Genomic DNA, 72,089 nt, shown 5'->3' on the forward strand with positions numbered 1-72,089 from the left:
TAGTTGGGTTAATGCTATGCATGAAGAATTAGGTCAATTTGAACGTAACAAAGTTTGGACTCTTGTTTCAAAACCTAGAGACATGAATGTGATAGGTACCAAGTGGATATTTAAAAATAAATCTGATGAGAATGATAGTGTGGTTAGAAATAAAGCGAGGGTGGTTGCTCAAGGGTATACTCAAGTAGTGGGTGTTGATTATGATGAGACGTTTGCCCCTGTTGCACGTCTCGAATCTATTCATATTTTACTTGGTGTTGCATGCTTTCTTGGGTTCAAATTGTTTCAAATGGATGTGAAAAGTGCCTTCCTGAATGGATACTTGAAAGAAAAGGCTTATGTTGAGCAACCAAAAGGGTTTGAGGACCCAAAATGTCCATACCATGTCTACAAGTTAGACATGGTATGATAGATTTACTACCTTTCTTCTTGATAATGATTTTCAAAGGGGTAATGTGGACAAGACCTTATTTGTGAAACATACTAAGTCTCATATACTTGTTGTTCAGATTTATGTTGATGATATTGTGTTTGGATCCACTAATGATTTTCTTGTGAAATATTTCTCGGATTGCGTGACACATGAGTTTGAAATGAGCATGATGGGAGAGTTATCTTACTTCTTGGGTTTTCAAATTAAACAATCTCCTTCGGGTATGTTTGTCTCTTAGACCAAGTATGCCAAAAACCTTGTGTCCAAGTTCAGTCTAGAGTCAGACAAACATGCACGTACTCCCATGAGCACTAGTCTTCACCTTTCCAAAGATTCCTCTGGTATTGATGTTGATCCTGCCCTTTATAGGAGTATGATAGGAAGTCTCTTGTACCTCATAGCCTTTCGACCTGACATTGCGTTTACTGTAGGTGTTTGTGCCTGTTACCAAGCCTGTCCTAAAGAGTCTCATCTGCTTACGATCAAGCGCATCATTAAGTATGTAAATGGGACATTGGGGTATGGGATTTGGTTCATGATCGACACTACTGCTGAAATCACTGGTTTTTCTGATACCGGCCGGGCAGGGTGTGCTGATGATCGTAAGAGCACATCTGGAGGGTGTTTTTACCTTGGGAATAATTTGGTTTCCTGGCATAGCAAAAATCAAAATGCCATTTCTCTTTCAACCGCTGAGGCTGAGTACATTGCTGCAGGGAGTTGTTGTGTACAAATGTTGTGGATAAAGCAAATGCTTCATGATTGAAAACTTAGTTAGGAACTAAGTACCGTGTTATTCAATTGAATGAAAAATAATTATAAGAAATATATATATATATATATATATAAGACAACTATGCTAACCCTAATTGCTATCAATGACTAGACTACCCGTAATACACATGTTTAACACCTCTCCCCCTCCCGGTGCAAACTCATGATGTGACAGCAAGAAGCATCGAGAGTTTGTCAAGCAGAAAACGGAAATGCATGATAGTATGAGACTTGGTGAAGAAATCAGCAAGCTGTATAGTAGAGGAGACAAAGGGCAAGCACAACGTGCGAAGCTGTAAGTGATAGCGCACAAAGTGGTAGTCAATCTCAATATGTTTAGTCTGCTCATGAAAGACATAATTATGAGCAATTTAAATGGCATTAGTATTATCACAATACATAGGTATAGGACTAGGGATGGATACACCAAAGTCGGAACGCAACCAATGCAACCAGACAATTTCAGCAGTGGTAGTAGCCATAATATGATACTTAGCCTCTGCAGAAGATCGTGCAACAATAGTTTAGTTTTTGCTCTTCCAAGAAATAAGAGAACTACGTAGAAAAACACAAAAGCCCGAAGTAGACTTACGGTCCATAGCATCACATGCCCAATTAGCATCAGAAAAAGCACAAAGATCCAAAGAAGAAATAGCAAAGAATAATAAACTTTGATGCAAGGACCCATGAAGGTAGCACAAAATACGAAGAACAACAACCCAATGAACAATAGTCAGGGAAGAAACAAACTGACTAACAATATAAACAGCATAGGCAATGTCAGGCCGAGTAATGGTAAGATAGACAAGGCTGCCCACTAGAATCCGATATAAGGTAGGATCAGGCAAAAGGACACCATCAGTGGAAGTGTAGTGCACATTAAGTTCGAGAGGAGTGTCAACAGTGCAGGAGCCGGTCAACTTGGCCCGCTGAATAACATTAACTGCATACTTGGACTGAGACAGAAGATAACCCCGAGGCGAAGAGGCCACCTTAATGCCCAAAAAATAATGAAGCGAACCAAGATCTTTCGTCTCAACATGATGATACAAGTGAGCCTTGAGAGCAAAGATACCATCAAGATCGTCACCAGAGATCATCATGTCGTCAACATATAACAAAAGAATAATGAGCCTGGCAGAAGTGGAGCGCAGAAAGAGAGTCGACTCATGATCACTGGTACGAAAACCCCAAGTTACGAACAACAGTAGAAAATTTCTCAAACCAAGCCCGAGGAGCTTGTTTGAGACCATATAAAGCTTTGCGAAGGTAACAAACTTTACCAGGTGCATGAGGGAGCCCAGGAGGAGGGACCATAAAGACTTCCTCAACTAAGTCGCCATTGAGAAAGGCATTCTTGACATCCATTTGACAGAGATGCCTATGCACAGCAGCAACGACAATCAAGGTACGAATAGTGGTCATCTTGGCAAACGGAGCAAAGGTCTCCTCATAATCAAGACCATATTCTTGAGCAAAACCTTTAGCCACCAAACGGGCTTTATAACGTTTCACAGAACCATCGACTTTGGTTTTAATCTTATACACCCACCGACAACCAATAGTATGTTTACCAGAAGGCAAAGTAATAAGATTCCAAGTACCAGTCTTATGTAAAGTAGAAAGTTCCTCATTCACAGCCTGTTGCCAAAGAGGGTCAGAAACAGCCTCCCTATAGGAGGTGGGCTCAGAAAGAGAGTGAATGAAGGATACGAAAGTACAAAATTTAGAAGAATAACAAGAGTTAGAAGACCCATAACAAGTAGGACATGTACATACCCATTGAGGATACCGAGAAACAAAAGCCTCATTAGCAGCATATAATGGAGAGACAACCGAAAAAAGAAGGGGAGGTGTACCTACAGGCAAAACATGTTGTTTCTTACAAGCATAAGTATGAATAATAGGAGGGGGGATAGTAAGAGTGGGAGAGGAGGAAGAAGAGAAGGGAATATCAGAATGAGACAAATCGTGAACGTAAGAATCAAAAGGGATAACATCAGGAAAAGGATCGAGATAAATAAGATCAGATTTAGTGAAAGGAGCAGACGCAGAGGGAATAGAAAATAAGGGGATATGTTCAAGAAAAACAACATGGCAAGAAACATAGAGACGTTGAGTTGTGGGGTCACAACAGTGATAACCCTTTTGACCGTCACCATACCCAAGAAAAACACACATAGCAGAACGAGGGAACAACTTAGTACAGGCTGCACGATGAAGAAGAACAAAACAAGTACAGCCAAAAACACGAAGAGAGAAATAGTTAGGAGGAGTACCATATAAACGTGCAAAAGGGGAAATGCCACAAGTTGCTTGGGAGGGTATGCGATTAATAATATGAACAACAGTAAGAAGAGCCTCCCCCAAAATGAGCTAGGAACAGAAGAAGGAATCGACAAAGTGCGAGTTGTTTCCATGATGTGACGGTGCTTGCGTTCAGCCACACCATTTTGCTCAGGAGTTTCAAGATAGGAAGATTGTTGGAGAGTACCATCTGACTGTAATAAGTGAAGAAAATCACTATCACGATATTCCCTACCTAAATCACATCGAAAACATTTAATAACAAAAAGGTATTAGGTTTGAATCATGGCACGAAAAGTAATATTGATAGAGTAAAATTTAGACCGGTGCTTCATCAAATAAGTCCAACAGTGACGAGTATAATCATCAATAAAAGAAACATAATATCGGGAACCCCCTTTAGTAGGAATGGGTGCAGGACCCCACACATCAGAATGCATAAGATCAAAAGGTTTAGACGAAGTAGTGAAACTTTTATTAAATGGTAAAGCAGTAAACTTTGCTAGTTTGCATCCACTACAATCAGAAATATTATGACTACTCAAAGAACCTAAGACACCAGTAGAAACTAAATACTGTAAACGAGAACTCGGCACATGACCAAGGCGAGAATGCCATAAATAAAAAATAGACGACTTAGGACTCAACTAAAAAGAAGACAAATCAACTGAAGTTGCAGCAAGGGGAGGAACATGTAGCGTCTCCAGAACATATAAACCTCCTAACCTATGGCCAGTCCCAATTAGCTGCTTGGAATGAGGATCCTGCACAACACAACCAGATTTAAAGAAATAAACACAATAACCAATGGCACAAAGTTGACTAATAGAAATAAGATTCAAAGTTAACTGAGGAATACAATAAACATTCGAAAAAGAGAGAGTATCAGTCAAAATGGACCCAACCCCAGCCAAAGACATGGGAGTACCATTAGCGGCCATAACAGTAGTTGTAGAAGGAGGAGAAAAGATAGACAATAAGAGGGAGGAATCATGAGTCATATGATGTATAGCACCAAAATCAAAAACCCATATGGAATGAGATATACCTGGAGGAGATGAGGGGGAGGAAGACAAACCAAGAGATGAGGAGACAGCTAAGGCATTTGGTGTATGAGTAGAGAGGAGTTTTTGCATTTGTTCAGCAATAACAGTCAAAAATGGAGAGGAATCATCCACTGAACAAGTCGTGGCAGCTGTATGTCCATTTTTCCAAGAGGATGATTGGCCAAAATGCCTATCAAAATTCTTTCTCCAAGCCAGTGATTGCCCCAAAAAACCGAGGACACTGAGCCTTCCAGTGGCCTTTTTAATGACAAAAGCTGCATTCATCCATAGGAGCACGAGAATAGGATTTGCTGGGAGTAGTAGAAGAATGACCAATAGGAACGGCTAGAACTGTTAGAGTTGGCAAAGGATGGCAAAAGAAGCAATCCAATGCCAGGAGCTGTTTTGAAGCGAAGTTCTTCAGCCAATAACTCATTAACCACAGAATCAACAGAAGGGAGAGGACTCTGATGCAGAATAATGCCGCGAAGCCCTCAAAATCAACCCTAAGGGCCATTAAGAATAGAACCAACCGCTGCTCCTTCCGATAAGTACAATATGCCACATGAGTGCTCAATGACTTAGGCTTAGTAAAAGCTAATTGATCCCACAGACTGAACATACAACAGAGATAGATGATCCTAAATTTTTTTCACAGTAGTGAACTTGGCAAAATGAATCCCAATAGATTGATCTATAGAATGATTAATCCAAGTAATAATCTTGGCATTAGTAACTTACCAAACAAAGAACAAATCTTGAAACTTTTCAACATTGGCATCAATGGGCATAGGAGAATCACTGGTAACAACATCCCAAACATTTTTACCCAGAAGAAAATTCTTCATGACATTGGCCCAATAAACATAATTATCTCCCACTAACTTCTCGCTAATGACTTGAAATGAATCTAACATTCCACTAGACATGATATCAAAATATAAAGAACTTCACAGAGAAGACCACAAGACCACAAAGAAGTCACAAGGAAACAGCAACACAAAGAAGAAGAGAAACTGAAGTAGATTACCCAAGTATCACACCTTTGAACCAAACAAGCCAATATCAGTAGCGATTAGAATAACCAAATGCGACTGTGAGATGAAAGGGAGAGTCGTGAGGAAGAAGAAACTTTGACTATGAATCGCGAATGTGAATCGCGACTTCGTGAGGCACAGACAAGCCCACTCGACTTCGATGCAAGGGTGTATAGCGACAAACGAAGAAAAGCAACCATAATCCTACATTCAATTCATACCAACACCAATGAGAGGTTAGCTATAAAAACCCTGCTTTGATACCATGAAAACTTAGTTAGGAACTAAGTACCATATTATTCAATTGAATGAAAAAGAATTACAAGAAATATATATATATATAAGACAACTATGCTAACCCTAATTGCTACAAATGACTAGACTACCCTTAATACACACATGCTTAACAATAATTATGGTATAGACCAGAACACTCTCACCCTTTTCTGTGATAATACAAGTGCCATAAACATCTCTAAAAATCCTAGCCAACACTCTCGCACCAAACATATTGACATTCGTCATCATTTCATTCGAGAGTTAGTTAAAGACGACCTTGTTATTCTTGAACATGTACCCGTTGAGCATCAAAAGGCTAATATTTTTACAAAACCCCTTGATCTTCTGAGATTTGAGTTCCTTAGAAAGACCTTGGGTGTAGTGCTCAGTCACTAGGGTGTGTCCTATTACTTGAGTAGGTGAGAGAGATTTGCTTTTAAGTGTACTTGGATGCTATGATCTCATTGTCATTGATTCTTGTCATCTCTGCATTTACACTTATATGAACACATCTTATGCTGCTTGCAAGATTTCATTATTCTTTATTCATAGCTCATTCTAAATGCTCATGTTCTTTGACTTCATGATTTCATTCTGTACACATCCTTGAGATAAACTGTTGTAGGGGTTTCCGCACAAGTGATCAAAGTTCTCTATGGACCTCTAACAGTGTCTCTTATACATTTTCAGAGGAATTGACCTATACTGGCATATCATGGGTAATGTTAAGTCTCTTAACCATTTACCATCATTTTTTACTTTCACGGTTTCTCTCTCAGTTCATTGAAGTCTGAGCATTAGGAAAAGGCTACCTCAGAGGCACTAACCAGGCCATCCTTATTGTTTTCATGCTTCTGTGGTTTGGTCTCCATACTCTTGAGCGTGCAAGCCACCAATGAGTGCCCACAAGAAAGAAAAGTCAAAAAAACAAATGAAAAAAAAAAAGGACTCATTGATTGAGGAAGAGCCTCCCCTTTTACTCAAAAAATAGCCCTTGATTGCTAGTGGTTTGACTTTTCTCAGTGATGTTCAGTTACTCTTGCCGGAGGTCCAGCCATCTGATCACTACGAGAATTAACTCTAGCTCTATGGCCTCTCAAGGATTGCACACACACATATTCATTATGTGAGCTCTCATGTTTGTCTTTGAGTTGTGCATTCCCATGTAGCTTATGCTCATTGATTGATGTTTACCTGATTTGCTCATGATACTGTGCTTCATATTGTCAAAATTGTGAGTTTGCAGGTTTCATGGTATGTGGTTCATTTCATCTTAGTGTCACATTTTGCTTGTGCTCACCTCTTTTTGGTTTCAGGTCCCACTTGCCAGTATGAGGTGTTTTTACCTACTTAGAAGGGTGCCGTTTGTGAGTTTTGCTTTTCCTTCCTTGCTCGAGCGTTCACTCTTGCGCTCGAGCGACAATTTCACTCGTCCAGCAGTGGGAAGATTGCAATTCCCACTGCTATAAAGCTGCAGTTTACTCCGAATCTAGGGCACTGCTTCTAGATCTTCTTTGAGGGTTCTAGGGTTTTCTTCTGAGGCTATTTTTCTAGTTTTCTTTGATGTTTGATTGAGTATTAAACTCATGGTTTAACAAGCATACATCAAAAAGTTGTTTAAGTGTTCTACCTCAATATTGTTCTTTTTTGGTGGAATTCGGAGATTCAAGCGTGGAGTATTCGAATGAGTTCAAAGCCGTGCACAGTCGTTGATTCGACATGGATGTTGTGGATTCAACATCAATCTGATCAATTCCAAGATGAAGGTTACGGTAAATGAGATACAGATTGTCGAAGACGAATTAACAGAGGTTGGATAATTTGTTTTGGTAAATTTGTATTCTTTCTTTCTTTCATATTGGATTGATTAGTGGCGTTTCGCTCATGGTTTTTTAAACAAAATTGGAGGTGCTTCAATTATGATTTTTCCATGCTAAAATCGATTATGTTGATTTATTAATTTTGAAGCAACAATCTAAATCACTTTCATATATGCTAGATGATTTAGATTGTTTGTTTTAATTGTTTGGGTATTGTTGCAATTAATCTTAATCTGAATCACGAATCACTTAGGGTTTTTAATGATAAATGAAGCACAAGCAAAACAACAATAAAAGGAAAGAGAAAAAAAAAAAAAAAAGAAAAGGAAAGAGACAATTGAAAGAAAATGATAAATTAGAGATGACAGTTCAACTAAAGGGGGAAAGATGGACATGGACCGAGTAACCTAATGATTCATTGTTATCCAAAACAAAGTTGTCACATATGTATGGAAAATGTTTTTTCAAATCATTATTCTAAAAAAAAAAACCATATTTGAAGCAACAACAACTTATAGAAAGAAGATCAACTAAGGCTAGTTCTAAATCAGGAAAAATTCTTCTAGATTCTGCATAGAAGAAAAGGAAAGGGATTACAAATTTACCAACTTGACTTGTGAAATAAAAAAATTGAAGCGAAAATGATAAATATTACCATAGGATAGTACTCGAGAAGACTCTCCAAGCCATCTTCTCTCATTTGTGTTGGAATATAGAATAGAATATATTTAGGGGATCCCATGATTTCTATAAATTACGGTTATTTAGGGATTTGATTTTAGGATTTGATGGTGTAAATGTTTAATTCCTTTTTTTGTGTATCATATATTCATTATATATAGACATGGTCTTACCCACATTAGGGTAAGCCAATTTTGTACAATTCTCTTCAATTTGGTGTCCCCATAATGCTTCAATGAAGGGAACTGAACATATATATGATTGTAGCAGAAAAAGAAAAACGAAATGCATGCGAAATAAATGCATTTGTAAGCTTTGTTAACACCTAAAAATTTTACGGAGATCTTCATTCTTGGAGGCACCAGCAAATAGATTCTGATGCATAAGCATCTTGGCAAATATACAGCCAGCAAACCACACATCGATAGCAGTGGAGTATACCGAGGAGCCAAGGAGGATTTTGGGTGCTCTGTACCATATAGTTACTACCTGACGAAGAAAATTACCAATTGTATGACATTCCTAAACAGCAATTGAAATTTAAAGATCGAAATACAAAGCAAACAAAGTTTCAACTTCATTTTCCAACCAAAAACAAGAAAATAAAAGAAACAGGATTACTGAAACTGTGAAACACATTTTTCATCATTCAACTAAGGCATGTTTTTTGAAGATTAAAATTCCTCGATTAACAGTTTTAAGTGTTGTATTAACCGATGTGTAAAGACTAGCAAACAAAAAGAAAAAGAAAATTCAAATGTGAACATCATCCACGGTGAAAGTATTCTGACAATTGGCAGACAATTTAAGTGATAACGACAGACACTTTTTGTAACTTATGTCAAATGTTAAGTCTGTATCCAATCTACTCCCTCCAAACCCCATCCAATAAGGGCTAAATTTGGTATACTTCTCTTCAAGCAAAATGAAATACCTCAGGACTATATGCCCTAAAAGGAGTATGAAATGCCCTTGCCATTCCAAAGTCTGCAATCGTCACTATGGAGGCATTGAAATCTATCAGCAAATTGTCAGGCTTCAAGTCTCAGTGCATAATTCTGTGCTTATGACAGTACATAACACAAGAAAGAATTTGATGCATAATATACTGCAAAAAATAAAAAAAAAATAAAAATTAAATCTTGAACAAGCAATAAATATATAAAATATAATATGGAAAAGATTTATCAACCACCTTTATTCTGTGTTTATCCATAGAATCCTCCGAATAAGTCACCATGTATTTCTCTAAATCAAGGTCTAAATATTCAAAAATGATACACCATTCATTTTTGGTATTGCTTATTACATCCAGCAGCCTGTTAACCGAGCTTCTGTTAAGAAAGTGATGCAGTGTCCTATGCATAGCATGTGTTAGATAGTGTATCCTATAAATAGAGGAGTACCACATCACTTGTAACTAACTTGGATATATTGAATTTGAATTGAATTGAGAATTTCTCTCTCTAATCTCTTTCTAAGTTCCTCTCTCCCTAGTTCTTGATTGACCCATCATATTTTGGTATCAAAGCTTCAAGTTTATTGTTCCTAATTCATGTTCTAAATGCATGAATTGTGAGAGAGATACATACCTAAAATTTGAAACCCTAATTACGAATCACAATCATGATCACAGTTATGTGAGAAACCATCATAAAGCAGTAATGGAAATCCTGTCGAACTCAAGACATAGAATTGAAGCTCGTGGTTAGCAAACTTATCACAAATCGTGAAGGTGTTCTCATCTCGCAATCGCGAAAGTATTCTTGATTAGAATTTTCGAGTTGAATCGCAACTTGGGATTGAATTGATTTCGCGAGTTATCCTTCGTGATTTCTGGAAGCTCAATTGAGATCACAACTTTTGACCCTTGAATTCATCTACAACTCGCGTCATACCAACTTCGAATCTGGATTTTGTTCTCTTGTGATGAAATCATACCTAGGTTGTTCTTTGAAGTTATTCTAGACTCGATTGACTGAAATCAACATGTGGGTAAGTGATTCTTGAAGTCTTTAATCCATCTGTGTTGAATTTCCTATGTTATATCAAGTCTCAAATTCTTTAAATCTGTGTGCATCAATCTGAGTTCAATTCTTGTCTTCAACATTTTGGGTCTTGCCTCTGTTGTGACATTATCTGTTCACTGTGCTAAGATTGTATATTGATGCACTGTTTTATCAATATTCAACTGGGTGAGATTACTGTGTCTCTGCATATTCTTGGAAATTGCTCAATGGCTCAACGAGGTCGAGGTCATAGGGGTGGTCGTGGTAGGGCTTACATCTCATATTTGGGTGATCGTGATGGGGGTAATGGGATTCCAAATCCAAGAGATGAGATGGCCAAAATGAGACGACAAATTGCTGCGTTAACCGAGACGATGCAACGTCTCCTACCTCCTATCGAGAGTAGTGATGGTTCCGATGATACCGAAGGTGGTACTTATCATTCTTTTGATAATATCTTTTGGGCCCCACGACGGCATCGAATGGATGTGGGTAAAATGTAACACAAATGGGAGAACAATATCAAAATTGAATTTCACGAATTTCATAGAAGCCTCAATCCCGATGAGTTCATTGATTGGCTTAACACCATTGAGCAGATCTTTGACTATGGAGAGGTCTCCAATGAAAACAAAGTTAAGCTTGTGGCTATTCAATTAAAGGAGAGAGCTTTCGCTTGGTGGGAACAATTTCAACTCAACCATCACCGATGTGGTAAAGAGAAAATCCATGATTGGAAGAAAATGAAAAAGAAATTGAAGGGTCATTTTCTACCATTCAACTACCTCCAAAGTGTTTATCAACGCCTTCATATTCTCAAGCAATATGGTAATGTGAATGAATACACGGAAGCCTTTTATCAACTCATTGCACGGGTTGACTTAAGTGAAAGTGAGGAGCAACGGGTGGCCCGCTATGTGAGCTGCTTGAAATCTTTCATCCAAGATGTTCTTGCCTTGCACACATTATATAGTGTTTCCGAAGCTTATAATCAGGCCTTCGCCGTGGAGAAGCAACAAAGCCGCCATGCTTCCCAAATGGGACAATACTCCCAAGGAGGGTTCCGAGGTGGTTTTAGACCAAGTCCTTCCACTCCTATCTTTGCCAAAGCTAATCCTCCTTCTAAGTTTGTGGATAAGGGTGCTTCCTCCTCTCAAGCTCCTCGTTCTAATGGTGTTTCCGGAAACCAAAATCCACCACAAGATGGAACATTCAAATGCTTTAGGTGTGGTGAACCGAGGCATAGATCTTCTGATTGTCGTAAGAACATGGGTAATAATTGGAACAAGGCACTTCTCATTGAAGAAGTTGAGGAGCATGGTGACTTTGAAGATGCTCCAATCATTAATCCTTCGAGTAATATGGTAATTGGTGGAGATAGTGATGAAGAAGAGGGTCTTGCTCTTATGTTGAAAAAGACTCTTCTTTCACCAAAACTAGAGAGCCAAGAAGATTGGTTGCGTACCAATATCTTTTATTCCACTTACAACATTGGTGGCCGTATTTGTAACATGATCATTGATAGTGGAAGTTGTGAGAACGTAGTTTCTCAAGAAATGGTGGACAAACTCAATCTTCCGGTGGAGGAACATCCACATCCTTATTCTCTATCTTGGTTCAAGGAAGGCAATGAGATCAAGGTTACCAAATGGTGCTTGGTTTCATTTTCTATCTGGAAAAAATACTTTGATGAAGCATGGTGTGATATAGTGCCTATGGATGCTTGTCACATTCTACTTGGGCAACCTTGGCAATATGATCGGCAATCTTTGCATGATGGCAAACGGAACACCTACACCGTTGTCAAGGATAATATCCAATTTACCTTGCTTCCAATGAAGGAAAAGGTTACTTCCAATGATGTTTCCAAGCCATCTCCTAGTGCTACTACATTGCTTGCTTCCAAGGAGTTTGTGGAAGAGAGTCAGGATTTTGGGATTGTGGGTGTTAGTTTCGATTGTACACACAAGTGCTTCTAAAGGAAAAGTTGAGGTGGCTACTCTTTTGGAAGAGTATTCTGATGTATTTCCCCAAGAGCTTCCTCCCAATTTGCCTCCTATGCGTGACATTCAACATCGTATTGATTTGGTACCCGGGTCAGCCCTTCTAAACAAACCAGCATATCGCATGTCTCCAAAGGAGAAAGAGAAGTTGCAGCGGCAAGTGGAAGAGCTTTTGGCTAAATGTCATGACCCAAACCCGGCCCTATGGGTTTAGCACCGTAACCGACCAGTAATCCGAGATTACCAAAGGCCTGCTTAACAGTAGCACAGTAAAACAGAGTACAGGGCCTGGCGGAAGCCAAAACAGTAAAGAAACAATGTCCAATGAGTTGTGACAGTCTGTATGCAAAAAGACTTTTCATACGTATATACACAAACAGTACAGAACAGTATGCACAATATATACAATCATTCAGAATAGGGACTTAATCCCTATATAACAGTACCGTAAACATTCAGTCTATACAATCCACTCGGTTATTATAAAACAGCAAGACAGTACAGAAGGGGGGGTCCTAAAACACCCCTAAGCCTTAGCATGATAGGCTTGGAACCTCGCAGTGAGGCACGGTAGTTGGCTGGACAAAACTGGAGTGACCCTGATGCTCCTAGCCACGGTCTGGTGCCTGTACACCTACATATATATATGAGCAATGAGCTAAAGCCCAGTGAATAACATAATGCGTAAAGAGGTTAAGAATGAATGTCCTTACAGTAATGAAAACAGTTCATTAAATCAGTATTTCAGTCGTTTAGTCAGTACAGTCATATGTGGTACATCCATTAGCATAACAGTACAGTAAACAGTAGGTCTTAAAAGACCGAGCAGTAAATGATGGCCATCAGTCAGTAACAGTAGTGGTTCCAGCAAGGGAACCGACAGAGATCTCTGTAACAGTAACAGTAAACAGTAAACAGTAGGTGCTAAGGATGCCACAATACAGTTCAGAATATAGGACATACATTCATTCAATTAACAGTATTCAATTTAGAAACAGTACAATTCAGTTGTTCAGAAAATAATCATTTTTAAACATATCTTTACACAATCGTTACTCACAGAGTTTGGGCTACAGTATGCTAGAGCGTGTTTCCCCAGTCGCCAACCCTACACAGTTAACAGATTGAACACACTAAGCTACACAGCTGGGAAAGATAATAACTTAATCCCTAATTTGCCTCGGTGTGTTCTACATCTATATCCTCAATAAGATGTCTTAAACTAGGCCTAAGAATGCCTAGGATGAGATGAGGATGCAAAGATGTGATCAGAAAACAGTTTCAGGAGTTTTCAGAAAAACAGAGTCCCGCTCGAGCTCAGGTTTCCCCGCTCGAGCGGTCATGCAACAAAGGTACACGCTCGAGCGTCAAATATCCCGCTCGAGCGTACTGTAAAAGTACTGGATGGGTGAAATCTCCGCTCGACGGACGCTCGACGCCCGCTCGAGCTTGAGACACATGACTACGCTCGAGCGGACTGTAAAACAGTGCAGAGATACTGGATGCTCGGATTCCCCGCTCGAGCGTCACTAGCCCCCACTCGAGCGGAAGTGCAGAATCTGGAAAACCCAGATTGCACCTCCAAGCTCAAACCAAGTTTTAACAACTCAAAACTCAACCTCTTGGGCTGAATTTCCAGAAAACATTTGTAAACACATAGAATAACATGGTTCAAAGCTCAATTTTGAGAAATCAAAGCCCAAGGGTGTTTAATTCAAATCCAATTTCAAACCATTTTTCAAGAACAATCCTCAAACATGACATGCGTGATCTTTAAATAACTTTCAAGCTTCAAGACATGCTCTAATGAGCCAATTGATTCCAAAACAAGATGCAAACATGGCCTACACTCAAAACATGGACATGCATGTGACAATTTGCCATGAACTCAACTCAAAATCCAACAATACTAACATGCATGCATGAATTATGCTCTATTTCAACATGCTAGAACTAATCCATGGCTCAATTCACTAAATTTGACATGAATCATGTAAGAACAAGCTCAATTCACAAACAAGAGGGTAATTACTCTACCTTAGGGCTTGAATTGGAAGACTAGGAGCTCAATTAAGCAATCTACACTTCAATTTCCTTCAAATTCTAAGTAATATTGAGATGAAATCAACTCCTCAAGTCTCTCTCTCTCTATCGACTAAGGCAAGGAGAATGGCTGAGCAAATGTGTTATGTGATCAAGTGTAATGAAGCTCACAATGAATCAAGTAGTGGCCACTAAGGCTAGTTTGGTAAATAAGGCCAATTTAAGCAATTGATCAATATTTAATCTAATTTAATCATACTAGATCACATTTTAGATAAATACACCATAAAATCACATAAATTACAATGACCAAGACACACTAATCAATTCCCAGTTCGGCCGCCGATAAGACCTTCAATTAGCAGTTTAAACATAAAACATGAACAGATCAAATAAACAATCAAACAGATAGACTACAGATTAACATACATACTTGGTCAATTCAGTTCCAGTTTTCAGTCAGTCAGTTCAGTACTTTAATCAGTTCAATTATCAGTCATAATCAGTTCAGTTTAGCGGTAATCAATGTTCATCGGTAAGCAGTGGGGAGGGTTATTACACTAAAGGGTATATCCGGCCTAGCCTTAGTCCTTATGGTGTTCCGGTGCTTTTGACACCTAAGAAGGGTGGCTCTTGGTGGATGTGTGTGGATAGTCGTGCAATCAACAAGATTACAATCAATTATTGCTTTCTAATTCCAAGATTGGATGATATGTTGGATTGCCTTGCCAGATCAATGATGTTTTCTAAGATTGATCTTAGAAGCAGGTATCATCAAATCCGCATCAAGCTTGGTAATGAGTGGAAAACATCCTTTAAGACGTCTCATGACCTATTTGAGTGGCTTGTGATGCAATTTGGACTTACCAATGCTCCAAGTACTTTTATGAGGGTGATGACACAAATGTTGCAACCATTTTTGGGGGTGTGTATAGTGGTCTACTTCGATGATATCTTGATCTATAGTCAAAGTTTGGAAGAGCATTTGTGCCACCTTTGACAAGTCTTTGAACTTTTGAGGCGAGACAAGTTCTATGACAACACTAAGAAGTGCACCTTTGCCGTGGACCAAGTCATCTTCTTGGGTTATGTTGTGTCTTCTCATGGGGTGCTTATGGACGTGGAGAAGGTCAAAGCAATTGTGGAATGGCCCACTCCTTCTAGTATCCAAGAAGTACGGAGTTTTCATGGTTTGGCTACTTTCTATAGGCGATTTATCCAAAACTTTAGTAGCATCGATGCCCCTTTGACCAACATTCTTAAGCTTAAAGCTTTTGAGTGGAGCAAGGAAACCGCCGATAGCTTCCATTTTTTGAAGAAGTTACTTACCGAGGCTCCAATTTTGGGAATACCGAATTTTGACAAGACCTTTGAACTTGATTGTGATGCATCAGGATTGGGTATTGGAGGTGTCCTTAGCCAAGAAGGGTGGCCCATTGCTTTCTTTAGTGAAAAGTTGAATGGGGCTAAGCTTAAGTATTCCACTTATGATTTGGAATTTTATGCCATTATCCAAGCCTTCAAGCATTGGAACTACTATCTTGCATACAAGGAGTTTGTGCTCAACACCGATCATAAAGCTCTCAAGTACATCAATAGTCAATCTCATCTTAACAAGCGCCATGCCAAATGGGTGGCCTACTTGCAACAATTCACATTCTCTTTGTGCCACAAATCGGGGGTTCTTAATAAGGTGGCCAATGGGTTAAGTAGGTGAACGACTCTCTTGAATGAAATGAAAAATGAAGTTGTGGGTTTTGATGAATTTCGTACATTCTATGCAAGTGATCCTTACTTTTCCAAGATCTTTAATGCTTTGCAAATGGGGGATCAGATGGCTTATCCAAGTTACATGATAAGGGATGGTTTCCTTTTTCATGGCCTTAAGTTGTGTGTTCCTAGTTGTTCCTTGAGGACACATTTGTTGGTTGAGCATCATAAGATGGGGCATTTTGGTAAGGACAAGACCCTTGGATTGCTTCAAGATGCTTATTATTGGCTGGGCATGACCAAGGATGTGCAAAGTTATGTGAAGCATTGTCAAATTTGTCAAAGGAACAAGGGAACTGCCACTAATGCGGGGCTATATCTACCTTTACCAATGCCGGATGCTCCTTGGCAGTGCATTAGTATGGACTTTGTGTTGGGCCTCCCTCCTACTCAAAGGCGGAGTGATTCTATCCAAGGTTTTGAAACCCGGATTGGACCGGCCGGTTCAACCGGTGACCGGATGGGGTTCCGGTCCGGTTAGCCCTCTTAAACCGGCCAATTGCAAAAACCGAACTATTTATTGAAAATCGATGAACCCACCGGTTAAACCGGTGAACCGGTTGACCCGGTCATGGGTTGATCGAACCGGTCTGGCTCCTTTTTTTTTTTTTCAATTTTTTTTTTTTTTCAGTTTTTCTTTCTTTCTTTTCTCTTTCTTTCTTATTATATATATATATATATATTATATATATAAAATATAAGAATATAAGAAAATTTTAATTTGAAACTCTTTTTTAAGGGTCTCTTCTTGTGAGGAATCCCATTAAGAGTTTTGATGAAATTATTGTGAAAGTCTTCACCTATTTATAAGAAAAAAATTCTTTCAAAAAGACTCAAGAAATCCATGTGAGATTCAATCAAATGTATTGGAGGAAATATTGAAATTTTGATATCCCTCCAAAATTTTTGCTCTCCTTTCAATCAAATTATTTGAATTAAAATCATATGGAGGGAATATTAAATATTTGATTTCATCTTCCAAAATTGAAATTAATAATATATCAAAATATATTATTATATTTTTCAGTAAAAAAAATATTAAGACAAATATTTAAGATAATTTAATATTTTTAATTTATAATTTTATTACTTATATTTTTATTTAAATATAATTTTAATATATTTATTACGTCACGGTTTAATTTCGGTTCAACCCGACGGTTGAACCGGTGACCCGTCCACCCGATCCTTTTTCCGGTTCGTTCACCGGTCCGGTTTTTAAAACATTGATTCTATCATGGTAGTGGTGGACCATTTCTCCAAGATGGCACATTTCATACCTTGCAAGAAGATCATGGATACTACAAACATTGCTAATCTCTTCTTCAAAGAAGTCTACAAGTTGCATGGGGTGCCTACTTCTATTGTGTCCGATAGAGATGCTAAGTTCCTTGCTCACTTTTGGAGAACTTTGTGGAGGAAAATTGGCACGGACTTGAGTTTTAGTACTACATTTCATCTGCAAACCGATGGTCAAACTGAGGTAGTGAACCGTAGCCTTGGCAACTTGTTGTGGTGCCTTGTGGGGGATCACCCCAAGAGTTGGGATGGCATCCTTCCTTTGGCTGAATTTGCTTATAATTCATCTATCAACCGCACCATAAATACTTCCCCCTTTGAAGTAGTTTATGGGACAAGGCCTTCAAGTGTGGTGGATTTGGTGCCTATGCCACTCTCAAGGAGAGGAAGCGTTAAGGCGGAGGAAATGGCCACGTTCATAAAGAGCATTCATTCTCAAGTGAGGGCCCAAATTGAAGTCTAATGCAAAGTATAAGGCAGCCGGTGATGTGCATAGGCGAAGAGTGGTGTTTGAAGTAAAGGATCTTGTGTGGGTGGTATTGAGAAAAAAGAGATATCCCCATGGCACCTACACTAAGTTGAGTGATAAGAAGGTGGGACCTTGTGAGGTGTTACGCAAGATTAACGACAATGCTTATAAAGTCAAGCTACCGCATCATTTAGGCATATCCAATACCTTTAACGTACAACACCTTGTACCGTACTTTCCGGATGCCTCTTCCATTGATGATACCTTTACCCTTGTAGAATAGTTCCTTGAAAAGTTGACATCTTGTACTTTGGGTTTGTGTCTTTCATTTTTAGTATTGGTTGCATTTTGTTGTCTTCACTTGAGGACAAGTCTTTTCTTAAGAGGGGGAGTATGATGTAGTGTCATGTGCATAGCATGTGTTAGATAGTGTATCTTATAAATAGAGGAGTACCACGTCACTTGTAACTAACTTGGATATATTGAATTTGAATTGAATTGAGAATTTCTCTCTCTAATCTCTCTCTAAGTTCCTCTTCTCCTACTTCTTGATTGACCCATCAAATATATAAAGTAAAAAACAAAGACATTGATCAGATTTGTAACGGGTTTTTTTTTTTTTAATTAGAATTCCAAAGAAATAACTTACTCCCTCCGTCCCAAAATAATGGTCCCTTTTAGGGAATCCGACTTTTTTTTGGTAGTACAATTATTGTACTTTAAAAAAGTTGATTTTCCAAAATTACCCTTTGATAGTAAATTTTTCGGGGAATAGCAATATCATAATTGTACTTTTTATATTGTTTATGAATTCAAAAGAAGGGTAAAATAGAAAATTTATATTATTTTTGTATTTGATTTTTGAAGAGGGACTAATATTTTGGGACAACGAAAAATTGAATAAAGGACTAATATTTTGGGACAGAGGAAGTACTTGACAATGTTTATGTGATCCATCTCTTTCAGCATAGAGATTTCTCAAACTGTTGTATATGGCACACCATTTTTGTAGTCCAAAGTATGCAGTCTCTTTATAGCTACAATTTGATTAGCCTCGAGATTAAGACCTTTGTGAATAATATGGTAGGCACCGAGTCCAATAACCTTACCCAGCTTATACTGCCAATTCAACAGCTTTAGTTTATTGAAAACACACAACACACAGCACACAACATATATAAATTGATTCATGATGATTATGATATTGAACTACACAAGCACAACACCGATCCTCTACCTTTTCCACTTGATTGGCTCAAAGCTATTGAAGGATAATCCAAAGATGATGTGATCTAGAAATTTGAAAAATTATCAGAATTTTAGGATTTCACTCAATAATAAATAAATATATATCATTAAAAATTTTAAACTCAATCATACATTTATTAAAAATGAGAAAAACAGAGCAAGAAAAAACATTAAGCTTATGCAACTCAAATATTTCCGACAAAAAATTGCAAACAAGCATCCCATTTTGCAATGAGAGAAAACTAAAAAAAAATCAAAAAAAAAATCAAAATTAAAAAATAAACAAGTAAAAAATAAAAAAAGGGAGAGAGAGGAAAAAAAACCCAGTAAATATATGATAGATTGATCCCAGAATGCACAAAGTTTCACCTTCCAAGATTGCAAGAAAACCCACAAATTATTGAGTGATAATATCAGACTCACTAGAAAACGAGAAAGCATGAGATTCATGAATGGAAATTGAGAACATTCAGGAAAAGAAACCAAGAATTCTGTAGAAAACATCAGTGATCAAGAAGCAAAGTCATCAATATTCTTTCAGGAAAGGGATTTAGAGTCAGAACAATTCTAGAGAGAGAGAGAGAGGTGATGAGATTTCATGGTTAGATATTTGGGGCAGAACTCTGTTTCTTTGGATAATAACCCTAACTACAAAAAAGGTTAATTACTAATGTAGAGAAACATGGTCGGGTCGAGTGGAGAAAAATGATTCATATAGCCAATCCCATGTTTGAGGAACAAGTCACATGTTTCTCAAAATATTAACAAAGAAAAAGAAAAAGATGCCAATAACAATCAATTTGAGAGCCAGAAAATGTTTCTTGAAACCAAATCAAATGGATTGGGATGTAGACAAATTTGTTGAGTTGAGTTAGATTGAGATCTAAGTTTATAAAACCTAATTACATAATTGCATAAAGCCTGTTCCTAGCACAAATTGGTTGCAACAAAAGCGTTCTGAGCGTGGAGAAAATTTAAAATGAATGAAAGAAAGACCACCAACAGATACTCTGTGAACTGACAACAACAACAGCAAAGAAAAGTTGAGGACATGGAATCAAGGATCATCATCACCAACATAATCCTCTTATTTTTCAGCAGCATCATCACCATCATAATCTTCTTCTTCTTCATCATCATCACCATCATCATTCTTGAAGTACGCATGTGCGAGCGCATCAAGAGCTGAAATTCTTCTAGCTGGATTTATGCAGAGCATTGCCTGGATGAAAATGCGCAAATTTAACATAAACAAGATGGTCTAAGAGAGTGATAGAAAAAAAAAAAAAAAAAAAAAAAAAAAAAAAAAAAAAAAAAATGAAGAAGAAGGAGGATCTTTTGTCGAAAACATTTTCCTACGAAGAATGAAAGTAAACGTTTTGTAGAAAGAAATAAAATAACATAAACATTTTCCTAGAAAGAAAGTAAAGGAAGGAAGAAAGAGAGTAAACAAAGTAATGACACCCTTTGTTGCGGGGGAAAATATTTGCCAGTGAAGAACATTTTTTCATAAAATATTTTTTTGTAGAAAACTTTTTCGTATTGGTTGTGGCCTTGTGTTTTGAGAAGATAGTTAAAACCTGCTTTTTGACTTTTTTGAGAGAGAGAGAAGTGGGTTAAAAGTTGGGGAGTAGCTTTTAACCCACTTCCCAAAATAGGCCGAAATATTTTCCACCCAAATAAGCCTGTTTTCCATTAACTTTGGCTTTTATCCGTTATACCAAACACCAAGAAATGCCAAAAATATTTTATGTCGAGCATAAGTGAAAGAAAGAAAAAAGGAAAAAAGGAAAGAGAAAATGAAAATAACATTATAAACTAGAGAGGGTAGTTAAACAAAAGGACTATTCATTGCAATCCAAACTTCCAAAGACGAAGATTTATTAGGTTCTATTTTCATTGCTATCAAAAACAAAACTGTCACATATAGGAAAATGTTCATTCAGATAAACATTCTCACAAAGACATTACAAACAAGCAACAACTTACAGAAAGAAGATCGACTCCAGCTGGTTCAAGATTAGGAACATATTCTGCCAGGTTCTGCATCAAAGAAAGAGAAAGCGAAAACAAATTTTACAACTTGATGACTTGCAAAATAAATAAATAATGAATCAAAAATCGATGTTACCTTAGGATCTTGCTTGGGAAAGTCATCAGGTATGTAATCCGGTAGTGAGGTCACTCCAGGCCATGTTGTTGCATCTGGTGTCCCCATAATGCTGCAATAAAAATAAACTGAATATAAATATGCCTTTAGTGGAAAAATATAAATAAATAAAAAATGATGCGGTGCACATAAGCACACCTAAAAATTTTCTGCAGACGATCTTTCTCGAAGAATTTATTAAACAGATGCCGATGATTAATCATCTCAGCAAATATACAGCCTACAGACCACACATCGACATGGGTGGAGTATAAGTGGGAGCCAAGGAGGATTTCTGGTGGCATGTAATATAAATTTACTACCTGAAGAAGAAAACTACCCATTATATTAGATTCATAAAAAAACAATTGACATTTAAAGATCGAAATACGAAATTAACAAAGTTCAACTCAGGTATCCTTCCTATCAACTTCATTTTAAAGCAATTGTTATATTAGACAGCTAGCAAATGAACGCAACCAAAAACTTTTTCAAAAAAATAGTAATAATAACAATATTTGAAGAAAAATCATACGTGAACATCATCTAAGGTGAAAGTCAGATTCTTTCAATTGCCAAGGCAGCAATGCAAAAATCAGATGAAAGCATTGTGGATTAAAAACAGCAATAAAATAAAAAAATAAAAAAAAAAAGACAATTTAAAGGCCTCATTCAGGCAAAGTGAACTTAAAGGATACAAGAAATACCTCCGGACAATATTCCCCAAGAGGACTACCAAATTTCCTGGCCAATCCAAAGTCTGCAATCTTCACCACGGAGCCATCGTGATCTACCAGCAAATTGTCAGGCCTCAAATCACAGTGCACAATTTTGAGCTCATGACAGTACGCAAGACCAGAAAGAATTTGACGCAGAAAATTCTGCAAAAGGGGAAAAGAAAAAATAGAAAAACAGAAGAGGAAGAAGTTAAGCGACACATCATGAGGTTACAAACAATCAGCACATAGAACATAATATGGAAAAGATCTATCGATCCACCTTTATTCTTTGTTTATTCTTAGATTCTTTTGGAAATTTCTTCATGAATTTCTCCAGATCATAGTCCAGATATTCAAAAATCATGTAGCCTTCTTTGTCAGTAATGGGTATTGCTTCCAGCAACCTGTTAATCGAGGTCCTGTTAAGTATATAAGTGAAATATATAAAGTACTAATGATTCAATCTATCTATCTATAATAATAATAAAACAAAAACAATAAAAATAAGTAAATGACACCTATTTATCAAAGGGTGTGTTCAGTCTCTTAGATTTTTTCAGAATTAAAGGATGCCAAATAGTCCCCTCTTTCAAGTTGCAACAAAAATACAAGCAAATTAGGACGTTTAGATATGAAAACATTATCTAATTGGTGATATCACAGGTTAAAGTACCTATTTAATTGTTTGTCACGTGCAATCACCGCAAAGGTAGTGTTAATAATCCAAAAAACCTGTGTGTCTATGTGCCAACTTGCTCACACACAAAAGCATGGAAACATTGATCAGATTTTTAATGGATTTTGCGTAATCAGAATTCCAAGGAGATGACTTACTTGACAATGTTGGCATGTTCCATCTCATTCAGCAGAGAGATTTCTTGCATTATTGTACTTGGGACACCGTTGTGCAAGTCGTCCGAAGCATACACCTTCTTTATAGCTACAGTCTGTTTAGTCTCGAGAAGGAGACCTTTGTTAACAACACTAAAGGCACCGGATTCAATAACCTCACCCATCTCATACTGCCAATTCACCAGCTAGATTTATTGACAACACAAAATAAATCGATGATGATGATATTGAACTACATAAGCATAACACAGTTACACACATCCTATACCTTTTCCATTTGGTTGGATCAAAGCCACCGGAGGATAATCCAAAGATGCTGTGATCTAGAAATTTTCAATTAGACCAGAATTTTAATATTATTATGCTTATTTTTTACTAGTGAAAAAGATCATTAAAAATGTTAACTCAATCAAACTTTAATTACACATGAAAAAATCAACAAGACAAAAAAAAATTTGCAAAAAAGTCGCTCATATGCAAAGAATAGAAACAGGGGCAAATCCTCTAATTATATGATAGATTGATCCCATGATGCACAAAGCTTCGCCTCCCGAGAATGGGAGATGGTAACATGATATTCAAAAAACATAAGCCAAACCCAGAAATTATGCTTATCAAAAGAAGAAGATAAGTTATTGATTGATAATCTCAGACTAACATAACATCTTAAATAACATGTGTAGGTAAATATAGAAATTTGTATATCTATTGATATTCATCTATCAAGAACTGAAAATATATATATATATATATATAAAATTAAGGAAAGTGAAAACACGCAGGAACAAGAAATCAAGAATTCTGCAGAAAGCTACAAGAAGTAGAGTCATGAATATTCAACGGGAAAAAATTCAGTAAATGTATGATAGATTGATTCCAGAATTTACAGAGCTTGTAAAATTCCCAAACCCATAAATTATTGAGTGATAATCTCATACTAACAATATATATGTAGAGAATTGTGTATATATATATGAATTGAAATTCACCCATCAAGAACTTTCAAAAATAAGGAAATAGAGAAATATTCAAGTACAAGAAATCAAGAATTCTGCAGCAAACATCAGAAATCAAGAACAGGGATGCTAAGAAAATTATTCAATAATTGAATTCGGTAATACGGAGGTGCCAAGAAACATATGTATCGAAATGTGCATATACCTCCGTCAAGGATTTATGATAAAACATCACGAAATTGAATACAATAGTTTCAGATTTGAAGAAACGGTGAAACCCAACTGTTATAGACATAGAGAGAGAGAGAGAGAGAGAGAGAGAGGAGCTTACTTGACTAGATTAAATTGCTTCTCTAGCTCTGTTCGTACTTGAGTTTTAAAGTATGCATTATATATTTATAGAGAGGGAGAGGGAGAGGGAGAGGGAGAGAGAAGGAGAGCATGTTAGTTGGAGCAGCAAATGAGATGAAACAGAATTTCCCTCCAAATCTGGTAGTTTTTGTTTTCAAAAAACTGTTTTACAGTTTTTTCCCCCCTTTTTTCTCATTAGTAAAAAAATTTATATTTTAGGCAATTTTTTTTTTTTACTTTAATCTAAATGTATTTATGTGAATAAATACCTAAATAAAAAATGTCTGCGCTTTTTTTTTGTGTCTTTAATTAGTGTTTTTAATATATATTTTTCACATATATTTTTAGGTGCATTTAAAAGTAAAAAAATTGAAAATCAAATCAAACAAGTTCCGTAGTTTAAAAGAATGCATGCAAATTGTGAGAGAAATAATCGAGAGTATTTTTTTTAGAAAAGCTCCTCCTCCATAATCTTCAAAGTCTCCTCTCGGCCTTCAATAGCTCCTCGGTTTGCTCCTTCTCGATCCTTAGTTGTTGAAGCTTTTCTTGCAACTCTTTCTCGAAAGATTGATTTTGTTGTTGTTTTGCTTTCATCCCCACTTTCTTAGTTTTCTTTGTTGGGATCTGGGATCCCGCCCAAGACCTTATAGAAATCATTGCAAGCAGAAAAACACACCCACACATAAGGAGACACAATATTTTACGTGGTTCGGCCCAATGCCTACGTCCACGGGAGAGTAACCGGTTATCACTATACCAATGAGGAGATTACAGAAAGATTACAATAGAGGAGGAGCTCACACTCTCCTCACTCAGCCACTCACCCGTCTCCCTCGCTCACACCGAGGGAGACGGTCTCTCCGCCTCACATCTCTCGCACTCTTTGGTTCACGGTTTTCTTCCTCACTTACTCCACATTTTGCTCTCTCCTCTCAACCTCCATTTATAGGTGAGGGAGTAGGTGGGAGAGCCTTTGGGCAGCCTCCATGCTTGACTTCGGCAGCCTCCTTCTTTGACATGGTTGGTAGCCTCCTTCCTTGACCTTTGTGTGTGTTCCCATGAAAGAGAGTCACCTCCTTTACATGGGGTGAATTTAACAAATCACCCCCTCAACCCATGTGAGGTGATCCACTGCACACACTGCTGCTAATCTTGTCACGCCCAAATTCAACATAGTTTGCATCTCCTCACTGAGACGCTGCATCCCCTGAAGCTAGAGATAAAACACCAGAGATACAAGAGGAGGAGGGAATCCTACATCCTCAACTCAACTCACACCACTCTCTGATTTGGAGAGAGCCACTGCTCCTATCTCCCACAGATCTCTTCCATGCTTCCTGTCTCGGATGTCTATACCTGCTATGCTTGAACTTGCGCAACCAAGATATCCGACACCCCCTGATTGGATGTCCTGCACCCCCTGCTGGGATGCCCTTGACTATCATGCATTACCTCGCAGGACCAGTCATTGGAGCAATAGAAAACTCGTTGTTTATCTCATCAACGTCCTCTGTCTTCTTTGCTCGGAGCTTTTCCTCTGAACTTTCAGCCTTTGCCCTCTGCACTTCTGAACAACCTCCTGGCGTTTCCACATACGCTTGTTGTCTGTGCCTTTGCAATCCCTGATTTGCTGTCCAGTAGATTGATGGTTGACAGTAGCTCCATCTGTCAAAGCATCGTCAGCTATGCAATTCCTTGCATAGTGCCCGTACCCATGGCTTCTGGTCTCCTTGCGTCGAGCTCGCCTGAGAGATCCGCATCAACTCTATCCTCCACTGCCATGGAACTAAAGAAACCACCATAGAGAAATAAGACTTGTCACTCTTTGGCAAGCACTCTTGCATTTTACCTGTCTCAATTTCTCTGTCTGGAAGTTCCTGTGAACTGTCAACAACCCGCTGCTGCACACTCTTCTCGCGCCTCTGTACGACACTCTAGCGTACCCTTGCACTGTTGCACGTCTGCAATTGTACTTCTGCGCTTAGTATGCTCCTCTGCAACTATTGTTCTACATGTCCACATACCATTAGTACCTTCTCGTATACAGTAGCTCCAACAGCCACAGTATTTCCCTGAGCCTGTACTGGTTGCCAAATCATCTATCCGTCGATGAATGGTCTTCTCTTTTGATTGAACCAGATCCTCCGATCACCTCAACAACCAGGAAAGTTCCCAGGAAAGACTGGTGGGGTCACAACCGGTCCCACTTAAGAACCAGTCTCCTTAGACAGTGTCTTTTTGACAGAACTTTCCTAGACCTTTGATCTTGAGATAATCATGTCTGCAATCCTCTGATCGCCCCTGACCAATCCTGATCTCCCTCGATCTGCCATTTGATCAAGCCTGATCTCCTCTGGTCTTCAATGATCTATCTCAATCTGTATCTGGTTGTCCAATCTGGTCAGAATCTGCCCATTCTAACCTCTTTAGTGAATCCGCAGCGTTCCACAATATCCGGCAACCTTCCTTCGAGTATTGAAGATGACAAACTCCCATGTTTTGACAATCTTTCCAAACCGTTCAGAATTTCACTATTCTGACCTCGCGGTTGCGTCCGGAGCGGTCCGTTTAGCTAGAACCAACCTTCGCTGCACTTCCAGGGACCTCACTGAAAAACTTTCCCCGAAAACTGGGCCACACCACAATTTTCTGAAAATTCTGGGCCAAATTGAAATTTTCAGAAGTTCAGGGAATATTCCGTGTACCAACAGAATATTCCGTCCACTGTCCCTAACGCCGTCTGCCACTTTAATCTGCCTTCTTTTTACAGAAACTTCATCTCCAAAATCTGACCGTACGGATGTGTCCGGAATACTCCAAATAGTCTGAAACCACTATTGGATCACCAAAAACGGACTCCAAATGGCTTCGATCTAGCCAAAACATTTTGTACGCCTCAGATCTGCGGCTGCACCGTAGCCGCGAAGCACTGGATCCTTCCTCCTGCCTCTGGTTGACTGGTCAACACCACGCTAACGTGGCAGACACGTGGCTGCCACGTGGATGACACGTGGCGGAGATTATGACACGTCGCTGCTGACGTGGGTCCACGTGGCGTGCGCGTGGGCCTGGCGCGTGTCACGGACGCGCGTCTGCTCAGTCACCTTCTTCCTCTCGCCGCGCGTGTGGCGCGTGCCTGAGACTGGTCCGACGCGCCGGCTGCCTTCACGGCGCGTGGAGGCGCGTGCCGAGACTGGTTCTCACGCGCCTTCTTCAGGCGGCGCGTGGGGGCGCGTGCCAACTCCTCTGGGTGTCTGCTTTATATGGTTGGACTCCTCTTCTCGAGCCCTTGCTCCTGGTATGCTCAAAATCGGATTTCGAGCAACTTGATTTCTGGGCAGTTTCGAACACCACGCTGTTTTTGTTCCGAAACGCCACCGACGAGGCTCTGATACCAATTGTTGGGATCTGGGATCCCGCCCAAGACCTTATAGAAATCATTGCAAGCAGAAAAACACACCCACACATAAGGAGACACAATATTTTACGTGGTTCGGCCCAATGCCTACGTCCACGGGAGAGTAACCGGTTATCACTATACCAATGAGGAGATTACAGAAAGATTACAATAGAGGAGGAGCTCACACTCTCCTCACTCAGCCACTCACCCGTCTCCCTCGCTCACACCGAGGGAGACGGTCTCTCCGCCTCACATCTCTCGCACTCTTTGGTTCACGGTTTTCTTCCTCACTTACTCCACATTTTGCTCTCTCCTCTCAACCTCCATTTATAGGTGAGGGAGTAGGTGGGAAAGCCTTTGGGCAGCCTCCATGCTTGACTTCGGCAGCCTCCTTCTTTGACATGGTTGGTAGCCTCCTTCCTTGACCTTTGTGTGTGTTCCCATGAAAGAGAGTCACCTCCTTTACATGGGGTGAATTTAACAAATAGTGGATCACCTCACATGGGTTGAGAGGGTGATTTGTTGAATTCACCCATGTGTGGTGATCATCCAAGTCAAGTTTGGTTGGCAACAATGGGAAGGCAACCAACCAAAGTCCACCTTGGCGGCCACCAACCATCTTGAAGAGTCAAGGATGGAGGCTGCCCAAAGGCTCTCCCACCTACTCCCTCACCTATAAATAGAGACGGGAGGGAGAGGATATAGAGATCAGATGTGGAGCTGAGAGGTGTGAGTTGAGAGCAAAGAGAGAGAGAATTACAGAGAGTGTTGTAATTCACCATTTTGTTCAATATAGTGAATCCGCTGCCCGTGGACGTAGGCGACTTGCCGAACCACGTTAAAACTTGTGTGTTATTGCTTGTTTGAGTTCCCTGGTGTGCCCCCGATCCTCAACATTCTTGGCAGAGTAAGGCTGTGAGAGGCTGTCATGGTTCTCTTTCACCTCAGAGTCCTCCAATGGCGGCACAATCGGGGTCGGAGAGGGTTGAGAGATCATTGAGGCCAAAATGTTGGCTTCATTTGGTGATGGTTTGTTTGTTTCAATGCCGTTTCTAGACCTCCCTTTCTTTGCAGGGACTGGTTCTGGATGTTTACTGATTTCAGCATTATGGCATATGTAGAAATGCAAGTATCTCTTGTGTGGCACAATGGAAAAAATTTGCATTTTCATGAGATGCAATTATGTCTTATGCACCAATAAAATAATCTTGTGTGGTGTAATTTTTTTTTAACTGTCTGACTTGTATACAATTTGTCCTAAATATAATTAGCCCTGGAGAGAGAAACCAAGTAAACCGAATTTTTGACTCATGCTTGCTTCTTGTCATTTTTATTTTCCTTTGTTTTTGTTTCTCATATTTTTTAAAACTACAAACAATAAAAAGTTCAAAAAATCCATATTATTTTCATATTGCTATAAAAACAGTTTTCAGAATTCAAATTTAACTTTTTGGTGTGTCATAAAAAGTGGATTTTTTTTTTTTCAAATCAATTCCAGAAAAATGGTTTTAGGAAAAATTTACCTAACAAGATTATGTGTTTTATCCAAAAAAAAATGGAAACAAAAACCAAAAACAACAGCAAAGAGGCAATTTAAGGGCCACTAATGTTTCTTGAAACCAAATAAGCAAAGTTACAATGAATATGAAAAACAAATAACCTAGCTCGCTCAAATTCAATCCTAGAAGTTAATAATAGTCTGTCAACATAACAACAACAACAACAAAAACAAACAAAAAAACAAAAGTGAAGGACACGGAATCAAGGATCATCATCATCTTCTTCTTCTTCTTCTTCTTCTTCTTCTTGAAGTATGCATGCTCAAGCACACGACGAGCTGACATTATTCTAGCTGGATTCATGCAGAGCATTTCCTGGATGACAATGGGCAAAATTAACATAAACTACATGGTCCAAACAAGTGAAGGAAAATAAGAAGGAAAAAAAAAAAAGTCTTTCAGCAAAAAACATTTTCCTGCCAAGAAACTAGACAAATTAATGCCAGACAACATTTTTTGTAAATGTTTAGTTGTGAATTTGAAACTAATGCTATAACGTCCCAAATTTCTAGCCCAAATGATAAGACAACAATTATGGCTCTATCAAGGAAAACTAAATATAAATCTCCAAACTTACATTACATGATACAATAGTTCTTTATGCAACAATACATTAATCCAACGACAAGTAAATAAACAAATAAATACCCCCAAGGGTTTACAAGTTCCCAAGAGTTGAGCCTGGTTACACAAAACGGTTATTCAAACCCACACAAACATAGCCCTTAGCTTATACACAGAGTCACAGCAAATGAAGGCATTGTACTCCCAACACACATACTTTCACGCCCCTAGTTGGGTGGGATCACCACATCTTTTCCTGCACAAAAATCCCGTAGGGTGAGCATAAAGCCCAGTAGGAAATTCTTAACAAAATATATACGTTTTATACAAGTCTCAAGAGATGAAATGCACATGCCATACTATGCCCTTTTTGAAGATAAATCACATTTTCATCTTTTGGAAACCATCATGCTCAATGATATCATGCGATTTCAATTGTTCAAAACTTAACAATTTATTTCAAGGGCGGTAAATACGACTCTGGTAATCCCTAGGTCGATATCTGCAAGTAGACTATACAAGTACTACCAATTTGCCATTTTTACCACCATTGACTGGAAGACTCGACACCTATAATTTGTCATTTTTACCAGTATTAATTGGAAGGCTTGACACTTTCAATTTCATCTACACCACTTGTCAAGACTTACCACCGTATTTACCCCATAACCAATTCATGGAAACTTGTTTCTCAACATTCTTTTCTCAATGCAAGTTTTCAAATCAACTTTCAAAATTTAATGTAATCAAATGAATTGAAATGCCAATAACACAAGATGAATATAAATACTTTTATTCTAATTCATCATCCAAGGAATAACACAATTCCCTCTTCTCAAGTATCCTCAACAATTAGTCATTTCAAGACTATTTCAACATTTTAAACAATAATTTCCAAAATGAACAATAATTCTAATATTCCCTGAAATTCATCATTTATATAAATATAAATAAGAAATTTTCTAAACATCTATTTATTTTGACACACAAAATAAATATAATAATATCATTCATGGATTTTCAGTCTCTTTTAAAAAATTTCCAAATTCTAGATTTTCTCACCAAAACTATACAACTCAAGTCTTTTGAAAGAAAACTTTCCAAAATCATCTTTTCTTCAATCAACGAAAATCAAAACCCATAAGATCATTTTAAAAGAACAAGAGACAAACCCACTTTCAAAATCGCTCAATCTCTTGAATCAACAATCAATTTTCAAAGCTACATAAATATATATATATATATAACTCTAAGAAAATCTCTACCTCAAGTTTTGAAGAACAAATGAGATGAAACCCTCAAAATCAACAGTGTTGAAACTCAATCTTCACCGCACACAACGAAGCCCTCGAGAAGTTAACCAACTTTGATGAAGAACTTATGGCAGAACTCTAATGGATCTTGAGAAATCAAGGTTTTGATCCTACTTGGCGTTGGAAAATGTAGAGAGAAGGGAGAGGAAAGGGTTTTTTTTTTAGAGAGAGGGATATGCAAAAGTGATATGAAATATCAAATTCATGAACTAATATAACATGGTCCGCTCTAGCGTGGAAAGTCCCGCCCGAGCGTTAAATACACTTTCTTAATACTTTTGCAGACAAGTCAAACTTCTGAAACCAAACATTCTCCGCTCAAACGGACAAGCAACTTCTAATGTATTTTGCATTTTTGCTTCGAAGGCGCTGCCCTTTAACCCCGCCAGGGCGCTGCCCTAGGACCCGCCAAAAGGCGCTGCCCCCTGGACCCCCGCGGCCTGACCGAGCAGCTCGATCCCCGCCAGGGCGCTACCCTTGGACCCGCCAAGGGGCGCTGCCCCCTGGACCCTCGCGAGTTGACCGGGCAGCTCAATCCCCGACATACTCAACGAAGTGGCAAAACTGGGACCGCTACAAATGTTCTCGTGGTATTGGCGTGGTGGGGCTGCAGTGATGGGGTCATGGAGTGGTGCCAGTGTCAGCTGTGATAGTGGTGGTAGGAATTCAGTCCATAAAACACAAAACGTTTTCCATTTTAAAGTAAAAAATGTTTTCTGTCCAAATAAACCTATTTTCCGTTAACCACATCAAAAGTTTTCAGTTGACTATCATTTCTCATCATATCAAATGCCAGAAAATGACAAATGAAGCAGATGCAAAACAACAATAAAAGGACAAAAAAGGAAAGAGACAATTGAAAGAAAATGATAAACTAGAGAGCACAGTTCAACTAAAGGGTGAAAGATGGATATGGACAGAGTAACATAATGATTCATTGTTATCCAAAACAAAGCTGTCACACATGTATGGAAAATGTTTTTTCAAATCATTATTCTTAAAAAAAAAACACACATTTGAAAGCAGCAACAACTTACAGAAAGAAGATCAACACCTGCTGGTTCTAAATCAACAAAAAATTCTTCCAGATTCTGCATAGAAGAAAGGGAAAGGGATTACAAATTTACGAGCTTGACTTGCAAAATAAAAAAATTGAAGCGAAAATGATAGATATTACCTCAGGATTGTACTCGGGAAGACCAGCAGGGTAATACGGTAGTGAGGTCACTCCCGGCCATGTTCTCTCATTTGGTGTCCCCATAATGCTTCAATAAAGGAAACTGAACATAAATACGATTGTAGCAGAAAAAGAAAAATGAAATGCATGCAAAATAAATGCATTTGTAAGCCTTGTTAACACCTAAAATTTTTACGGAGATGTTCATTCTTGGAGGCACCAGCAAACAGATTCTGACGCATAAGCATCTTGGCAAATATACAGCCAGCAGACCACACATCAATGGCCGTGGAGTATACTGGGGAGCCAAGGAGGATTTCGGGTGCTCTATACCATATAGTTAATACCTGAAGAAAAAAATTACCAATTGTATTACATTCATAAAAAGCAATTGAAATTTAAAGATCAAAATACAAAGTAAACAAAGTTTCAACTTCATTTTACGGCCAAAAACAAGAAGATAAAAGAAACAGGATTGCTGAAATCGTGAAACACATTTTTCATCATTCAACTAAGTCATGTTTTATGAAGATTAAAATTCCTCGATTAACAGTTTTAAGTGTTGTATTAACCAGTGTGCTAAGACTAGCAAATGAAAAGAAGAAGAAAATTCATATGTGAACATCATCCACAATGAACGCATTCTGACAATTGGCAAACAAACAACGCAAAAAAATAGATGAAATCATTGGGGGTTAGAAAAAGAAATAAACAGACAATTTGAGTGCCAACGACAGACACTTTTTATGACTTATGTCAAAGGTTAACTCTGTATCCAATCTACTCCCTCCAAACCCCATCTAATAAGGACTAAATTGGGTATACTTCTCTCCAAGCAAAATGAAATACCTCGGGACTATATGCCCTAAGAGGAATATGAAATGCCCTAGCCATTCCAAAGTCTGCAATCTTCACTACAGAGGCATTGAGATCTATCAGCAAATTGTCAGGCTTCAAGTCTTGGTGCATAATTCTGTGCTTATGACAGTACATAACACCAGAAAGAATTTGATGCATAATACACTGCAAAAAATAAAAAAATTAAAATTAAATCTTGAACAAGCAAAACATAAAATACAATATGGAAAAGATTTATCAACCACCTTTATTCTGTGTTTATCCATAGAATCCTCCGGATAAGTCACCATGTATTTCTCCAAATCAAGGTCCAAATAATCAAAAATGATATACCATTCGTTTTTAGTATTGCTTATTACATCCAGCAACCTGTTAACCAAACTTCTGTTAATGGGTTTTTTTTAAAGTAAACAAAGACATTGATTAGATTTTTAATGGGTTTTTTTTAATCAGAACTCCAAAGAAATAACTTACTTGACAATGTTTATGTGATCCATCTCTTTCAGCATGGAGATTTCTCGGATTGTTGTATATGGGACACCATTTTGCAGTCAAAAGTATATAGTCTCTTTATTGCTACAATTTGATTAGTCTCGAGATTAAGATCTTTGTGAACAGTACTGTAGGCGCCGAGTCCAATAACCTTACCCAGCTTATACTGCCAATTCAAAAGCTTTAGTTTATCAACAACACACAGCACACAACATATATAAATTGATTCATGATGATTATGATATTGAACTACACAAGCACAACACAGATCCTCTACCTTTTCCATTTGATTGGCTCAAAGCTATTGAAGGATAATCCAAAGATGATGTGATCTAGAAATTTGAAAAATTATCAGAATTTTAGGATTACACTCAATAATAAACAAATGTATATTATTAAAAAATTTAAACTCAAGCGTACATTTATTAAAAATGAGAAAAACAGAGAGAGAGAGAGAGAGAGAGAGAGAGAGAGAGAGAGAGAGAGAGAGAGAGAGAGAGAGAGAGAGAGAGAGAGAGAGAGAGAGAGAGAGTGATTAAGCTTATGCAACTCAAAGATTAATGTAAAACAAATATTTCCAACAAAAAAGAGAGAAGGAAAAAAAACCCAGTAAATATATGATAGATTGATCCCAGAATGCACAAAGCTTCGCCTTCCAAGATTGCGAGAAAACCCATAAATTATTGAGTGATAATATCAGACTAACAAGAAATTAAGAAAGCATGAAATTCGTGAATGGAAATTGAGAACATTCAGGAACAAGAAATCAAGAATTCTGCAAAAAACATCAATGATCAAGAAGCGGAGAGTCATCAATATTTTTTCATTTCTATCAGGAAAAGGGTTTAGAGTCAGAACAATTCTAGAGAGAGAGAGAGGTGATGAGATTTCATGGTGAGATATTGGGGGCAAAACTCTGTTTCTTTGGATAATAACCCTAACTACAAAAAGGTTAATTACTAATGCAGAGAGACATGGCTGAGTCGAGTGGAAAAGAATGATTCATATAACCGACCCCATTTGGTGGGACTTCAGGCTTGATTTGGTTTGGTTTGGTTTGGTTACTAATGCAGAGAGACCGCCAAAACAGAATATTGCATTCTGACACATAACTTGATCTTCTTGAAGAAATTTGTTAAATGATTGAATTCACGAACACAAATGTGCCAAGAAAGCTTAACAACTATGAGAGACAGAGAGAGAGAGAGAAAAAGAGATGTTGTTGGTTGGAGAGCCAAATGAGATGTGTTAACATATAATATACATATAATATACACCCCCACTACCATGTATAGCTGTAAAAGACCTTGCATCTGTAAAGGCCACACTGTGTAGCTGTAAAGAAGAGAACTTTCACTTTAGCTTTAGCTTCTCTCAATGTAAATCACTTAGAATCCGATTCTAATTGTCTCCCTCTCCTCTCTATAAAGAGAGGGAGCTTGCTCTCTTGTAATATACTGAAACATAATATATCAACACCAACTTTCAGTCTCTCTCTTTTTCTCTCCCTCGTTACCAACCTTACATTCTCTCTGTTCTCTTCCTCGTTACCAAACTCACATGGTATCAGAGCTTAGAAACACAATTCTGGCATCCCTCAAATTTAGGTCTTAGTTCCGTACACAGTGGACTATACCAAACAGCTCGGAATTTCCCTCCGATCCCAACGGCACCAAGCCCATCACCAAACAAGCCTTCACGCGCTCTCACGCGCCGCTTCTTCTCTCGGCGCGTCTCTGCTTCCGTTGCCACTCTCACACGCGCTGCCACGCGCCTTCCATCCTGCCCTGTCGTGCGCCGCACCTGCTACCGTGCACCAGCGTGCGCCGTTCGTCTACCGTGAGCCGCGCGTGCGCCGTTCCGCTATTGTGCACCCGCGTGCGCCATTCTGCTAACATACGCTGCCAGTCCCCTCTGCTACCGTGCGCCGCACGCCCTTCCTGCTAACGTGCGCCGCTGACCTCATTTTTCACCCTGCTGACATCATCCCTGCACAGCCCACATTTCCTAGCTATTTTCGACCTTCTGGACTCACTGGTACACTCTGTTTTACCTAATTTTGCTCCTACAGGTCTCTCCCTATCCATTTAGCCCTACTCCACTATTATTATGGATCGTCCTGATGCCTCCCATCCCATTTCCGTTATTTTGGATGGTTCCAACTATGTTCTATGGGCCCAAGCCATGTCTTCCTTCCTCAAAGGAAAGAAGCTCTGGCGAATTATCACCGGGGACATGACCCAACCGGTCAAAGACACTGCTGAAACCACTATTTCCCCTGCTACTCCTACATATGAAGATCGCCTTGAGGAATGGGACAGTAAGAATTACCAAATCATTACCTGGTTTCGGAATACGTCTATTACCTCTATCAGTCTTCAGTTTGGTCGCTTTCAGCTTTACTCTGTCACCACTCCTGCCAAAGACATCTGGGATTTTTTGAAAGAACGCTACCAGACTACTGGTCTTGCTCATCAATATCAACTTCAGAGCCAACTTCATCGGATGCGCCAAGAATCTAGCCAGTCCATCAATGACTTCCTCTCTCAAATGTACTCCGTTTGGGACCAGCTTGCTCTTTCTGAACCAACTTGGCCTCACCAAGAAGATGCTGTTTTATTTACTGCTTATCGTAATCAGCAAAGGTTGGTGCACTTTCTCATGGCTCTCACTTCATCTTTTGAGCCTGTACGTGCCTCTCTTCTTCATCGCCATCCCTTGCCCACTCTGGAACAAGCTATTTCTGAGTTGCTATCAGAAGAGACTCGTCTTGGTACTCTCCAACCTCATCATGTGGACTCTGTTCTTGCCACTCCCCCGTACCGGCCATCATTCCCCCAGCGGACCACTGCCTGTCTCTACTGTCAGAATCGGGGCCTTCCTTCCACACATCTCCTGGTCAATTGCCCAGTCAGAACCTGCCGATATTGCATCAAACTTAGTCCTGGTCATCTGCAACAGGATTGTCTTCGCCATCCATCCCGCTCATCCTCCAACAACCACTCTTCTCGCGGTGGTTCTTCTCGGGGGAACTTTCATCGTTCCAGGAACCAATCTCATCCTGGGAATCAGTTTCCTCACACCGCCACTGCTGCTGCTGCCGCTGAGGGTTTTTCTGAGTCTCCGGCTCCGTCTACCCCTCTCTTTTCTCCAACAGATGTCGAGGCCATGTTCAAACACCTTCTCTCCCCTTCTGGTACACCTCCTCCTACTGCTTTGTCTGTAATTCCAGGTAACTCTTCTTGGTATTTTGATTCTGCCTGTTGTAATCATATGACCTCCAGTTCAACTATATTTTCTTCTATCTCTTCCTCTCCTCATATTCCCTCAATTCAAACTGCTGATGGTTCTCTCATGACTGTCCGTCATCTTGGTACTGTTTCCACATCTTCCTTAACTTTACCTCAAGTTTATCATATCCCTGCTCTCACTTTAAACCTTATCTCTATTGGTCAATTATGTGAACTTGGTCTAACTGTCACCTTTTCTGCTACTCATTGTTTGGTGCAGGACCCTCAGACGAGGCAGACTATTGGGATCGGCCGTAAGCATGGACGTCTCTATGAGCTCATTCACCTTCATGTTCCTGCCTCTCCTCAGATTGCTGCTCCTGCCTCTGCTTCCTCCTTATCTCCTTTTCAGCTTTGGCATTGTCGCTTAGGACATATTTCTATTAATCGCTTAAAGTCTTTGGTTTCTAGTGGACAATTGGGTCATGTAATTCCAGATACTTTCGATTGTATACCCTGTCAACTTGCCAAACAACCTGCTTTATCATTCAATAAAAGTACTTCTGTTTCCTGTGCACCTTTTGATCTTATACATTCGGATATTTGGGGCCCTTCCCCTACCACTACTATGGGGGGCTCTCGTTATTTTGTTGTTTTCATTGATGATTTTTCACGGTTTACCTGGATTTTTCTCATGAAAACTCGGTCTGACCTCAAAACTCTTTATTATCGTTTTGCCCAAATGATCCATACCCAATTTTCTAAAAACATCAAACTTTTTCGCTCCGATAATGCTATGGAATATCGGGATTCAGATTTCCTTTCTTTTCTTCAGAGTCATGGTACACTGCCTCATCGTTCCTGTGCTGGCACGTCCCAGCAAAATGGGCGTGCTGAACGGAAACATAGGCATATTCTTGACACTACTCGCGCTCTCCTTCTTTCTTCTTCCTGCCCTGAAAACTTTTGGGGGGAAGCTGCCCTCACTGCTGTCTACACTATCAATTGTGCTCCTTCCCCTGTCATCCATAATCAAACTCCATTTGAACGTCTGCATGGCACTCTCCCTCCCTATGCTAATCTTCGGGTTTTTGGCTCTGCCTGCTTTGTTCTTCTTCAATCTCATGAACGCACCAAGCTTGAACCGCGTTCTCGTCTTTGTTGCTTTCTTGGGTATGGAATTGAACATAAAGGCTTTCGCTGTTGGGACCCTCTCTCTAAACGTCTTCGTATCTCCCGCCATGTAGTTTTTTGGGAGCACCAAATGTTTTCCTCCCTATCCTCATTTCACTTACCTGCACTTTCCACTAATGTACTGTTTACTAATCCTTCCATCGATCTCTTCTCTGATGATTTTGATACAGGTCCCTCCGTCATTGAGACGCCCTTGCTCACTTCTGCTCCCAACCAGACTGCTCTCCCTGAAGGTCCACTTCTCCCTGCACCACCTCCTTCTCCACTGGTTCTTCCTCCCACCGATCCTCCTACGGGTCGACCACACCGGGTAACTCAACCTCCTATCCACCTTCGTGATTATATTGTTGGGTCTGCTGCCTTTTCTACTTATGAACCTACCTCCTATCGTGAGGCTTGTACTAATCCTCTTTGGCAGCAAGCTATGACTGATGAACTTCAGGCTTTGGACAAAACTCATACTTGGGATCTTGTTGACCTTCCTCCTGGCAAAACTGCGATTGGCTGCAAATGGGTTTACAAAATCAAGACTCATTCTGATGGCTCGATTGAACGCTACAAAGCTCGTCTTGTTGCCAAGGGTTTCAACCAGGAATATGGGATTGATTATGAGGAAACCTTCGCTCCTGTTGCTCGGCTTACCTCTGTTCGCAGTTTACTGGCTGTTGCTGCTGCTCGCCACTGGGAGCTTTTTCAAATGGATGTCAAAAATGCCTTCCTCAATGGTCATCTTCTTGAGGAGGTCTACATGCAACCTCCCCCTGGGTCTACTTTTCCTCCTCATAAGGTTTGCAAACTACAGCGTGCCCTCTATGGCCTCAAGCAAGCACCCCGTGCCTGGTTTGCTAAGTTCAGCTCTACCATTCATGACTTTGGGTTCACCTCCAGCTCCTATGACTCTGCTCTTTTTATCCGGACTACTCCTCATGGTACCACTCTTCTCCTTCTGTATGTGGATGATATGATTATCACTGGTAATGATGCAGCTGGTATTCTCCACCTCAAACGCTTTCTCCACCGTCAGTTTGAGATGAAGGACCTTGGTACTCTCAACTACTTTTTAGGCCTTGAAGTCTCTCATGATCCTACTGGCTCTTACTTATCTCAGGCCAAATATGCATCCGATCTTCTGGCTCGTGCTGGTCTTACTGATTGCAAAACTACATCTACTCCAGTTGATCCTCAGATTCGTCTCACTCCTCTCGACGGGGCTCTCCTCCCTGATGCTACTCTCTATCGTCAGCTCGTCGGCAGTCTTGTCTATCTCACAGTAACTCGTCCTGACATTGCCTATGCTGTTCACATTGTTAGTCAGTACATGTCGGCTCCTCGCACTCCCCACTATACTGCTCTACTTCACATCCTTCGGTACATCAAAGGCACCCTGTTCCATGGCCTTCACTACTCTGCTTCCTCATCTCTGGAACTGCGTGCCTTCTCTGATGCTGATTGGGCTGGGGATCCTACGGATCGACGCTCCACCACGGGCTTCTGTTTCTTCTTAGGGGATTCTCTTCTTACTTGGCGTAGCAAAAAACAATCCCTCACTGCCCGTTCTAGCACCGAAGCTGAATACCGAGCTCTTGCCGATACTACTCAGGAACTTCTCTGGCTTCGCTGGCTCCTCACTGATATGGGTATTTCCTCTTCTGGCGCTACCGCTCTTTATTGTGACAATCAGAGTGCTATTCAGATTGCTCACAATGATGTTTTCCATGATCGCACCAAGCATATTGAGATTGATTGCCATTTCATTCGACAACATGTTACCCGTGGTACTGTTCATCTTCTCCCAATTGCTTCTGCCGATCAACCTGCTGATATCTTCACCAAGGCTCATTCTCCTGGGCGTTTTCGTGATCTTGTTTCCAAACTCAACTTGGTCGATGCCTACCCTCCTTGAGTTTGCGGGGGGCTGTTAACATATAATATACATATAATATACACCCCCACTACCATGTATAGCTGTAAAAGACCTTGCATCTGTAAAGGCCACACTGTGTAGCTGTAAAGAAGAGAACTTTCACTTTAGCTTTAGCTTCTCTCAATGTAAATCACCTGGAATCCGATTCTAATTGTCTCCCTCTCCTCTCTATAAAGAGAGGGAGCTTGCTCTCTTGTAATATACTGAAACATAATATATCAACACCAACTTTCAGTCTCTCTCTTTTTCTCTCCCTCGTTACCAACCTTACATTCTCTCTGTTCTCTTCCTCGTTACCAAACTCACAAGATGAAACAAAATTTCCCTCCAAATATGTCAACTCTTTGATGTTTATTTTCATCAAATTAGTTTTTCTTTTAATGAAAAAATTAAAATATATTTTAACAATTCAACTAAACAAGTTCCATGGCATAAAAGAACAATTGCAAATTGTGAAAGAAATAATTGATAGTATTGTTGAAAAAGATAATTGAAAAGTAACCAAACTTATATGCTAAAATTTGAAGGAAAAATTTAAAGGATTTTTTACCATATTGTTATTGTGAAATTTATTGGTATTAAACTTTTGTTTGCAAATTATCCTTTTGGTTAATGTGAGAACCATATTCATATGACTTATAAAATATATAGGATAAAAATGTGGTTTACACATGAAATAAACTCGCTCCAGAAAAGAAAAAGAAAAAGAAAAATGTTGGAAGTAGTTTTGTTGAAAAGAAGAAGTTCGAGATAATCTCTTTAACAGCAAATGGTGTAAGTAGTTTTTCCATATTTTTGAAAACAGTAAACAATGAAAAGTTTGAAAGCATTCATCATCTTCATATTGTTTTAATTTTTGTGCGAAAACAGTTTTCAAAAATTAAAAAATAACATTTTCATTTTTTGTAAAAAGTAAAAAATCCCGTAAACAGTTTGAGGAACAAGTCACATGTTTCTCAAAATATTAAAAAAGAAAAAGAAAAAGATGCCAATAACAGTCAACTTTAGCCAGAAAATGTTTCTTGAAACCAAATCAAATGGATTGGGATGTAGACAACTTTGTTGAGTTGAGTTAGATTGAGATTTGAGTTTATAAAACCTAATTACAATCTAATTGCATAAAGCCGGTTCCTAGCACAAATTGCTTGCAACAAAAGCTTCCGAGTGTGGAGAAAATTTACAATGAATGAAAAGGATCACCAACAGATAGTCTGTGAACATAACAATAACAACAGCAAAGAAAAGTTAAGGAGATGGAATCAAGGATCATCCTCACCAACATAATCCTCTTATTTTTCAGCAGCAGCAGCATCATCATCATCGCCATCATATCTTCTTCTTCTTCTTCATCGTCACCAACATATTTCTTCTTCTTCTTTTTCTTCATCATCATCACCATCACCATCATCATTCTTGAAGTATGCATGTGCAAGCGCATCAAGAGCTGAAATTCTTCTAGCTGGATTTATGCAGAGCATTTCCTGGATGAAAATGTGCAAATTTAACATAAACAAGATGGTCTAAGAGAGTGACAGAAGAAAAAAAAAAAGAAGGATCTTTTATCGAAAACATTTTCCTACGAAGAATGAAAGTAAACATTTTGTAGAAAGAAATAAAGTAATATTAAACATTTTCCTAGGAAGAAAGTAAAGGAAGGAAGAAAGGGAGTAAACAAAGTAATGACACTCTTTGTTTCAGAAGAAAATATTTTCCAATGAAGAACATTTTTTCATAAAATATTTTTTTGTAGAAAACTTTTTCGTATTGGTTGTGGCCTTGAAATGAAATATTTTCCACCCAAACAAGCCTAGTTTCCATTGACTTTGATTTTTATCCGTTATACCAAACACCAAGAAATGCCAAAAATATTTCATGTCAAGCATAAGTGAGAGAAAGAAAAGGATTATTCATTGCAATCGAAACTTCCAAAGATGAAGATTTATTAGGTTCTATTTTCATTGTTATCAAAACCAAAACTGTCACATATAGAAAAATGTTCATTCAGATAAAAATTCTCAAAAAGACATTACAAACAAACAACTTACAGAAAGAAGATCAACTCCAGCTGGGTCAAGATTAGGAACATATTCTGCCAGGTTCTGCATCGAAGAAAGAGAAAGTGAAAACAAATTTTACAACTTGATGACTTGCAAAATAAATAAATAATGTATCAAAAACCGATGTTACCTTAGGATCTTGCTTGGGAAAGTCATCAGGTTTGTAATCCGGTAGTGAGGTCACTCCAGGCCATGTTGTTGCATCTGGTGTCCCCATAATGCTGCAATAAAAATAAACTGCATATAAATATGCCTTTAGTGGAAAAATATAAATAAATAAAAGATGCGCGTGCACACAAGCACACCTAAAAATTTTATTCAGACAATCTTTCTCAAAGAATTCATTACACAGGCGCTGATGATTAATCATCTCAGCAAATATACAGCCTACAGACCACACGTCGACATGGGTGGTGTATAAGTGGGAGCCAAGGAGGATTTCTGGTGGCATGTAACATAAATTTACTACCTGATGAAGAAAATTACCCATTATATTAGATTCATAAAAAACAATTGAAATTTAAAGATCAAAATACGAAATTAACAAAGTTCAACTCAGGTATCCTATCAACTTCATTTTAAAGCAATTGTTGTATTAGATATCTAGCAAGTGAACCCAACCAAAAACTTTAAAATAATAATAATAATAACAATATTTGAAGAAAAATCATATGTGAACATCATCTAAGGTGAAAGTCGGAGTCTGTCAATTGCCAAGGCAGCAATGCAAAAATCAGATGAAAGCATTGTGGATTAGGAACAGCAATAAAAAAAGACAATTGAAAGAATACAAGCAATACCTCCGGACAATATTCCCCAAGAGGACTACCAAATTTCCTGGCCAATCCGAAGTCTGCAATCTTCACCACGGAGCCTTCGTGATCTACCAGCAAATTGGCAGGCCTCAAATCACGGTGCATAATTTTGAGCTTATGACAGTACGCAAGACCAGAAAGAATTTGACGCATAAAATTCTGCAAAAGGGGAAAAGAAAATGAAGAAGAAGAAGTTAAGCAACACATCATGACGGTGCAAACAAGCATTACATGGAACATAATATGGAAAAGATCTATCGACCCACCTTTATTCTTTGTTTATTCTTAGATATTTCGGGAAATTTCTTCATGAATTTGTCCAGATCATAGTCCAGATATTCAAAAATCATGTAGCCTTCTTTGTCAGTATTGGGTAGTGCTTCCAGCAACCTGTTAACCAAGGTCCTGTTAAGTATATAAGTGAAATATATAAAGTACTAATGATTCAATCTATCTATCTATAATAATAATAAAACAAAAACAATAAAAAGATGTAAATGAGACCTATTTATCAAAGGGTGTGTTCAGTCTCTTAGATTTTTTCAGAATTAAAGAATGCCAAATAGTCCCCTCTTTCAAGTTTCAACAAAAATACAAGCAAATTAGGACGTTTTTTCTTGTCAGACGTGATATGAAAACATTATCTAATTGGTGATATCACAGGTAAAAGTACCAATTTAATTGTTTGTCACACGCAATCATCGCAAAGGTAGTGTTAATTATCCAAAAAACCTGTGTGTTTATGTGCCAACATGCTCACACACAAAGGCATAGAAACATTGATCAGATTTTTAATGGATTTTTCATAATCAGAATTCCACGGAGATGACTTACTTGACAATGTTGTCATGTTCCATCTCTTCCAGCAGAGAGATTTCTTCCATTATTGTACTTGGGACACCGTTGTGCAAGTCCAAAGGATGCATCTTCTTTATAGCTACAGTCTGTTTAGTCTCAAGAAGAAGACCTTTGTGAACAACACCAAAGGCACCGGATCCAATAACCTCACCCATCTCATACTGCCAATTGACCGGCTAGATTTATTGACAAACACAAGATAAATCGATGATGATAATATTGAACAGCATAAGCATAACACAGTTACACAGATCCTATACCTTTTCCATTTGGTTGGATCAAAGCCACCGAAGGATAATCCAAAAGATGCTGTGAACTAGAAATTTTCAATTAGAACAGAATTTTAATATTATTATGCTTATTTTGTACTAGTGAAAAAGATCATTAAAAATGTTAACTCAATCAAACTTTAATTACACATGAAAAAATCAACAAGACAAAAAAAAATTTGCAAACAAGTTGCTCATATGCAAGAACAGAAACAGGGAAAAATCCTCTAATTGTATGATAGATTGATCCCAGGATGCACAAAGCTTCGCCTTCCGAGAATGGGAGATAGTAACATGATATTCAAAAAACATAAGCCAAACCCAGAATCTATGCTAATCAAAAGAAGAAGATAAGTTATTGATTGATAATCTCAGACTAACATAACATCTTAAATAACATGTGTGTAAATATGGAAATTTGTATAGCTATTGATATTGATCTATCAAGAACTGAAAAATATATATATATATATATATATAATTAAGGAAAGTGAAAACACTCAGGAACAAGAAATCAAGAATTCTGCAGAAAGCTTCAAGAAGTAGAGTCATGAATATTCAAGGGGAAAAAATTCAGTAAATGTATGATAGATTGATTCCAGAATTTACAGAGCTTGTAAAATTCCCAATCCCATAAATTATTGAGTGATAATCTCATACTAACAATGTATACGTAGAGAATTGTATATATATATGAATTGAAATTCACCCATCAAGAACTTTCAAAAATAAGGAAATAGAGAAACATTCAAGAACAAGAAATCAAGAATTCTGCAGAAAACATCAGAAATCAAGAACAGAGATGCCAACAAAATTATTCAATAATTGAATTCCGTAATACAGAGGTGCCAAGAAACATATGTATCGAAATGTGCATATATCTCCATCAAGGATTTATGATAAAACATCACGAAATTGAATGCGATAGTTTCAGATTTGAAGAAACAGTGAAACCCAACTGCTATAGGCATATATTTATATATATATATATATAGAGAGAGAGAGAGAGAGAGAGGAGCTTACTTGACTTGATTAAATTGCTTCTCTATCTCTGTTCATAGTTGAGTTTTAAAGTATGTATTATATATTTATAGAGAGAGAGAGAGAGAGAGGATGTTAGTTGGGGCAGTAACTGAGATGAAACAGAATTTCCCTCCAAATATGGTAGTTTTTGTTTTCAAAAAACTGTTTTATAGTTTTTTTTTCCCTTTTTCTCATTAGTAAAAAATTTTATATTTTAGGCAATTTTTTTAGGGAAATTTAACCGTAAACCCCTCCTAACTTTTTTTTGTTGTTAAAAGGACAAAAATTTAGTACTTTTAAAACTCCCTCATAATTATAAAGTCCGATATGAAGGACAAAATTTGGGGTAATTCTATTTCCACACACCAAAACATCTCACTCCACATTCTCTCTCAATACGCACACCAACTAATTTTGAATTTTATAATTTTATTCAATGCACAACTTTTTTTCCCAAAAATATCCCTCTATGTAGTCCAGATGAAAAAATTATCCGCAATGAGTAATAACTGTTAAGACCTTATGTTATCAGCAATGAATAATAACTGTTAAGACCTTATGTATTCATTGTAGCTTGGAAATAGATTCCTCTACTATCTCTTTGCCAATTTAAATAAATGAATAAACTATAAATAAATGATACACAACAACCTGTTTTTTTTCCAATATTTTTCAGAAGTTCCTTTTTCTTTTGTTAGATAAGTAAAAGGCATCACTTCAGAGCTCCAAGAAGAGACAAAAATCTTTAGAAACAAAATTGCTTAAATATAAGCTCATACTTAAAACATGTGTCTGTCCAAACATGTTAATAAATCAATACACAGACCACAGAAAGAGAGGAGGGGAGGGCGGTTTTGCGAAGAAGTTGTAGTGGAGTTGATGGTGGCGGCAATAGCGTGGGCAATGAGCGGTGGCTAGGGTTAGGGTTAAGAAATTAAGGTTTTGGTGGAGAAGATAAGGACACTTTAGTAATTTTATTTTAGAACAAAACTGTAATAAAAAAGTAAATCATTAAGTGTGCGCACAGAGCTAAGTAAGTGTGTGGAAATAGAATTTCTCCAAAATTTGTTATTTGAATATTTTATTTGACCATTATACCCTCTCTTTCTTTTACAGCTCTCTTTTTCTCTCTTTCTCCCTCTCTTTACTAACTCTACAGTTGTTCATCGTCTCCACCACCTTCATCATCTATCGGCGTCGCAATTATCACCATCGACCGGCAACCACCATTTTTACCATCAAACCACCACCATCTCAAATTTGATACCTACAAACTCATATTTGAGATCAATAACTTCAAATCTGAGATAAAAATAAATAAAAATAAAAACTTAGATTTGACAGAAAAATGAGAAATCGGTATATTGCAATGAAAAATTAAGAGTTTTTTGTTTGTTTGTTCATAGATCTAAAAGTAAAATTTGACTCTGGTTCGTTCATTTAGTGTGCACTCTATTTTTGTAATAGTAAAATTTTACTCTAGTTAACAACATGATGATCTACTTAACAACAGTAAAATTTTACTTTGAATCATAGTAAATTTTATTCTGCTTCAGAGTAAAATTTTACTCTGAATCAGATTAAAGTTTATTATAATTCAAAGAGTTAAAGTAAAAAATGAAGATCTCTAAGACTTAAAGTAAAATATTTTGACAAATATATACCTTGGGTAATTTATATTTAATATGCATTTGACTTCCATTAGCAGAACTTAATTGTTCACTAGTTTTATGATAATATTTTGTGGAGATTAAACCTTCTTGAATACAATTTAAATCAGCGCCGGTATCAATGAGAGCTATGACTTCTATTTTAAAATCATTAATAACTAGTTTGACTTTCGAATGCCATTTTTGAATATGAATTCTATTAATAATATTTAAATAATGACTATCATCGTGATTATCATTATTAGATTTAGTTGATCGATTATCAAAGATGATGTTGCTAGGATTAAGACTAGAATTGGATTCTTCTAAAGAAGTATTATTCGATTGTTGGAAATCACTAAGACTTTTATGGATTTTTTATATTGCAATTTCTTCTTCTAAGGATTTATCTTTAGTTTTTAATTCTTGAATAGTTACTTTAATTTGGTTAATCTCATTTTGTAAGTCTTGTAAAGTTACCTCTTTATGTTTATCCTTTCTAAACCTTTCTAAAGTAGTGGTTAAACTAATTATAGGTTTATCTTGATGAGGTTTCTTTATCTTTATTCATTAGCAAAGATTTGAGTTTATTCATATATTTTCTTTTTAATTCAGGATTTTCTAATTTACTAATTAATTCTATTAAAGAATCTTCTTCTTGTTGAGATTTAGTAAGAACATTGACTTGTTTACAACAAGTATCATTACATCCTAATTCAATTTCATCATCCGTATTCTCACTGGGAGAATAATAAGTGGAAGTATCACCAGAAGGAGCAGTATCGCTAGATGTGTGACTGGAAGTATCAGGAGATTGATTGAGAGACTTGGTTAGGTTAAATATGTCAAATATTTGTTGTTGATTTTCGTCAGTAATCTGTAGTTGGTTAAGTTTAGTCTTAAGTTTTTCTTTTACTTTGCATTTATTGGAATAATAACCCTTTTTTCCACAATTATAACAAGTAACATTTGGGATAGATGGTTCCTTTTTCTGAAAGTTAGTAAATTTCTTCTGATATTTCTTTTTTGGTTTAGTATAATATTTATCAGTTGATTTAGAAGGGGAATATTTCTTTTTATATTTAATGGAATATTTATAGGAAGATTTCTTTTTACTATTTTTATTTCGAAAAAGTGCTACGGGAGGTAAACCATATTGTTCACAGAAGTTACCTAATTCATATTTGGCTTTATGTTCTTCTTTAGCAGCTTTTTGACTAAGCTTCTAATCTATGCACATTTTTAAACCTTCTTTTTGAATTGTACTAATTATATCACTATAAGTTAAATTATCAGATTCTATAATACCAGTGGTTGGCTAAGAACATCTCTAATTTTATGGGCAAAAAGACTGGATAATCCATTGATAAATTTTTCTTTCCAAAATGACTTAGTACAATCATCTCTAAGCATTACTCTAGAGGTAAAAACATCTTTATACCATCTAAATCAAATAAAGAAAAGTAAATAAAATAAGAATAGATAAAATAAACTTACAATTAAATAAAGAAAAGTAAATAAAATAAGAACAGATAAAATAAACTTACAATCGTTCATTGGAAGTAATCGGAAAATACAGAATTGTTTACTAGAAGTAACTGGAAAATACAGCTTCTACTTGCATCCTTAAAAATTGAATTTTAAAACAGGAAACTAAAAAAATTTACAAAAACTGAGAGAAACTGCGAAAGAAAATTGTGAGCTCTTTCCCACTCTGAATTAGCCTGGACTGAGGAGCTTCTTGTATAGACAAAGTAGATAACTGTTAAGCTTATGAACTTGGAACTGTGAGGTTCGTGATTGGAGCTGTGAAACTTGTGACTTCAAAAGCTGGAAAATAGTGTGAAACTTGTGACTTTTGAAAAGCCTGAAAATAAGAGGTACATGGGTGCTGAGAGCATCTTTCTATGACTGAGAACTTTTTTACTCTTTTTTTTCTTTTAGTGAAGGAACGTGACTGCACAGTTGACTGATGGGGAATCAATATATATATATATATATATATATATCAGCAGCTTTTCTCAAAGTAAGAGTAATGACTGAAGCTGATGTATATATATGGAATCTAATGACTTTTTTAGGCATATGGGTCCTGAGCATCTTGGAATTGTGGACCATATGGATCATGATTGGTTGAGGCTTCAGAGGAGGCTGAATCATTCGAGGTTTCATCTTCAATTTGTGACTTTGCTTGGGCCATGAATAATTTGGCCATTTGGATCAATTCATCACTAGAGGTTGACTTGGGCTTTGCTTTGGGCTTGGCCTTGGATGACTTGGATTTGGAAGGTTCAATGCTGGTTGATGGCTTCCAAGCCTGACTGTAGTGAGAGGAAGTGGGCTTCCTTGTGTGACTGAAGCATTTGGGTTTTGCTGAGACTTGACCATTGTAGGAGTTGAGGGATGAATGTTAACTGGAAATTCCTATTGGACTTGTTCAATAATACGATGGGCTTTGAATGCATCCCACCATTTAATAAAATGTTGACAACTGACTATGTTATTGGATAGACTGTATTGCCATTTAAAAATCCAAGGGACTTTATATTTGGCCATGAAATGGAGTAATCAAGGAAACTGACTTTTATGCTGGCTGAGCTTGTAAATTGAAGAGAAGTAATTGACTTATTCTATTAACTCAGAAGAGATGATGTCTGGGATGGCACCATGCTGTGACCACCATCTCAGGAACCAAAAGGGGAATTCTATTTTGAATTTGTGGTCAAATGAGTAAAACCAAGAATGACTATATGACTCATTTTGATGTAGGAGGATTTTGAACCAAACATCAATGTAATCATAGTAACTATATTGTATATCATGGTTGGGAAAGTCTTGAAGTAGAAAAGGGAGACCCCATTCTTCCAAGGAAACAATATTATGAATGTACAAGGAATGATAAATGATTTTATTGGTTTGGACTCGATCATAGATAGGTCTAATGACTATTGACTTATGGTGGAAAAGAATATCCTTATAAAAGGTTATTGATTATCGAGATGGGAAGGAATGAAATGCCATCCATTAGGGAAATAGGATTTTGTGACAACCCTCACCTCTGATTAGCGTTAAATTATGTTTAAGCATGATAAGTAATTGATTAAGATGAAATCCTGAGTTGATTACATGAGTGTGTTGTTTTAATTTTATTTCTATCTGTTTGTTACTGAATGATCTGTTCATGTTTTAATTTCGAATTGCGAATTGAAAGCCTTATCGACGACCGATTCAGAAATTATCTTGTGTTATATGTTAATTAGGATTTATAGGATTTTATGGTAGGTCTAATTAAAATTCAATTTGGAATGATTAAATTGGAATAAATATTGCTAAATTAATTGAATATAAGTTATTTACACTTTTGCCATTAGTGGGTCTTTACAAGGCCATTTGTTTAATTCATATATGTTTGCCACACCATCCATTTTCCACCTTCTTGAGCAAAACGAGAGAGAGAGAGAGAGAGAGAGAGAGAATTGGAAGAGGAATTGAATTCAACAAGAGTCTTGTTTGAACTTAGAGGAAATTGAAGAAGACTTGAGAGATTAGGCTTCTATACCTGGGAATTCAAGGTCAAAGGTAGGGACTCACCCTCTTAATTATGAATTTAAGTTGTTACATGCATGGTTCATGGAAAAATTGGTGATTAGAGTCAAGAATTAGCTTAAAGTGTTAATTTGAGAGTCCATTCATACATGCATGATCATATCAAGGAAATTTTGAAGCTGTTTTCATGGGATTCACACATGCATGTTCATATTTTAGTTGTGATCCAAGAATTCACCATGTTTTTGAGTTCAATCTTGTATTTGGTCATACTTTGGAGCATTAGAGTTCATAAGGACTTATGCATGTTATGTTCTTGCATTGTTCTTCAAGCTTACATTAAAATTTGTGTTCAATTGTCACACCTTTGGGCTTGATTTTATGAAATGATCTTTAAAACATGTTGTATTATGAGTTTCTAAGTATTTCCCAGAAAATTGGCCCAAAAGGATGAGTTTTGGCATGTTTGATTCTTGGTTTGAGCTTTGGGAGCAAATCTAGAAAACCCAGATTTTGGCTTCAATGCTTGAGCGAAGGATTCCACACTCGAGCGACCACCTTTGTTTTCAGAATTCCGCTCGAGGGATGGAATGCTGGCTCGAGCGTAAATTGCAAGCTTTCAGGTTTTTGCGTGTGCAGACGCACGCTCGAGCGACGAGACCTCGCTTGAGCGAGGAACTATGTCTCACGCTCGAGCAAGCATCGAGCGGAGAATTTCAGCAACCAGTACTTTTCACACTTTTGCAGATTGCTCGAGCTAAGGAGTCTATGCTCGATCGACCTCTCTCTTTCGGTAAGCTTGCTCGAGCAGAGAAAGCCACGCTCGAGTGAGACCCCTGTTTTCAGCAAATTTTGAAAAATGTTGTTAAGTGCATTTTTGCAGCCTCATTCCATCCTAGGCATTCCTAGGCCATGTTTAAGGCATCATAATGAGGATAATGTTACAGAACCACACCAAGTCAAGATAGGGGCTAAGTTATTAATTTCGAGTGTGTAATTTAGTGTTTGTTCATTCTGCAACTGTGTAGGGTTGGCATCCAAGGACGCTGATTAGCTTGCCTATAGCCCACCAATCTATGAGCAACAATGTTGTAAAGATATGTTCAATTATAATTATTATCTGAACGATTGACTGTACTGCTTTCTGAAGTGACATTGTTTACTAAATGAATGTTTGTCCTATTTTATGAACTGTACTCGAGGCATCTATAGCAACTTACTGTTACTGTTACTGCTACTGCTACTGTACTATTACTGTTACTGCTACTATTACAGAGATCTCTATTAGTTTTAATGTTTGGAACCAATACTGTTTACTGTTTCGATGGCCATCAACTGATTGTTCGGTCTATTAAGACCTACTGTACTGTTCTGTTATTGGATATACCATGTATGATTGCTATGATTTCTAAATGACTGATATGGCATGAAATATGAGCCACTGATTGAATAACTGATATACTGATACAAATGACTATTTTAACTACTGAAAGGACATTCATTCTTAACCCCTTTACACAGTTGTTATTCACTGGGCTTTAGCTCACAGTTTATATATGTATGTAGGTGGCCAGGCACCGGACCGAAGCTAGAAGCGTCAAGTTAAGCTCATGTTTTGTCCAGCCAACCGTTGTGCCTCACTTCGAGGTTCCGAGGCTGCTCGAGCCGAGGCTGTTTTAGGGGTGTTTCAAATTCACCCTTTTGTCTCTGTTATGTATCGAATGTTTAAGACTTGATCGTACAGTTATGGTAAAAGGGATTAGGTCCATAACCTGTATGTTATATGTATATGTATATGTATATGTATATGGTTGAATGTGGTTATGTCCATAAAAGTCTTTTTCTATTCAAATTTTCACAGCTCATTAGACATCTTTTATCTACTGATTGGCTTCCGCCAGTCCCTTACTCTGTACTATTGTTATTACTGTTAAGCGGGCCTTTGGTAATCACGGATTACTGGCCGATTACGATGCTAAACCCTTAGGGACGAGTTTGGGTCGTGACAGATTTGACTAAATCAAGAACATTGTGGATATTTTTGTGGACTGGTTCTTTATAAAAAAGATTAAATGACTGTTTAAGAACATAATATGTTCTTGGGGTAGACTTGTTAGAAGGCATTGGCGTAATTGACTGGCAGGCAAAAGGGTCTAAAGCTAAAGCCGAAGTGTAACTAGGTTTAGGAATATTACCAAGAATTTGGTATCAGTTGACTAAATCAATTGGAGGTGCAACAATGGGTTGACTGGATGGCACAATGGCAAGAGATTTTGTAGAAGGTTTGTGGCTTGACATCTGTAAGAAAAATGATAAAAGTAGATTAGCATCCACTGAGGACATCTAATCTATCCATATGAAAGTTAACTAGATTAGTGTAATGAGCAATAAAATCATGATACCTTCTAATCTGATTGAATTGAAGGTAAGTGTCTAGATGAAGGTAAGGGTCATTTTGTAGTGACTTTAAATTGGATATTTTAAACTTATAATAGCAAATAGTTTTACGGTATCTTGTGACTTGTAATTTGTTTGTAGAACAATAAGAAGTAGGCATGATGCTCTATTCTCCCTGTAAAAATTCTCGGGTAAGGAAATCAAGGATAGAATTTTGACTACTAGGAATATATTCAATATCAAAATCAAAAATACTTAAAATGGACTTCCATCGAACAAAAATATGTTTACTAACAATATTTTGAACATCTTTTTCCAAAACATATTTAGCACTTTTGCAATCAACACGTAATAGGAATTTTTGATTTAAAATGTCATCTTGAAATTTACTAATACATAGAACGATAGACAAAATTTCTTTTTTAATAGTACTATAATTTTTTTGTGCTTTGTTCCAAACATAGATGAAGTTAACTTCCAATCTGATTGATTTTGTTGTTGTTGTTTTGCTTTCATCCCCGCTTTCTTAGTTTTCTTGGCAAAGTAAGGCTGTGAGAGGTTGTCATGGTTCTCTTTCACCACAGAGTTCTCAAATGGCGGCACAATCGGGGTCAAAGAGGGTTGAGAGATCATTGAGGCCAAAATGTTGGCTTTATTTGGTGATGGGTTTGTTTGTTTCAATGCCTTTTCTTGACCTCCCTTTCTTTGCAGGGACTGATTCTGAATATTTACTAATTTCAGCATTATGGCATATGTAGAAACGCAAGTATATCTTGTGTGGCACAATGGAAAAAATTTGCATTTTCATGAGATGCAAGTATATCTTATGTTTGGAGTAAGATTTCTAGCGTGTCAGAGTTGTACCAATAAAATTATCTTGTGTGATGTAATTTTTTTTTTAACTGTCTTATTTATATACATTTGTCCTAAATATAATTAGCCCTAGAGAGAGAAACCAAGTAAACCAAATTTTTGACTCATGCTTGCTTCTTGTCATTTTTATTTTCCTTTGTTCTTGTTTTTCATATTTTTTAAAACAACAAACAATAAAAAGTTCAAAAAATCCATTATTTTCATATTGCTTTTGTATAAAAACAGCTTTCAGAAATTCAAATTTAACTTTTTGGTGTGTCATAAAAAAGGATTTTTTTTTTTTTCAAATCAAATCCTGAAAAATAGTTTTAGGAACAATTTACCAAACATGATTATGAGTTTTTTCAAAAAAAAAAATGGAAACAAAAAACAAAAACAATAGCAAAGAGGCAATTTAAGGGCCACTAATGTTTCTTGAAACCAAATAAGCAAAGTTACAATGAATATGAAAAAAGATAACCTAGCTTGCTCAAATTCAATCCTAGAAGTTAATAATAGTCTATCAACATAACAACAACAAAAACAAACAAACAAACAAAAGTGAAGGACATGGAATCAAGGATCATCATCTTCTTTTTCTTCTTCTTCTTCTTCTTCTTCTTCTTCTTCTTCTTCTTCTTCTATGGGATCAAGGATCACCATCTTCTTCTTCTTCTTCTTCTTCTTCTTCTTCTTGAAGTATGCATGCTCAAGCACACGACGAGCTAAAATTCTTCTAGCTGGATTCATGTAGAGCATTTCCTGGATGAAAATGGGAAAAATTAACATAAACTACATGGTTCAAACGAGTGAAGGAAAATAAGAAAATAAATAAATAAATAAGAAAGTCTTTCAGCAAAAAACATTTTGCTGCCAAGAAAGTAGAAAAAAAAAATTGAAACTAATGCTCTAGTGGTATTGGCATGGTGGGGCTGAGTGGTAGGGTGATGGAGTAGTGGCAGTGTCAATTGTGATAATGGTGGTAGGAATTCAGTCCATAAAACACAAAATCTTTTCCACTTTAAAGTAAAAAATGTTTTCTGTCCAAATAAATCTATTTTCCGTTAACCACATCAAAAGTTTTCAGTTGACTATCATTCCGCATCATACCAAATGATAGAAAATGATAAATGAAGCACAAGCAAAAAAACGATGAAAGGAAAAAAAAAAGAAATGAGACAATTGAAAGAAAGTGATAAACTAGAGAGGACTGTAGGAACATATTTTTTGAATGACAACACGTGGCCAAAGGTGAGGCCGAAGTGTCAACCGAGGTGCCACGTGGACTGGTCTTGGTACCGAGGTGATCTCAGCTAGGCCAAGATTTCTTGCAGAGATATCGGTATCCGAGATAGGCAGATAAGGGACAAGAGTCCTAGAACAGGGGATGATCTTAGTCTAGATAAAGATAAAGCTCTTAGAGAGTTTATCCCTATCTAGCTAAGAGTCCAGGATAAACATTGAGCCTGAGTCTACTTGGGAGAGGCTTCTGTAGGGATCAAGTTAGTGTTGGCTATAAAAGCAGGGCACCCTCGTGGGTCTAAGGTATGCTTTTATGGGGGTATGAAATACTAAGAGTAATAAAGTTATTTCTTGTGAGTTAAGCACAATTCGCTATCTTTAAGAGATATTTGATTACTGACTTGATCGTCGGTGTACCCCCAGGTGGACGAACCACCGCCAAATTCTTATCTTTCTGTGACAGGTTGTTCGGGCTTAATCTATTCTACCGGTGCTCTCCAGCTGAGTTCCCCGTTTGGTTATGTGGTCAGGTTTCAACACCCACAATTTGGCGTCGTCTGTGAAAACGTAAGGAGAATAGATGGCTAACGACGGGCAGAAAGAAAAGATCGGGGACGACATCCCTAGTGGAAGTAGTAAGCATGCCGATCCAAACATGGAGGAAGAAAACCATAACGAAGGAACACGGGATCAGAATCCCAGAGAGAAAGATGTCGGCCAAGAGAGAGATACATCGAAGAAAGCAGGCCAAGATAAGTGTTACAACAAAAGCGACCTCTAGGTATGGAAAGATAGATGCTTGAGGAGGAACGGCGAGATGAAGGGAATGGCAAACAAGTTGGCAGACCTGTAATCGGTTGTCAACTTCATGATACAAAACAACGTCATGCAGCCACCGTTTCTATTGAAAGGCACGTTGATTCCAGCGGCTAAGAACGATGCCCAGAAAGGGAGGTAGAAAGCAATCCCAGCGGTCCCTCAGCATGACAAAGTAAAAAAACACTCACACCGGCTGAGACTTACCAAGACACAATGTTACATCATCATCACATAGTTTTCATACTCAGAAAGCTCGGTCATTTGATTGATGTCGGCTGGGAGTAGAATGGCGGTAGAAATGGCGACACCGACTTCCAGACTGTCGAGAGCATTATCCCTAGCTAGAAGAGGTCAGTCTCCGACCTTGACAGATGGGGTCCAGGAAGCGTCGGCATGAAAACCAAAATGCTCAGAAAACCCGTCAGACCTTGGCTTTTTGAATTGTGGTTGGTCAGATACCTCAGCCTCAGCAGGCCTCTTCTCGGCGGAAACAGACTTTTTTATTTTGGCCAATTTTGAAATTGGCACTGTGTCCTCTGACTACACCTTGGTGGTGCTGGGTTTGGCCTTAGCCCTTTTAACCTTTTTTGCCTTGAGTTTTTTCTAAGATTGAGAAAGAGATGAGGAGTGGACTGACACCATGCCTGGGATGTCGGCAAGAAGGTCGTCTGGGAGATTTTTGCACAGTTGTGACAACCCTCACCACTGTTTACTGATAATACCACTAATTACTGCTAAACTGTGACTGAACATGATTAAGTAACTGATTTGACTGACATTCTGAACTGATTGATTGAGTGTATTAGTTTAAACGCATTTCTATCTGTTTGACTGTTAATTGATATGTTCATGTTTTAAGTTCGAACTGTAAATTGAAGGCCTTATCGGCAGCCGAATCAGAAATTGATTAGTGTTTTATGTTAATTAGAATTTATGTGATCTTATGGTAGATTTAATTGAAATTTGATTTAGAAATATTAAATTAGATTAAATAATGTTAAATTACACTAGTTATGTTTGTTACTCTTTTGCCACTTAGTGGATTATTCTAGGACCATTTAGTTGACTCATATATGTTAGCCTTAGCACCTCTTCAGCCATTATTCAAGACCCAAAACCGAGAGAGAGAGTGTGTGTCATGGGAGAGAATTGATTCATCTTGAAATCTAGGCTTGGAGAATTAGAAGATTTAGAGGAATTGAAGGATAATAGCAAATTGAGCTTCCATTCTTGAAATTAAGGACCTAAGGTAGGAGAATCATCTTCTTGAACTTGTATTTAAGTTGTATCTTGCATGTTTCATGGAAGTTTGGTGATTAGAGTCTAGAATTGGTTCACAATGTTGAATTGAAGCTTGAATCAATGCATGCATGTACATGTTCTAGCATCTTGAGGTTGTTTTCATGGAAATTGCTACATGCATGTCCATATCTTGATTATAGTTCATGAATTCATCATGTTTTTGGAAGTTTCGACTCATTTGATTACGTATTGGAAGCTTTGATTTCAATTGAACACTTGCATGTCATATGTTCATCATGTTCTTGAAGTTTATTTGAAATTGTGTTTAATTGACTCACCTTTGGGCTTTGATTTTCCAAATTGATCTTTGAAACATGTCATATTATGAGTTTTAAAGTGTTTTCCAGAAAATTAGCCCAAAAGGATCGGATTTGATGTTTGAAATGTTGAATTTGAGCTTGGAGGTTCAATTTGGAAATTCTAGATTTTGGACCCACGCTCGAGCGTAAGACTTCACGCTCGAGCGCACACTCTGAGTACATGCGTCCCGCTCGAGCGGGGAAAGTAACGCTCGAGCGTGAAATGCGTGTATCTAGTACTTTTCATATGTTTACAGTCCGTTCGAGCGAGGGAATGCATGCTCGAGCGAGGACTTGTGTCTCACGCTCGAGCGGAGGTCGAGCGCCTATCGAGCGTAAATTGCATGCATCCAGTACTTTTGCTTGAGTTTGCAGTCCGCTCGAGCGGGGAAAGTCACGCTCGAGCGGAGATCTTTTTCCTGCATGTCCGCTCGAGCGTAGAAAGCCACGCTCGAGCGAGACCCTTGTTTTTTGAAAATTTTGAAAAGTATTTTAAAGTACATCTTTGCATCCTCATTTCATCCTAGGCATTCCTAGGCCTAGTTTAAGGCATCTTAATGAGGATATTGATGTAGAACCACACCGAGTCAAGATAGGGACTAAGTCATTGATTCCCAAGTGTGTAACTTAGTGTATGTTCATTCTGTAACTCTGTAGGGTTGGCATCCGAGGACGCTCTAGCCTATCTATAGCCCAGTGCTCTGTGAGTAACAATGTTATAAAGATATATTCAATCATGAATATTTTTTGAATGATCAACTGTACTGCTTTCTGAAATAATATTTTTTATTAAATGAATGCTTGTCCTATTTGCGAACTGTATTCGTGGCATCCATAGCAATTTACTATTATTGTACTGTACTGCTACTGTCACAGAGATCACTGTCGGTTCCCATGTTTGGAACCACTACTGTTTACTGATATGATGGCCATCAACTGACTGTTCGGTCTGTTAAGACCTACTGTACTATTTGCTATGGGATGTACCACATATGACTGCTATGACAGAATGACTGATATACTATTATAACTGACTATTTTAAATACTGAAAGGACATTCATTCTTAACCTCTTTACGCGTATGTTATGCACTGGGCTTTAGCTCACTGTTTATATATATATATAGGTGTCCAGGCACCGGATCGAAGCCAGGAACGTTGGGTTTAACTCTCTTTTTGTCAAGCCAACCATTGTGCCTCACTGAGAGGTTCCAAGTCCTTCAAGCTAGGGCTCTTTAGGGTGTTTTAGATTCATCTTTTCTGTCTCTGTTTTTGTATACACTGACTGTACCTGTACTGCACTGTTCTAATAGGGATTAGGTCCTTGTCCGGGATGATTGTATATGTATGTATATACTGTTTTGGTTCTGCATGTGAATATGTATGAAAAGTCCTTTTTTGCATACAGACTGTCACAGCTCATTGGACATCTTTTATTCCTGTTTTGGCTTCCGCCAGCCCCTGTACTCTGTATTACTGTTATTACTGTTAAGCAGGCCTTCTGTAATCACGGATTACTGGCCGGTTACGGTGCTAAACCCATAGGGGCGGGTTTGGGTCATGACAGCCCATTTCGTCAGCGGTAGCAGCAATGGTAACTTTGGTACCGAAACGGATTCCTAGAAGTGCAATAGGTAGGTTTCTAGGATTGTAAGACGACACCTTAAAGGTTTGGCGTTTACGGCTATGAGTTCTGCCTATTAGTACGTTTGGTGGAGCTCGGCGTCGGCGTTGGCACTGAGCTAGAGGAATCAACTGAGGGACAGAAGTGGATGGCTAGTCAACTTGGTTATAAGTGGAGGCCTAATCTGGCATTTGGGATGAGGCTGTTAGAGGAGTTGATGAAGAAGGTGGAGTTTTGCTATTTTTTGGGACGTCGGGCAGAGGACTTCTATACGTGGGGATTAAGTTGAAAAGGACTGGAGCCTTGTGCACTTCAATTGGCAAGCTAAGAAGACGCAGTAGATAATTGCTTGGCACATAGTACTAACGAAAGTCCTTTTCGGGCTGAGAAAGGGCTGCAAAAACTCAAAGAGGACATTAGAAACAGAAAGATAAATGATTAAGGCCGAAATGTACATCATTGAGGCCGTTAATTAGAATCTCTTAATTTCACTTGTTAGTCAAACTGTATATTTTATGGGTGTTGAGTGTCAATCAGGTTGTACATCGTTGGAGCATAAAATGAGCAAAAAGACAGAATTTGGGCAGAGTTGACTTTTTCGCACGTGCGTTGACTTTTTCCGCATGTGCATTGACTTTACCGCACGTGCGTTGACTTTTTTTGGGAAAGTCAAACCAACGTTTTAAACCTGTTTGAACGAGATTGGAAGGATAAAAAGGCAAGTAAAAGGCTGGATTAGGGTTTGGAAGTTGTTTTGATCTAAAAGGAGAGGCTAGGGTTTGGAAAGGAAGAGAAACAAAAGCTCCAAGATGTCTCCCATGGTGGTTCCTTCTCCTTCTACCTCCTTCCACTCCTCCATAAGTGGCTAGTCTTCTTTTCTAGGGTTTTGATGAAACCCTAGCCATGTAATTATGTAGTTTTCTTTTGATTTTTAATTATGTAAAGGTTTGAACATTTGTATGGTGATTTAGAAGTTTGTTTTATATAATTTTCATTATTCTTTCGAATATTTGACTTTCTGTGATTGTTAAATGTTATCCATACAATTGTTTTCTTTTCCTTCACATTCAAGGTATGGGACGAACTATACTACGAGGAACGAGTCGTATCACTACCTTAGTTTAGAGTGAACGGTTTGTGTTACTTGAGAAGGTTCCTGCTCGTACATTGAATGTGATGATCTTCTTGTTAAATGCTTTGAGCTTGTAGTTGCGAAGCATTAATCCGTTCAAACCATAGCATAATTGATTTCAATTGGAAACCCTAATTATGTGGTTAGTGGTGAATTCTCTACCCTAGGATTTTTCCCCAATTCAGTAAACCCAATTTCATTTATTATTGATAATTTAATTCCTTAGTTTAATTTACTCGTTATTAAATTAGGTTATAAACAACCAATCTTTTTATCAAAATGAATTTAGGAATTTGACAATTAAATTAGTTTAATTTCACAATAGTCCCTGTGGATCGATACCTGGACTTGCCATTATTCTGATTGAATTTGGTATAGTTTAGTATTTAATTTTGGTGTGTTCAACGACCCATCAAATTTTGGCGCCGTTGCCGGGGACTTCTGGCGAAATTAGTTAATTTAAAGTTACATTCTTATTTTAATTTTTAGTGTAGGATTTTATGCTTTTGGTGTTGCTAAGTGTGCAGAGCGTTTGAAATTAGAGCTATCACTGAAGTGCAAGCGGAGCGCAGCCGAGCTTCAAAAAGAAAAAAAAACCGCAGCGCTAAAATGAGTAAACAGAAGCAAACACTCACAAGCAAAGCACCAAAGTGCTAAAACGAAAGTCAAAGCTCAAACAGAGGTTGGAGACAACGTCTACACGTCAAGCATCCGTAAGACGAGTAAAGCGTTTTCGTTAAACCGCTGTGAGTATTTCTTCCTTTAGTATTTTGCTTTCATACTTAGTGCACAGAGTCGGAACTTGTGTGTGTCTTTGGGTAGTGTATGCACGGGCGTCATTCTTGTCGCCCTGAATTGTGGAGTTTGGACCTTGAACTATAAAGGATCCTTAGGAGACTTAGGACCTCTGCCCGTATTCCTAGGCTTGAATATTCATACATTGAGCCATTAGAGATGGCAGATCCTAATGTCTCGAATGTGCCCAACCGGACACTTAAGGATTATTTTACACCCACTGCATATACATCACCATCATGCATCCAATTACCCAATACCACTACTGCTCATTATGAGATTAAGTCCAGCACTATACAAATGCTCCCATCATTCCATGGACTAACTCATGATGACCCTTATAAGCATTTGAATGAATTTCTGAAAATTTGCTCGACAGTGAGGATCCAGAATTTCACAAATGAGGCCTTAATATTGCGATTGTTTCCATTCTCGTTAAAGGATAAAGCCAAACATTGGCTAAATTCTATACCTGCTAATTCAATCACAACTTGGGACCAATTACAGCAACGGTTCTTGGAGAAGTACTTTCCCATAGGTAAAACCAACCAACTTAGGCGAGCCATCACAAACTTTGCTCAAATGGATGGCGAGCAATTCCATGAGACGTGGGAAAGACTTAAAGACCTTCTCCAACAGTGTCCTCACCACCAAGTACCTAATTGGCAACTTGTTCAAACATTTTATTATGGCTTAACTGAGCCGCACCACCAAATGGTGGATTCGTCCTGTGGTGGGACATTTATGTCTAAAAATGATGCCGAGGCATGGCAATTGTTTGAGAACCTAAGTGATAATTCCCTTCACCATGCCTCCGCAGCCCGGCAAGTCCGGCAACCCGTAGTTGGAGCCCCGAAAAGAAGGGGCATTTATGAGGTCGGGCAAAACCTAGAGTTAGCCCAACAAGTAGAGGCACTGTCCCGCAAGATGGACCAATTATTAGCTACGGGACATGCCCCTACCCAACAAGATCAGCCTCAATTTCATGAGGCATGTGTTATTTGTGCGAGCCCTGCTCATGACTTGAGTGAGTGCCCTTCGGCATCATAATTTTCGGAGTTAGTCCAAGAGCATGTAAATGCAGCTCAAGGATTCTCCAACCCGGGTAATGATCCATACTCCAACACATACAATCCGGGATGGAGGAATCACCCTAACTTCTCATGGAGACCCCCTTCACAAGGCACTTCTTACAATCCTCCACCACCAAGGCAGAATTTCAATAATTTTGCTAACCAATCATTTTACCGACCACCGCAACCTTATAGACCCCCACAACCATACTGGCAACCTCAACCACAACCCCCGCCTATTCCTCAGGGCAACTCTGCCTTTGAGACTCAGGTGTTGGAAGTTCTCTCAGAACTTAAAGGGTTAGCACCGATAGTTCACTCCCACACTCACTCTATTGCCAAGATAGAGATCCAATTAGGTCAAATAGCTAACAACATGAATCGGAGAGAGAAGGGAAAATTACCAAGTCAAACTGTGGCCAACCCTAAGGGACAATACGGGGCAGAGAGTTCGAGTGGGAATGGTAAGCAACATGAGCAAGTGCAGGCGGTGATTGCTTTCAGAAGTGGTAGGGAGTTAGAGCATCGGTCAGTTGCATCTGATGCAACTAGAGTTAGGAAGGGTGACCACGGTGGTTCACCTAGTGAGAGTAAGGGTGAGGGGGAAACACTTAAGAGGGATGACTTAGTCCCTAGCACTTCATTTGAACCCAAGAGACCATATGTGCCTAAGGCACCCTTTCCCCAATGCCTTGATACACCGTCCCCTTTTAATAAGAGGGCTGCATCTACGGAGGCAATGATGGAGGTCTTTAAACAGGTAAAAATCAACCTCCCCCTGTTGGAGGCGATTAAGCAAGTACCATCATATGCCAAATTTCTGAAGGACCTTTGTACGCAAAAGCGTAAATCTAGGACACATGTGTCCCAAAAGGTCCTACTCACGGAGCAAGTAAGCTCCATCTTGTTGAATGACACACCTCCTAAGCTTAAGGACCCAAGTGCCCCAACCATTGCATGCATTATAGGGGACCACTTCATTGACAGGGCCTTATTGGATTTAGGGGCTAGTGTTAATTTGTTGCCGTACTCTGTGTACGAGGAATTTGGGCTTGGCGAGTTAAAGCCCACTACTGTTACTCTTCAGTTGGCTGACCGGTCCCTCAAAGTGCCACGAGGCATGATTGAGGATGTGTTAGTTAAGGTTGATAGGTTCTATTTCCCTGTTGACTTTTTGGTTTTAGATATGGAACCGGTAGCCAATTCGAGGAAACAAATCCCGGTGATCTTGGGTCGACCTTTCTTGGCTACGGCCAATGCATACATTAATTGTCGGACCGGGGTTATGGAAGTTTCATTTGGTAACATGCAAGTGAAACTTAATGTTTTCCAAGTATCACAACAACCTCATGAGAGAGAGGAGTGCTTATTAGTGGATGTTGTGGATGAGATTGTTGAGGAGGCTTTGCCCTCCATTCTTGTAGAGGACCCTTTAGAGGCTTGTCTAGCTCATTTTGGGTTTGAAAATTTTGATATTGATGGGTCGGTTGAGGAGGTGAATGTCTTGCTTAATTCTTCCTCTACACCGGATTTTCCTCCATGGAAAGCCCGGTTTGAGTCACTTCCTCCTTTGTCAAGAGAGCTTGCCATACCATCTTTGGTCACACCACCTACACTTGAGTTGAAGCCACTCCCGGCTACACTCAAGTATGCATTTTTAGGGCCCCAAGATACTTTACTGGTCATCATTGCATTTGACTTGACTGCAGCGCAGGAGAGTCAGCTAATGAGTGTTCTCGTGGCACATCGAAGTGCTATAGGGTGGTCAATGGCTGATTTGAAAGGGATAGATCCCTCTGTGTGCATGCATTATATACACCTAGAGGAGGGCTCCAAACCTTCTCGCGAAATGCAACGGAGACTGAATCCTAATATGAAAGAGGTGGTGAAGAAAGAGGTTTTGAAATTGTTAGATGCGGGTATTATATACCCCATCTCGGATAGCAAGTGGGTGAGTCCCACGCAAGTGGTGCCCAAGAAATTGGGCATCACTGTTGTTGAGAATGAGGGAGGAGAGTTAGTCCCCACACGAACCACTACTGGGTGGCGAGTGTGCATTGATTATAGGAGACTAAATTCATCGACTAGGAAGGACCATTTTCCCTTAACTTTCATTGACCAAATCCTAGAGCGGTTAGCGGGGCAGGGTTTCTATTGTTTTCTTGATGGCTATTCGGGGTATAATCAAGTCCCGGTGTACCCCGCCGACCAGGAAAAGACCACATTCACATGCCCTTTTGGCATTTTTGCTTACAGGCGCATGCCCTTCGGGCTATGTAATGCACCGGCGACCTTTCAACGGTATATGATGGCCATTTTCTCCGACATGGTGGAGAAATTCTTAGAGGTTTTTATGGATGACTTTTCGGTGTTTGGACCGTCTTTTGAGGAATGCCTTAGGAACTTGACTAGAGTGTTAGAACGATGTACTGAGGCAAACCTAATCTTGAGTTGGGAAAAGAGCCATTTTATGGTTCGTGAGGGTATAGTATTGGGACACTCGAGGTATAGAGGTTGACAAGGCTAAGGTTGACCTCATTGTAGGCCTTCCTCCACCCAATTCCGTGCGTCAAATTAGGTCTTTCTTAGGACATGCAGGTTTTTATCGTAGGTTTATCAAAGACTTTAGTAAGATATCACGTCCTTTGTGTAGTTTACTGGTTAAGAACGCGCCTTTTGTCTTTGATGAGGCATGCTTAAAGGCATTTGAAACACTAAGAATGGCCTTGACCACCGCTCCAATCATGAAATCACCAGATTGGTCTCTTCCCTTTGAAATCATGTGTGATGCCTCTGATTATGCTGTCGGGGCTGTGTTGGGCCAAAGGGTCAATAAGGTACCATTTGCTATATATTATGCTAGTCGCACTCTCTCGGATGCTCAATTGAACTATACTACTACCGAGAAAGAGTTGCTAGCTGCGGTCTTTGCCTTAGACAAATTCCGGTCTTATCTCCTAGGTTCCAAGGTCATAGTCTTCACTGATCATGCCGCTTTACGGTATTTACTATCTAAGAAAGAGACCAAACCTAGGTTGATTAGATGGATTTTGTTGCTTCAGGAATTTGATTTAGAGATCCGTGATAAGAAAGGATCTGAGAATGTGGTGGCAGATCATCTCTCCCGAATCCTCGTTGAGTATAATAGCGACCCTCTTATTTTGCATGATTCGTTTCCGGACGAACAACTTTTTGAGCTGTCACAAGCGAACCCCCCGTGGTTTGCACATATTGTGAATTACTTGGCCATTGGGCAAATTCCGCAGAATTGGTCTAAGCAAGACAAAGACCGATTTTTTTCACAGGTCAGGTATTACTTTTGGGAGGATCCGGAGTTGTTTAACTATTGCTCCGACCAAGTGATCTGACAGTGTGTGCCGGAGAGTGAGGTGCATAGCATTCTTACATTTTGTCATTCTTCTACATGTGGCAGTCATTTTAGTGGGCATAAAACGGCCGCCAAGATTTTACAAAGCGGGTTTTATTGGCCCACGATTTTCAAAAATGCCCATCAATTTTGTAGAACTTGTTTGCACTATCAGCGAATGGGTTCGATGTCTCGGCGTGACATGATGCCAATGTCCCCTATTCTTGTGGTAGAAATATTTGATGTGTGGGGGATTGATTTTATGGGCCCTTTCCCGTCGTCATTCGGGTTTGAGTACATTCTTTTGGCAGTAGATTACGTGTCTAAGTGGGTGGAGGCAATAGCTACCTGAACAAACGATCATAGAGTGGTAATCAAGTTTTTGCATGAAAACATCTTTAGTCGTTTTGGGTTTCCTAGAGCCATAATAAGTGATCAGGGTGCACATTTTTGTAACCGATTCTTTGAGTCAGTAGTTAAGAAATACTCTATCACTCATAAAGTTGGCACTCCATATCACCCTCAAACTAGTGGCCAAGTGGAAGTCTCAAATAGGGAGGTAAAGCACATAATTGAGAAAACGGTGAGACCGGATAGGAAAGATTGGTCACAACGGTTAATTGATGCATTATGGGCTTACCGCACTGCTTATAAGACACCCATTGGGATGTCACCATATAGAGTGGTGTTCGGCAAAGCTTGCCATCTCCCGTTGAACTTAAGCACCGAGCATTGTGGGCCATAAAGAAGTTTAACTTCGATATGGCCGCAGCTGGGCTTAACCGGAAATTGCAACTCAATGAGTTGGAGGAAATCCGGAATGATGCATATGAGAGTTCAAGAGTTTTTAAAGCTCGGACTAAAGAATTCCATGACAAGCACATAAATAGAAAATCCTTTGAACCCGACCAAAAAGTGTGGCTTTTTAATTCAAAATTGAGACTCTTTCCGGGTAAGCTAAGATCAAGATAGGATGGCCCCTTTGAGGTTGTTGAGGCATTTAGTCATGGCGCCGTTGAGGTGCGAGATCCAAAAACTAGCCACACTTTCAAAGTGAATGGCCAAAGATTGAAACCATATATAGAGGGGATTGGGAATGTGGATATGATTGAGTCCATTACTTTGATGGACCCATTTTACTATGATTGATAAATTGATTTCTTGTTCTCTTTTTTTTCCCTTCTATGCTATTATGTTTTCTTTGTTCTCGTTATGCTTTACTTGCGTTTAGGAGACTTTAAATCCTCTAAAGGTGTAATTCCTTTGGTGTTTGCATTCCCGAACGGCATCTGAAGGTCTGGTATAGCCACCTAACCGTGTTTGTAGTGAGTTCCTAGGAGACCAACTGAGACGGTGGAAACTAGAGTTTGAATGGCAAAGCCTAGAACACAAAGGTTTGGGATTTCCGATACTAGAGTCTGGTTTAAATACCCAGGGGTGTGGAGATTGCTTCAAAACTACCTCGGCTTGAACTCTGTATGGCAGCCCCATAGGTTGAGGTAGCTTTATGCGCCTCAATTCTGGATACCGAATCAACCTAGTCTATCACCCTGTTGGAGAATAGGGAAAGTTACAAACACAGTTAGGGAGAAAAGTAGTACCCGTGGTCTTCGCGTGAAGATTATACCTTTAGTGGGCATTCCGTATGTTCTTTTGTGCTATATTTATTCTGAATGTCAATTGAAGGTAGAAATATTTATTTTCTATGTTTAAAAGCATGCTTTCATGTTTATTTTCTGAGTTAAAAAATGGAAAAAATAAAAAATAATAAAATAATAAAAATAAAAAAAATTCCCGCACGTGCGGCAATTGTGGGAATAAAAAGATGGAGCACACTGCTTAATAAGCAGGTGCGAGGCTAGTGCGTTGACCAAAAGCCGCACATGCGGCTTGACTCCCGCACGTGCGGAACGAAGAAAATTTAAAAAAAAAAAAAAAAAAAAAAACGCAGGGGATGGAATCGCCGCACGTGCGGCCTTGACTCCGGCACGTGCGGGACGGAGAAATTTCAAAAAAAAAAAAAAATCTGCGTTGAGAGATTCGCCGCACGTGCGGCCTGGGCCCCGCACGTGCGGGAAATTGTGAATTTGTGAGTTTGCACACTGCTTAATAAGCAGGTGCGTGGGTGGTGCGGAAAAAAAAAAAATTAATTAATTTTGTTTTGTTTTCTTATTATTATTATTTATTTTTATTTTCATTTACTAATTTTTTTTCTATTTTCGTACCAAAAAAAAAAAACACACAAACCTTATCTAACACAACTCACTCTCTCCCAATCACTCACTCTCAGATTTCTCTCTATCTCTTTATATCTCTCTCTCTCTCTCTCTCTCTTAACCCCACAAACTTCTTCTTCTTCTTCTTCTTCTTCTTCTTCTTCTTCCCTTTTCTTCTTCTTTCTTCTTCCTCACCACCATCATCTCACCGCCGGCACCACTTCTCTCGCTGTCTGACGAAACTCCGGTAACCACCATTTTTTCCGGCGAACGTCCATTTTTTCTCTCTTTCTCTACTTTTTCAAGGTAATTTCTCTTTCTCTACTTCTTAGCCATGACTGATTTATTTCTTTTTAGTATTTTTAGTGGTCATTATGATTTTTTATTTTTTTTAATTTTATTATGCATGTTTGTTAGTTTGTTCAAAAAAAAAAAAAAAAAAAGAGAACCAGAACCAAACTCGGCATAGGAGAAAGATGAGCACCGCACGTGCGACCCTTTATGGCTCATGTGCGGGAAAAAAAAAATCCTCATAAATATTGGTACTAACACTAATCCTAATTTAATTTTTTTTTTATTTGTTATATTTGTTTAGTTTAAATTACTTCGTAGTGATTCTAGTTAATTTAATTAGTTAGTGAAATTTGGTTTTATTTTTATTTTTCTTATACTTGTGTAGTTAGTGATTTTATTTTTATCTTGTTCTATGATGTCATTGTTCATATACTTTCTAAGTAGTTTATTTTATTTTATTTTATTTTATTTTCTGAAGTTTTATTTAATTTTCTTCTCTTCAAAACAAAAAACAAAAAAACAAAAAAATAACTAAAAAAGAAAAATGTTTAGTTTTGGTTGTTTTATTCTATACTTTAGTCTATTTGATAGTTTAGTTATTTTATAGTTTAGTTTATAGTTTAGTTAATTTAATTTAATGACATTTTACTTCATTTATTTAATTAATTTCATTTTTGTATTAAAAAAAATGAGCAAAAAAAAATGATTAAGGCCGAAATGTACATCATTGAGGCTGTTAATTAGAATCTCTTAATTTCACTTGTTGGTCAAACTGTATGTTTTATGTGTGTTGAGTGTCAATCAGGTTGTACATCGTTGGAGCATAAAATGAGCAAAAAGACAGAATTTGGGTAGAGTTGACTTTTCCGCACGTGCGTTGACTTTTTCTGAGAAAGTCAAACCGACGTTTTAAACCTGTTTGGACGAGATTGGAAAGATAAAAAGGCAAGTAAAAGGCTGGATTAGGGTTCGGAAGTTGTTTTGACCTAAAGGGAGAGGCTAGGGTTTGGAAAGGAAGAGAAACAAAAGCTCCAAGATGTCTCCCATGGTGGTTCCTTCTCCCTCTACCTCCTTCCACTCCTCCATGAGTGGCTAGTCTTCTTTTCTAGGGTTTTGATGAAACCCTAGCCATGTAATTATGTAGTTTTCTTTTTGATTTTTAATTATGTAAAGGTTTAAACATTTGTATGGTGATTTAGAAGTTTGTTTTATATAATTTTCATTATTCTTTTGAATATTTGACTTTCTGTGATTGTTAAATGTTATCCATACAATTGTTTTCTTTTCCTTCACATTCAAGGTATGGGACGAACTATACTATGAGGAACGAGTCGTATCACTACCTTAGTTTAGAGTGAACGGTTCGTATTACTTGAGATGGTTTGTGCTCGTACATTGAATGTGATGATCTTCTTGTTAAATGCTTTGAGCTTGTAGTTGCGAAGCATTAATCCGTTCAAACCATAGCATAATTGATTTCAATTGGAAACCCTAATTATGTGGTTAGTGGTGAATTCTCTACCCTAGGATTTTTCCCCAATTCAGTAAACCCAATTTCATTTATTATTGATAATTTAATTCCTTAGTTTAATTTACTCGTTATTAAATTAGGTTATAAACAACCAATCTTTTTATCAAAATGAATTTAGGAATTTGACAATTAAATTAGTTTAATTTCACAATAGTCCCTGTGGATCGATACCTGGACTTGCCATTATTCTGATTGAATTTGGTATAGTTTAGTATTTAATTTTGGTGTGTTCAACGACCCATCAAATTTTGGCGCCGTTACCCGGACGCCACCACCACCACCGTCACCACCATCCTCGCCACCACCACCAGGTGACTTGCCACAGCCGGAGTGGGCTTCACGCCCTCTTCACAAGCTCACGCAGTTCAACCTGCAATTTTTCCAGCATGACGAGGACACTACTTGGGCCGTTAAGCAGCTCCGACTCCAGCAACAGTTGGGCATTTACGCTGTGACAGCACCCACTTATCCTCGTCTGGTACGATTATTCTACCAGAACCTACATGAAACACCCACCACAGTTGGACTGCTCTCTAACATTGATGGTCATGTTGTCCACATCACTTCAGCCATGATTGCCACAGTGTTAGAGTTTTTCGCCAAACCAGAATATCAGCCTTTCCCGGAAGTTGAGGATCAACAACCCATACATCGCCTCATCCAGCAATACTTCCCGGGAGCCCACGGTGACAAAAGTTTCACATGCTTGCGGCGGAGCAAGCTACCTAGCCGCTTGCTTTTCCTTGATTCCGTGGTCCATAAGAATGTCCTTCCACTTGGGCATCGAGCTGAGCGCCGTTTGGAGTTTGTGCAGGTTTTACACGGGTATCAGCTTGGCTATCAGGTCCCGCTTGAGCATTTCATTTTGATGCATTTGCAGAAATTTCTACGTGAGGCAGTTCGGCCTACTCCTATGCCGAACCTGACTTGGCCACTACCATTTGCTAATTTGCTGATACTTGTGTTTGCGCTGAACCACCTCCCCATTGCTGAGGATGAGGAGATTGATAGAGGGTATCCAACTTTCAGCCAGCAGGAATGGCAGCACAGCATATCTCGCATCCCTCAGCCGATTGGTGCCCCTGTTGATGAGGCCCAGGACCCCGTACCTGACCACCCAGCTCATCCTGTTCCCCCCGTGCCTCCTCAAGGGGACCCACTCTACATGACTCGCGAGGAGTACTTACAGCTTCAGCACTCTGTGGATCAGGTCCACCGTACTCTTCGTGATCACCACCAGAGTCTGATGGAGTTGCGCACGAATTTTCAGGCACATCGCGACTATTCTCAGGCGCGCTTCAATCAGCTACACGCCGACAACCTCGCCATCCGGCAACAAGGTCAGGATGACGCCTTTAAGACGTGCGCTTTGATGCAAGCCTTGTTTGCCCAGCATTTCTCGCCGCCACCACCACCACCGGCTTCTCCGTAGTACCCGCCTGTATATTGCTTTGTCTCTTTTAATTTTATTTTTATTTTTATTTTTATTTTTCTTTTTAGTTCTTTCTTTTCTTAAAAAAAAAAAACCAACCAAGTGTGAAGTGTGTATATGTTACTCTCTGCCTACCTGGATGTGCACCTATAATTCTGGTAATATTCTCTCATTTCTCTTTCCTTTTCCATTGAGGACAATGTCATATTCACGTTGGGAGATGAGGGTTATATTTTCTTTTGTGCATTTCAATTTGCCTCATAATTCATGCTTATACATGTTTCACTTGATTGCATTACTTCACTTGATATGACTTCTTGCTAGTAGAGTGATGATATTTGCATATGTTAATTAGAGAGCATAGTAGACTTGTATGAAAAGGGTTTATTGGGTAGATACTTGCATGCCATGTTTGCACGAGGAGAGTTGTCTTTGTTTGTGGTTTTAGTACACTTGTCATGAGTATGCCTTAATTCACATGAACACACTATCATAGCGGTGATCTTTTTATTATAATCCCTGGTGTACATCATTGATAATAGCTAGACTTGCAGAAAAGAATAAATGAGGGGCCAAGATTCTTAAAAAAAAAAAAAAAAAAAAAAAAAAAAAAAAAAAAAAAAAACACTTGACTAGTTTGGGTTCGTAGCCTTTTTAACTCGAGTTATTAAGCCTGTGGGGGTGTCTCTACACCTAATGCCCTAAAACCATCTGGTTTGGGAGTCATTGGCCCAAAACTTGCTACATGGGTTAATTAGAAAGCTTAAGAGACTTGGACATTGCACAGTTAAGGAAAAATAAGAAGAATGACTAGTTTGGATTCGTAACCTTTTCAACTCGAGTTATTAAGCCCGTAGGGGTGCCTCTACACCTAATGCCCTAAAACCGTCTGGTTTGGGAGTCATTGGCCCAAAACTTGCTATATGGGTTGATTAGAAAGCTTAATGGATCAGGACATTGCATAGTCAAAAAAAAAAAAAACCTTTGAGAATCTTGGCTGCAACAGGTTAGTTTTTCGGTATATGTTGGGTGTTATTATGAGTTACACTGGGCTATTATAGTGGACAGTTAACTAATATGGAGATTGCACTTTACACCGAGGGTATTCATGACTTGTCTACTAGCATGCACAGGTACAGAAAACTTTACTTTTGTATTAACTGAATTGTGGTTTTGACTCAATAAGTTCCTTCATGCTTGTCCACTGTGCCTTTAATGACTCATGATGTCGCAATATCACACTGTAGTGGCACATAAGTTGATTGTTAGGTGGAGTAGTGTGGTCATTTGTTATTGAGTATATATGAATATGTTAATGTTTGTGGGTATTATTTCTGGAAACCCTCACGAGACTTTACTCATCCACCTGAGGTAACCTTGTGGTTTAAAGGCTTGTTGCATATGCTAAATGCAACCATTTTCCCACGAAAGATGAAATAGATAGATTTTGTTTAATTTTATTTTATTTTACTTGCTTGAGGACTAGCAAGTGGTAAGTTGGGGGATGTGATTAAGGCCGAAATGTATATCATTGAGGCCGTT

General features: G+C 38.4%; 4 protein-coding genes across 4 annotated transcripts; 1 reads left to right on the forward strand and 3 right to left on the reverse strand.

The window, feature by feature from the left end:
* The first annotated feature begins 10,613 nt into the window (after positions 1-10,613).
* Positions 10,614-16,149, forward strand: LOC145791736 (uncharacterized). Its single transcript, XM_082872160.1, has 4 exons — positions 10,614-10,874; positions 10,986-12,345; positions 14,939-15,200; positions 15,453-16,149. The coding sequence occupies exons 1-4, from the start codon at positions 10,614-10,616 to the stop codon at positions 16,147-16,149; spliced, it is 2,580 nt and encodes an 859-aa protein (XP_082728286.1).
* Positions 16,150-20,029: 3,880 nt separating this feature from the next.
* On the reverse strand, positions 20,030-24,342 carry LOC114260131 (cell division control protein 2 homolog 2-like). The gene is made up of 9 exons (XM_082869919.1): positions 24,226-24,342; positions 23,207-23,261; positions 22,921-23,108; positions 22,367-22,490; positions 22,075-22,248; positions 21,527-21,690; positions 21,350-21,440; positions 21,208-21,261; positions 20,030-20,440 (listed from the first exon to the last, which is right to left on the reverse strand). Exons 2-9 carry the CDS (start codon positions 23,213-23,215, stop codon positions 20,306-20,308), a joined length of 939 nt encoding a protein of 312 aa, XP_082726045.1. The 5' UTR covers positions 23,216-23,261; positions 24,226-24,342; the 3' UTR covers positions 20,030-20,305.
* Positions 24,343-32,258: 7,916 nt separating this feature from the next.
* LOC114260138 (cell division control protein 2 homolog B-like) lies at positions 32,259-33,479 on the reverse strand. The gene is made up of 3 exons (XM_082869920.1): positions 33,362-33,479; positions 33,108-33,281; positions 32,259-32,605 (listed from the first exon to the last, which is right to left on the reverse strand). The coding sequence occupies exons 1-3, from the start codon at positions 33,404-33,406 to the stop codon at positions 32,435-32,437; spliced, it is 390 nt and encodes a 129-aa protein (XP_082726046.1). The 5' UTR covers positions 33,407-33,479; the 3' UTR covers positions 32,259-32,434.
* A 7,682-nt stretch (positions 33,480-41,161) lies between these two features.
* Positions 41,162-43,841, reverse strand: LOC114260132 (cell division control protein 2 homolog). The gene is made up of 7 exons (XM_082872161.1): positions 43,663-43,841; positions 43,095-43,218; positions 42,814-42,987; positions 42,319-42,482; positions 42,144-42,234; positions 42,002-42,055; positions 41,162-41,437 (listed from the first exon to the last, which is right to left on the reverse strand). The coding sequence occupies exons 1-7, from the start codon at positions 43,839-43,841 to the stop codon at positions 41,309-41,311; spliced, it is 915 nt and encodes a 304-aa protein (XP_082728287.1). The 3' UTR covers positions 41,162-41,308.
* Positions 43,842-72,089: the final 28,248 nt, after the last annotated feature.

The sequence above is a fragment of the Camellia sinensis genome, chromosome 5, assembly GCF_055761805.1.
Source record: "Camellia sinensis isolate YWXY chromosome 5, ASM5576180v1, whole genome shotgun sequence".
NCBI classification, from domain to species: Eukaryota; Viridiplantae; Streptophyta; class Magnoliopsida; order Ericales; family Theaceae; genus Camellia; species Camellia sinensis.

Bases quoted from the DNA above. Each gene is read 5' to 3' on its own strand.
- LOC145791736 (XM_082872160.1), top strand. From the start codon at position 10,614: ATGGCTCAACGAGGTCGAGGTCATAGGGGTGGTCGTGGTAGGGCTTAC. The intron at 12,346-14,938 runs GTACACACAAGT...AGTCATAATCAG, and splicing joins TGTGGGTGTTAGTTTCGATT to TTCAGTTTAGCGGTAATCAA. The intron at 15,201-15,452 runs GTATCATCAAAT...TGAACTTTTGAG, and splicing joins AAGATTGATCTTAGAAGCAG to GCGAGACAAGTTCTATGACA.
- LOC114260132 (XM_082872161.1), bottom strand. From the start codon at position 43,841: ATGGGTGAGGTTATTGGATCCGGTGCCTTTGGTGTTGTTCACAAAGGT. The intron at 43,219-43,662 runs GTAAGTCATCTC...CTTGGTTAACAG, and splicing joins GAACATGACAACATTGTCAA to GTTGCTGGAAGCACTACCCA. The intron at 42,056-42,143 runs GTAACATCGGTT...TCTTCGATGCAG, and splicing joins TTCCCAAGCAAGATCCTAAG to AACCTGGCAGAATATGTTCC.
- LOC114260138 (XM_082869920.1), bottom strand. From the start codon at position 33,406: ATGGTGACTTATCCGGAGGATTCTATGGATAAACACAGAATAAAG. The intron at 33,282-33,361 runs GTGGTTGATAAA...TATTTTTTGCAG, and splicing joins TGGATAAACACAGAATAAAG to TGTATTATGCATCAAATTCT. The intron at 32,606-33,107 runs GTATTTCATTTT...TTTTTTCTTCAG, and splicing joins TTAGGGCATATAGTCCCGAG to GTATTAACTATATGGTATAG.
- LOC114260131 (XM_082869919.1), bottom strand. The intron at 22,491-22,920 runs GTAAGTCATCTC...CTCGATTAACAG, and splicing joins GAACATGCCAACATTGTCAA to GTTGCTGGAAGCAATACCCA. The intron at 21,441-21,526 runs GTGTGCTTATGT...TTTTTATTGCAG, and splicing joins CGTCTGCAGAAAATTTTTAG to CATTATGGGGACACCAGATG.